At 40.0% G+C, this 67,444-nt stretch overlaps 1 pseudogene; it reads right to left on the reverse strand.

Annotated features, from left to right (window-relative positions):
- Positions 1-52,165: 52,165 nt before the first annotated feature.
- Positions 52,166-52,471, reverse strand: LOC103752241 (annotated as a pseudogene).
- Between the last annotated feature and the right edge of the window lie 14,973 nt (positions 52,472-67,444).

A 67,444-nucleotide genomic window follows, 5' to 3' on the forward strand; every position in this document is an offset into this window, starting at 1 on the left:
AGGCAGAAGCAAGTTTCTCTGTCCCTGAGTCTCTGTGTAGCCCAGGCTAGCCTAGAACTCTCCATCCTTTCCTTGGTCTCCTGAATGTTGGGATTATAGATGTATACTTCTATGCCAGGCTCAAGCCCTTTGAATGTTGTCCACAAGGATAATTTACCCTCTCATCCAACAAAAAATAGCTAACTGACACTTTGAGGAAATTACAGCAGGCTGCAGTGGGATGATTAGGGGTGTTCTGTAAGAGAAGTGAGGATACTGGCTGGGAAAGGGTTGAGAGGAGTGGCTGGAAGGGGAGATAGAAGCAAGTGGTTTATCGACAGTGTTCTTTGGCTGGAATGGGGGAGGGTGATAACCATAAAACTAATGCCTACTAATTAAAAGTTAATGCACGATTCAAAGGAGCGTCCTCATCCTTTCTCACTAGTCCTAAAAATCTGGTGTCTGTCCTTGTGTACCTTTTCTCATGCTTCAAGTTACATATCATACAAGTCTACACTGTGGCAGACAATGACCTGCTCTGCCACATCTTGGCTCCCAAGCCGGCTCTGCTGTTAACCCAACCTGGCTTTTTCCTCCTCACAAGGGTATTTGGGCTGCCTCCAGAGCTGCAGGGTCTTGGACTGAAAGATTGGTGATGTGTTGACCTTTTTTTGACTGTGGGTGCCTTTCAATACTGCCTTCTTGCCTTTCAACGCCTTCACTTTGGCTTGGTTTTGGGAGGGGCAGGAGCGTCCTTCACTTTCAGAGCCACCTTGGGAAAAAGCCATTGTTCTCTTAAAATACCGTGTAAAATACCTCAACTGGTCTTTGCTTGAGCCACGAGCTCAACCTAAAATTTTGATGCTAGTTTTTGAACTTGTCCAGGAACTTTTATTCCCAACTCAAAAATCCAACCAAGCCCCATCTTCTCTAACAGATATTTATTTTGTGCTTTAAGTTTTAATTTAGTACTTCTTTATTTAATTTATTGCTCAAATCGTTCTTGTTTGGCCACTGGGATCACTTTCAAGAGGTTCTGGTATGCATTACACACAACCTCATCATTTGGTTTTGTGTGTTTGTGTGTGAATAAGTGCACACACATGAACATTTCTTTATTTATACTACTACAAGATACTGCAGGCTTGGGGTCCGTGAGATGGTTCAATGGGTAAAAGTGCTTGCTATGCAAGCCTGATGATCAGAGTTTGATTCCCGGAACTCATGGAAAGGTGGATGGAGAGAACTGAATCCACAAAGTTGTCCTCTGCCCTCCACACATTTGCCTTGGCATGTGCAGATGCACAAAAACACATCCAAATATCAATAATAAATGTTTTAAAAGAAAAAGAAAAAGAATTTAAAACAGATATCTCAGGCTCATCTTGTACAATTTCTTCCCAAATCATAGAATCAGTCACTATGGAGGGAAGCCTTTGTTTACTTCATAGGAGAGTAGTATTAAAAACCAAGGTCTGGGTACTAGGCTTGCTTGTTGCTAGAGTGTCATTACTTCTAAATGAAAGTGTATTGATATATATGTGTACATACTGAACCATATACCTACACAAACCTATTAATGCTTTTTGGTTGTTTGATTTGTTTCATGTAGGCAAGTTTGCAATGCAGTTGAAGATGACCTTGAACTCCTGATCCTCTTGTCTCCACCTCCCAAGCACTAGGATTCCAAGTGTGCAGCACCATGTCCAGCAATAATTTAATATATAACCATCTGTACCTAGAAAGCTAAAGAACATGAACTCATACTAATGTCTAAAATTAATCCACAAACATGAAACCTCTTATTTTTAGTCTTCCTAATTAATTTTAACTGTGTCTTCTATGTATAGCAAAAAGCCAATACAAATGTATTTTCTAGTAATAGGCAAGATAAGGTGATTTGCATTTATTGTCATGTATATCTTCCCTAGTTTTCCTGGTTCTCTTTACACATATATCTTGACTCCATATGTCTATAAGTCTGTTTGTACATAGAAAATATTTTGTTTCATACACAAACTGCGCAGTGTGCCCCTGTAACTCCAGCTCTGTGGGACAGAGGTGGGTGGATCCGCGAAGCTCATTGGCCAGGCAACCTAGCCAAATTGATGAACTTCAGGTTCAGTGAGACACCCTGTCTCAAAGTCAACCTCTGTCCTCCACAGTTATGTATACACACACACACACACACACACACACACACACACACACACACTGCTTTATTACGTTTTAAATTTCTTTTGTATGTGCATATGTGTTTATGTGTGTGGGCATGTGCACATGTGGAGGTAGGGGAAACTTGAGAGAGTCTGTTCTCTTCTTCCACCATGTGGGTCATGGGGATTGAACTCAGGTTTTCTGGCTTGGTGGCAAGAGCCTTTATCTGCTGAGACATCTTGGCAGCTCACCTTCAGTTCTTTTTTTTTTTTCCTCTCTTTTTTTTTGTTTGTGTATGTGGAATATTTGCTCTGTATGCATACCTATGTGCAGGTAAGCATATCCATGCATGCAGAGGCCGAAGGAAATTGTTGGTGGTTCTGCTCTATCATTTTCCACCTTAGCCCCTTGAGACAAGGTTTCACCATGAACCTGGAGCTAGGCTAGCAACTGTGCTTGTCCCCACCACAGTGTGGTCATGCCCAGCTTATGTGAGTATTGATGACTCAACCTTGGGTTCTCATGCTTATGCAGCAAGTACTCTTACCCACTGACCCATCTCCACAGGCCTCTCCTTTAGTTGCTCCCTCTTTCTCCTCCTCCTCCTCCTCCTCCTCCTCCTCCTTTTTGTGGCAGAGTCTTGCTACATAGCCCCTTGGCTAGCCTGGAACCCATAACAATCCACCTGCCTCTGTCTCATGAGTTCTTTGATTAAAGGCATGCACCACCTCGTTCAGTTCTTAATGTGTTCAAAATGGTTGGTAACCCTTGTACCAGAAATGCAGTATCTCGATATAAAATCCTTCACTTACTTAATCTTTTCTTGCATATCTATTACTGTTCAGTTTATTCTGGCATGGGCGAAAGATGCATATAAGTGATTTTATAAGTTTAGGTGCTTAACAAATTCCATCTTTATCTTTAAAATGCAATTATTCAGGACTGGGGAGATGGCTTAGTGATTAAGAGCACTAGCTGTTCTTGCAGTTCCCAGCACCCACATGGCAGTTAACTCCTGTTCCAGGGGATTTGATGCTCTCTTCTGGCCTCTGTGGGCATTGTACACATATGGTACACTTACATACATGCAGGCAAAACCCTCATTCACATAAAATAAAAATAAATCAAAACATTTTGTAAGTGATAACATGATTAGAACATGCCTTGGTACTTTCTTTGTTGGATCAGTCTCCCTTGGACATGGTGTGCCTTTTCAGAGCACAGAACTCATTGTCTTTTTAAAAGGAAAATTTGCTTGAAGATTATTTTTTTTAATTATCTTCCTTAGCCAGGCGTGGTAGCACACGCCTTTAATCTCAGCACTCGGGAGGCAGAGGCAGGCAGATCTCCGTGAGTTCAAGGCCAGCCTGGTCTACATAGTGAGTTCCAGGACAGCTGGGACTACAGGGAGATCCTGTCTCAAAAAGACCAAAAAAAAAATTATCTTCCTTATAGGGAAGGTGCTCAGAGAGGTGCTCAGGGGTTAAGAGTTGTTCTTTCAGAAGACCTGGGTTCAAGTCCCAGCCAGTCCTGTCACCACCCTCTGGCCTTTGTAGGCACTACACACATACCAATATATATACAGGCATTCAAACACCACTTGTATAAACAAATCACTTCAAAATGATCTTTCTGAGGATTATTTGGTGGTGCCCTCTTTGCGGACTCTGTGTGTGCTGTCTGGATTTTGCCTTCATTATATCGGGTCTCGGTTTGTTTTTATGCCCTACTTCTCTCCATATCCTCTTCTTTATCGTTCTGCAACATCTGTTCACTGCGCTCCTTAATACTGTCTTCATTCGCATGCTCGGTTTGTTTCCAATTTGACTGCTTTCTGAATTCTACCTGTTCTTGTTTTAACTTCTACAATTTCCAGGTCATCTCTGTCCCGTTATTGTATTTTTTACTTTCTCGTGTTCATTTACTGTGGAAGTTGCTTTATTAAATATTTTAACAATTAATAATAGAACCGAGTGTGGTGGTGCATACCTTTAATCCCAGCACACAAGAGGCAGAGGCAGGTGGAACTTTGTGAGATTGAGGGCATCTTGGCCAGACTGGTCTACACAGTGATTTCCAGGCCAGCTGGGGCTACAGGGAGACTTTGTCTCAAAATTTTTTAAAAATTAAATTAATAATAAATCTTTGGATACATTCTCATTTCTAATGAATGCTTTTGTGGAAATGCTTTGTGCTATTTCTCATGTTTAAAAGTATATACTATCAGTATCTAAATGCTGTTAGTTCCTATTTAAAACTCATACTTGAATGAGTTAGATTCTTCTCTATCAGCTATTTGCAGAAATTTCCTGTGGATACTGGATTATGGAAATACAGGAATAACTTCTCTGTCATGTGTAGCTCAAGGGTTCCCTTCTCTATTTCTAGCAAGATGGGCTATTTTCTTCAAATATGGTGCTCTAACATAGCTGCCCCTTCTCAGCTTTTCTAAACCTTATCAAGTTCAAGGGGACTTGTCTCTTTCCTTGACTGTGGCCACTGTGAGATCATCTATGTCTTGCAGAGTGATTATTCTTTCACCTTGCAAATAGGCCAAGCACCTAAATGTAAAAACAAAACAAACAAAAATAAACAAGTCCCAAACCCTTACATAACTGATATAAGGAAAAGAATTCTTTTACAATTTGATATTGGAAAGGAAGACTTTTAAAACTGTGACTCAAGGGGCTGGAAAATTGGCTCAGTGGTTAGGAGCACTGAAGGCTCTTACAGAGAACATGGCTTTGATTCTCAGCACCCACATAGTGGCTAACAACTATGCTAACTACAGTGCCAGGGGATCTGATGCCCTCTTCTGACCTTGGACATTGCATGACACAGGTGCACTTACATACATGCAGGCAACAAACACATACACATAAAATAAAAATAATAAATAAAATTAAAAAAAGAAATGTACTTCTAAAAAAACTGTGACTCAAAATTCATCAGCTATAAGACTAAAATAAGATGTTATAAAAAAAACAATCAAAACAACCTTTTATGGCAAAATTATACAAATAAAGAAAAAATACAAATAGCAAACTGGGAAATTGCTAGTAACTTTTACCGCAAAAGACTATTGCTTTAAGATGTTCTGAACAACCTAATAGAAAACAACACAGTTAGTTCACAGGAAAATAAATTAAAATAACTCTTGGACTTATGGAAAGATTTTCAGCTCTGCTTATGAGAAAAATGCAGGTTAGAATCATATTAATATGTTATTTCTTATCCCTCTGATATGCAAAGACCTAAAGCTTTTAGGTCTTTCTGTTGGTAAATCTATGGAGAAAACAGACGCCCTTTGTTCTGAGTCAGGGTCTTGCTCTATAGCCCAGGTTGACCTTGAGCTTGAGATTCTCCTGCCTCAACATCCAGAGTTCTGGGTTCCAGGCATGTGCGCCCACACTTACCTTCTCAGAAGCAGACACTCTTGTGTATTGTTGGTGGGAATACAAAATCGAAATCTAGTGTATGCAGCAAAATATACATGCATTTAAATGTCAAGCAGAAATCCCACTTGTAGGAATTTATTCTCAAATTAACTGGACAGAAAAGAGGACTAATGTGAGTATAAGCTAGTACGTGGAGCACCACCTCAAACGGCAAAAGACTAAGTCGTCCTAACAACCTTCGATAAGGAGCTGACTTGCTAACGTGATGAATGCTATACTATCTGCACAGTAGAGTGATATGCAGCTGTAAAATAAGTGTAAAGTCTATACTGCAAAAAATCTTCAGAACACATTAAGGAGAAAGGCATATATGTTAACTTTTGTATTAAAAATAGGTTATACCCACATTTGCCTATATTTTAGAGAAAACCCAAGAGAAGAGTACAGAAAACACTGGACCCTACTGGCAAAATGTTTAGAAGAAAAGCAGGAGGCATATACAGGGTCCAAAACTAAAGCAAGTCTTCCTACTTGCACTTGGTTTTAGTCTTGATTTGGCTTGCTGATTCCACTAGACTGGCCAGGGATTCTCCTGTTTCTGCCTCCCCAGTGCCAAGATGACAGGCGTGCTCTGTCATGCCTGGCTTTTGTTGTTCTTTTTGCTAAGTAGGTTTTGAGAACTGAACTCATGTCTTTACGCTTACATGGCAAGCACTTTATCCCCTGAGCCTGAGCCATCTCCCCAGCCCCTCGGTTAAAAAAAAAAGCCATCCTAACAGGTGTGAGGTGATATCCCAATGCATTTTCAACTTGTGTTTTCCAAAAGATTAGGGGTCACGTTTTCTTATACTTGTTGGCCATTTGTATAATTTTTTTCTCAGAAGTGTCTGCTCAGGTCCTCCACTCACTTTTTAATTGGGTTATTTGCTTTGTTAATTCGAGAAATTTGTGTTTCTTATATATTTGGGTCATTAACCCCTCTTAGCAAATGTAAAGTCTACAGATGTATTCTTCCACTCCGTAGCTTGCTTTTCACTCTGCTGATGTCGCCTTTGCAGTCGTGTGTAACCCTCTATCCATTTTTGCTTTCCCTGCCTATGCTTTTGAATCATGCTTAAAAAATTATTGCCAGTTGCTTTACTCCCATGTTTGCATCTCAGTTTTCTAGTGTCAGGTATGATTTTTCCATTCTGTGTTGATTTTTGTGTATTCTGTGAGATGAGGATCTAATACTCTCTTGCAGGTAGATGCCCAGTTTTCTCAGAACCATTTATTGAAGAGATTATACCTTTATTAGTGTAGTTTTGGTATCTTTGCTGAAACTTAGTTAGCTCTAAATGTGTAGTTTATTTTTGGGCTCTCTATTCTGTTTTCAACAACAGCACCACCATTTTGCAACCCTACCAGGAATATATTGAGCATTCAGTTTCCTCACATTTTCATCAAAGCTTATTCTCTTTTTTAAAACTATTTTATTTATTCTGTGTGTATGAGTGTTTTGCCTCCATGTATGTAAGTGCATTCTTGTTATGCAATACCTGCAGAAGCCAGAGGATGGCATCAGATCACCTGGAACTGGAGTTACTGATGGTTGCAAACTCCAGGTGGGTGCTGGGAATGGAACCCTTCTCCTCTGCTAGAGCAACAAGTGCTTTTAACTGCTGAGCATCACTCCAGTCGCTTAAGTCTGTTGGGGAAGGACATGGAACCTTTAGGAGGTGTGGCCTACCTGGAGGAAGCATGTCACTGAGACAGGCTTCGAGAGTTCGTCTTGCCTCACTTCCAGCTCCAAAACGTTTTTGTATATGTAAAGAAGGTATGCAGCTTTGTCCTTTTGCATACAGATGCACAATTCTTTTCAACCTGTGCCATTTATGGAAAGACTGTCTTTTCCTCCACCGAATAGTCTTGACATAGTTATCGAACAATGGGCCATATATATGGGGATTTGTTTCTAGGCTTTCTGTTCTTTTCCATTTTGTCCATGTGTCTATGTTCATTCTGGTACCACATAGATTCTATTTTCTTTTTTAAAAAAGTAGGGGAGCTACAGAGATTGCTCAGCAGTTAAGAGCACTGGCTGCTCTTGCAAAGGACCTAGGTTCAGTTGCCAGCACCCACATGGTGGCTAACAATCATCTGTAACTCCAGTTCCACTGGATTTGACACCTTCTTCTGGCCTCCTCAGGCATTGCATGCACATGCTGCACTTACATGCATGCAGGCAAAATGCTCATACACATAACATAAAAATAAATAATTTAAAGTGGGGGCTAGAAATATAAGGATCCACATTTAGCATATTGTAAGAAATTTCATTTGTCTACAGATATGACAGAGATAGGGTTTTCTCACCACTCATCAAAGAATCTTCCTTTTAGAACAGATGGAGGCTATTACGGAGTTCCACAAATGGTCACACACAGAAAACATACCTCTGAGAACGCCCAGCCCTAAGTGACATATCTACAGTGGAATCTCTACACCTCGGGCTCATGGAACATAGCAGAACAGGGGGTGGAGAGAATACTAGTGCATATCTCAACTCTCACCAGTGAAGCTTCCTTATCCAACAGAGTGTGATGCACACAGAAGGCCACAACTGGCTAAGTTTTAGAGAATAAGAGACTGTAGAGTATATGTCCCTGAATAGGACTCCTATATTAAACCTCACCCACCCATGGCTCAGGGACCATTGTGGAAGAGGAGGTGGAAAGATTGTAAGTGCCAGGGTTGGTTCATGAACATAGGGAAACAGAGGTTTTCAGGCCACTGGAAGCTTGCTCATGTGAACTTGCAGCAATGGTGGCATTGTGTATAAGACCCATGCTGACTACTCAATCAGACAAGGTCCTACTGTGGAGCAAGAGAAATATATGGCAGGCTGGCCTTAGCCTGGGAACTGTTGGCAACTGATTACTGCTAGGTGAGGGAGAGTAGATCTTCCTTAAGATCTCTAGATATGCTGACTAGACTCTGGTGGATGAACTTGCACTGGAGGGCATCTGGGTACAAATGCTTGACCAGAAAGGACTTAACATGTAAAATGCATGAGTTCCAGTGCAAGGGGGGGGGGATATGTGAGTACATGGATGGGGGAGGGGGTCTAAATTTGATTAAGAACTATTGTATGAAATACACAAAAGCTTAATAAAAATATTTTTTAAAAAGTGGGGGCTTGAGAGACGGCTCAGCAGTTAAGAACACTGGCTGTTCTTGCAAAGGACCCAGGTTCAGTTCATAGCACCTATATGGCAGCTAACAGTCACCTGTAGCTCCAGCTTCAGGAGATCTGACGCCCTCCTCTGGCCTCCATGGATATTGCACACATGATACCCTTACATACATGCAGGCAGAACACTCATACACATACATACACAAAAGTAATGAAAATGGTGATCTTTCTCCAAAGTTCTAAGTGTAATAGTTTTGATAAATATAACATTTCAGTTCATTCTTATAGATATGTATACATGTATATGTATATTGCCATATTAAGGTATATTTCCTTTATATTTTACTTAGCACCTTGGGGAAAGCATTTCAATCTTCAGTGAAAGAATCACATATTTTGTTATGTTCTATAACTTCAATAAATTATTTTGGCATAGTTCCTAATATTGACCCTCTGTAGCCTCTAAACTTCCACTGTACAATCTTTATAAACAAGTTTTTGATTCATTTACTTTTATGTGTATGAGTGTTTTATATGCATGTATGTAAGTGCACAATGTGCATGCAATGTCCATGGCGGCCAGAAGAGGGCATTGAATTAGTTGGTTATGAGTTGCCATTTTGGGTGCTGGAAACCAAACCCAACTCCTCTTCAAGAGCAGCCAGTGCTCTTAATCACCGAGGCATGTTTCCAGCCTCCACTGTAAATCTTACTAGTTAACAAAGGTGTAAAATATGTAAACACAAAAATCAAATGAAATCCACAAAATTAAAAATGACCCTGTTGCATATTTGTAAAAATTCAAACTTGTCTTAAGATTGAAATTGTATGTAGATGCAATTTTACAGTAAAGACAAGGTACATCACTATCTTTTCAAACTCTCTGTTGAACAGCTCATCTTTAATCCTAAATTGACTTCTCTTGACTACTGCTTCTGGCAATTTCTCAGGTTCCTTAGTTTGAATCCCACTTGTCCTTTGCTGTATCTAAAACATAAAGACTTTCAAAACATTTTTAGCAAGTTTTGTGTAGCAATATAAATTGCACTCATTGTTAATAAAATTATACTAGTAAAAGAGCACCCAATCTCTCTCTGTTCTTTTCTCTTTACCTTCCTTGAATTTGCAACCATCTTAGTGTTCTCCAGAAGTTTCTCATGTGTATCACTTGTATTTCCATCAACCTGCTAAATGTCCTAAGGCAGAAACAGCATTCTTGTTTAACAAATTATGTTTCTACTTTACTCTAGATCTGTTGCTCCAGCATTTTAGAGATCTGCCTTATAATATTTGCAAAATATTGCTGAGTACTTAACTTCATAGGATATATAGGATCTCTGTGTATTCCTTTTAAAAACTGTAGGTACATCTATCAGTACCTCAACATTAAAAGAGTTTCATCATAAAAATAAGATCACAAGGTTCAGAGTCTTTATAGTTTCCTCCTCCCCCTCCCGCTCCTCCTCCTCCTCAATACAGGAGCTCATGCATCCCACACTGGCCTCAAACTTGCTATGTACCTTGAATTTCTGATGCTACTGCCTCCATCCTCCAAATGTTAGGATTACAGGTGTGCCCTACCATGCTTAGTTTTGTCTCTTTCACCACAAGTTTCTATATTCTATTGACAGTAACATATGGATGTCATTGAGAGGAAAACATCATTGTTTTATGCTTTCATATTGACAGTTGTACTTTTAAAAGCACATTCCTTCCTCTGTTCCCTTTGAGATATGAGAGGGAGGGTAGAGCTGTATCTTGAAGACAGGGTAGTCCTGGGAGGCACCTCACCCAGCAGGTGAGTGCTCAGCAAATGATACTGGAGCTCATGCAGTTTGAAATCTGAATTTTGGACCCAGATCTTAGCTAGGAGCCAGGCAGGTGGAGGATCTGAGGGCAAGAACAGCATTGAGGAGGCTGGAGCCAGAAGAGGAATCAGACATCCATTGACCTCCTGCCATAGGTGAGACAATATGCTCAGTATTCTGAGGGAAACAGATGTGGAGTTGCTGCCTTCCAAGAGGTTATAACTCAGGAGGAGGGATACAGACCTTTCACTACACATTTCAGTCCCTGTGATGCCGTGCAAGTGCCATGAGGGATGGTTAATATTGGGGTATTAGAAGCAGGAAGTACAAAAGCAGGTCTTAGCCTTGGTTTGGGAGAAATGTATTGTGTGTGTGAACCAGGGAGATGGAGCAGGAAGGAGAAAGCCAGCATAAGAAATTGATAATCCAGGCACTGGAGAGATGGCTCAGTGCTTAAGAGCACTGGCTGCTCTTGCAGAGAACCCGGCTTCAATTCCCAGCACCCATATGGCAGCTAACAATCATCCCAAACTCCAGTTCCAGGGGAATCTGACACCCTCTTCTAACTTTCATGGACACTGCATGACATGGGTGCACTTATATACATGCAGGCAATACACTCATATGCACAAAATAAAAATAATAAATAAAAAATATTTTTAAAAAGAAATTGATAGCTGGGCGTGGTGGTACATGCCTTTAATCCCAGCAGTTGGGAGGCAGAGGCAGGCAGATCTTTGTGAGTTCGAGGCCAGTCTGGTCTACATAGTGAGTTCCAGGACAGCTGGGGCTACAGGGAGATCCTGTCTCAAAAAGAAATTGATAATCCTGTTAACTGTTTTTTTTGTGGGGACAGTAGAAGTGTAAACTCATTGGAGCCAAAGTAGAATACAGGTTTACAAGGAATAGCTTCACCAGATTCAAAAATCACAAAGGCTGAGCAGCCTCAAAAACAAAGAGGCCACTATGATTCTTTTTTTCTCTTTTTTTAAATTGAGCTTTTTAAATTTCATACATTTCCCACTCAAATCCAGACCCCCTTCCGCATCCATGCCTCCCCCTTCTTCCCCTACTAAACACTATGCATGCTGCCATACATGCTGAGTCTTATTCATTCAGGTGTCTGACCCAAATGTCCTTCAGTGTAAATGTGTCCACTGGAGTCTAGTCAGCCCATCCACTGGTCCTATGTAAGTCATACTCTCCCTCACCCAGCAGCAATCAGTCTCAGATAGTTCTCAATCTAGTGCTGGCCCACCACCTATTTCTCACCTCCCCTTTGGGCCTTTGTTTAATTGAGCTGACATGGGTCCCATGCTCGATGACACCACTGCCACAGGCTCACTTGAACAAGCCTCCAGTGGCATGGAAGACTCCTCCCTGTGTTCATGAACCAGCCCTGGCTCTTAAAATCTTTCTACATCTTCTTCTGCAATGGTCCGTGAGCCTTGGGTGGGTGAGGTTCCATATAGGAGTCCTATCCTACACTCTACAGTCTCTTATTCTCCAAAACTTGGCCAGTTGTGGCCTTCTGTGTGCATCACTCTCATGATGAAAGCTGGGGGGTGCATTAGCTCTCTCTCTACCCCTTATTATGCTGTGTTCCATGAGCCTTAGTTGTAAAGATTTGACTGCAGATGTGTCACCTAGTACCGGGCATCTCCCAGGCATATGTTCTCTGTGCCTGACCAGATGTGCGATTCTGCAGTAGACTCCATCTGATGCAAAAAGAAGCTTCTTTGATGAGTGCTATACAGCATGCTTGTCACTCTAAGGGAAATCTCTTCTATTTGGCACTGCATTACCTGCCAAGCGGCTCCCAGGTATACATATGCATTAATGTTCAGACCCTCTATGTGCATTTCTCATGCCACTATGACTCTTAAACAGGTCATTTCCAGGTAAATAATGGCAGGACTACCAGCAATTTGGGAAATGTTGGAGACATAGTTCTAAATGAAGGAGGTTGAGATGAGGTCAAGAGTCAGGGCTATCTGTCCCTGGGCAGAAGATGATGAGAACACAGTGTTAGAGGGAGATTCTCAGAGCACTTACCTAGATGAGCATGGAATGCAGCATCCCGCTGAGTTCATCTTCAGCATGATGAGAGAGGTTACTGGGGATTGCTTCAGCCTTCAGATCACCTTGGCTGGAATTCCATCCAAGATGGTAAAGTTAGCAGCCTCACACAAGGAACCATTCTGGAGAAAAGAGAACAATATCTATGGGTAGAATTTAAAGCCTACTCATAGAGTGTCAAAGAAAAAGTAAGGTCTGAGTTCTTGAAGAATTCCACATCTAGAGCAGTGTCCAGGTAGCAGAGCTGAAGGAAGAATCCAGAATATCAAGTCCAAGTCATTTCATTTCACAGTGAAAAGCAAGGTCCAATGAGAGATGTCTTCATTAAGTACACGCAGTTTGTTTATGGCAGAGGTAGTCTGGGCTCTAGGTTTGCCAACCCATTGTTTACCACAGATTCCCTAGCTTCCCTTGTCAAGATATCTAGGTCTCTTTCCTAAACATCAGCCATGTCCTACTGTCTTGTTTGACTACCACCACCCTCATGTATTCCATGTAATCTCTAGATTTTTCCAAGGGAGTTTTCTGTACCAAGGAGAGCTTCCTTTCCCCCACACTCATTTTTGGTCCTTTCTCTTCATCACTTCTGTCTGACACTTTCAAAGAAACATTGGGTATGAGAATAAATCCCTGAAGTTCTTTCTCCAACTGGGCCTGAGGTTCTCTGTGCCCAAGGGCATCACTAGCCCGGAAGGCATTGAGGTAGAGTGTCTCAGTGCCAGTGAGGATCTAGTAGCCAAAAAACATCCTGCCAGCATCGGTGAACCTTCTCTCTAGAGAGTGGTGGGGAATGGGAGGGAAGAAATTAAGGTAAGAAAATTATGGTAATCCAATATTCCTCTCCTCCAAGCTCTACCTAGGGACCCAGGAACACGACTATCCCGTACTCAGCCTCCTTCTGTCCATTCTTGAAGCCTTTGTGAGGTCACCAGGTACAGTGTGCACCTGTTGGGCAAGGAGTTCCTTTTTTGTCACATATGAAGTGTGATAGGTCAGCCATCACAAAGCCATCAGGGGTTATGAGATCTGAAAAAGTCACTGACCAGCCCAGATATGCTTCTTGCCCCAGAAGATCTGATCAAAATCCTTCAGGTGATTCCAGGATCTCATGAAAGTATAAACATATTCAAGGGAAAGGGAGCCTTAAGCTCTAGGAGCAGGTTGCACAGGAGCATGGTGTACAGAGGGGTACCTCTCCCTGTCCAGTTCTTGCTGCTTGGTCTAGTAGGTCTCACCCCCTAGACCTACTAGCAGGTCTATTCCGCCAAATAGAGGAATTTGACATTGAAGTTTCTAGATAGGCTAACTAGACTCCAGGGAATGAACTTGCATCAAAGGACATCTGGGTGCAAATGCTTGACTGGATAGGAATTAACATATATGACAGAATGCATGAAATTTGGTGGGGAGGACTATGAGGGTGCATGGACTGGGGGAGGGAGGATCTAAATTTGATTAAGAACTATTATATGAAATACACAAAACTCAATAAAATATTTTTAAAAAGAATGGAAACCATACGTTTATCCCTTTGAGGGACAAATAAAATAAGATTAAGGAAAGACGGTGTTAACAAATATGGACTACGTGATGATGGGGCCAGGGGAGGTGGAGCCAGCAACAAAGTAGCCACAAGGAGCTGTTTTTCTTCTAGAAGAGATTAACATTTCAGGAAGCAATAAAGGAGGCATTAAGGAAAGTCTCCTGATGACTGTGTACCTAACATGAACTATGTCATTCGGAAGACAGGTGAAGGGATGGACAGAAAAAGATAATGATGATTTGGATTAGCAGAGCATGTGATTGTGTAGGATAGGTATGGGCATGGTAGGTGAGTAAGTAAAGGATTTGTAGATAATGAGTAATAGAGTCAAGTGGGGAATCTTGAATTAAGGGATTCATAAAGGGTGGCAAGTAAAGGACTTTTAGGGGAAATATGAGAGCTAAGGTTGATGAAATCAAGAAAAGGGGCTGGGCAAGGATGGGTAAATTACCAGGAGTTACTCCAAGAGACATTGGCAGTGAAAAGGGACTAAGAATGTGACATGACACAAGTAAGAAATGGAAGAATGGAACAAGCCAGGGCAAAGTGGTCAATTCTCTTCATGTCTCTCCAGCTCTCCTGGCAGGAGACAACGCCTTGGAAATCTTCCAGAAGTCTTGGAAAAAGGAACTAGAAGAAAGATGATAGATATATTAGTGACCACCCACCCACAGGCCTCTTAATTTCTCCACTCAATCGCCATCACTAACTTCAATATCTTCCTTGATACTTTAGCTCCAACTTGTAGCTTGGCCTCCTGGAGGAAATGGCTACCCTTGACACTAGCTGCAGACTGCACAGATGATGTACCTTCAAATATGAGATTCCATGAGAAGGGGTAGGACTTTGAATGGACCTTGAATGTAGGGCAAGAAAATAGCATAGAGTAGAGACTGGTGGATCACAAACAGATGGGATGTGATAAGTTGATGATTTCATCCTTAATATTTTTTTCATTCTTAATATTTTTGTGCAGAGTGAAAGATAAGGGTCCAATTTCATTCTTCTATAGGTAGAGATCCAATTTTGCCATCACCATTTATTGAAGATGCTGTCTTTACTGTATTGTGTATTCTTGGCACCTTTGTTAAATATCAGGTGGCTGAAATTGCATGTACTTATGTTTGGGTCTTCTATTGTGTTTTGTTGACCTACCTGTCTATTTTTGTGCCAGTACCATAATGCTTTTATGGCTACAGCTCTGTAATATAATCTGGGATCTGGTATGGTGATCCCCCAGCATTGTTCTTTTTGCCTAAGATTGCTTTGGATATTTGAGCTCTTTTGTGATTCCATTTCAAAAAGATCATCCACCACAATCAAGTCAGCTTTATTCCAGAGATTCAAGTATGGTTCAATATATGCAAGCCAATAAATGTAATAAAACATAAATTGACTTAAAGACAAAAATCACATGGTCATCTCAATAGATGCAGAAAAGGTCTTTGACAAAATTTGACATGCATTCATGTTAAAAGTCCTAGAGGTAATTGTACTGGAGGGAACATACCTCAACATTATTAAAGCTATATACAACAAACCCATAGCTAACATCATTCTAAATGGAGAAAAACTGGAAGCATTCCTATTAAAATCGGGAACCAGACAGGGCTGTCCACTATCTCCACTCCTTTTCAATATAGTGCTTGAAACTCTTGCAAGAGCAATAAGATAAGAGAAGGAAATTAAAGGAGTACTAATTGGAAAAGAAGAGGTCAAATTATCACTATTTGCAGACAATATGACACTATACATAAGAGATCCCCAAAATTCCACCAGAAAACAGTTAGAAATGATCATATTTTCAATAAAGTGGCAGGTTACAAAATAAACTTACAAAAATTGGTAACCTTTCTATATGTCAATTACAAACAATCAGAAAAAGCATTCAAGGAAACCCTCCCATTCACAATAACCTCAAAAAATATTTAGGAATAAACTTAATCAAAGACATTAATTATCTCTACAATGAAAATTTCCTTTTCCTCTTTATTAACTTGATTCAAGTTTTTCCTCTTCCTCTTGATTCAAGCATGGTTTATTCTTTCCTGTGGTCACTTGGGTGCATTTGTCTTTCTCTTCAGTAAGAAGGATTCCTTCCAGCACCTTCTCTAAAGCTGTCTTAATGGTCATGAATTCCTTTAGCCTGTTTTTAAGCATAGAATATTTTTCTTTCTCCTTCAGTTATGACAGATAGCTTTGCTGGGTGTAGTAGTCTGAGTTGGCAGTTACTGTAAATTCAAAACTTGAAATACATCATTCCAAGCCCTCCTAGCTTTTGAAATTTCTGTTGATAAATCTATTGTTATTTTGTCAGGCCTGTCCTTATATATAACTTTGCATTTCTCTCGCAGCTTTCAATATACTTTCTTTGTTCTATGTATTTAGTGTTTTGAGTATACTGTGACAAGGGGAGGTTCTTTTCTGGTCTTGTCTATTCAATGCTCTTTCAATTAATTATTTTTATATTGACTTTCTCTCTCTGTGTGTGTGTGTGTGTGTGTGTGTGTGTATGAGTGTGTAAGGGTATGCTTGTGTAACTCAGAGGACAGCTTGTGGAAATTAGTTCTCTCTCTCTACCTCATGGGCTCCAGGGACTGAAGGCAGACTGCCAGGCTTGGTCACAAGCACTCTGACCTGTCAAGTCATCTCATCAGTCCTATTTGGCATTCCATTAGATAAGCATCTTTTTTCTTAGATTTCGGTTGGAAGTTTTCTGCTATGATTTTATTGAAAATATTTTATATATCATTGGCATGAAATTATTCTTCTATGCCTATAATCCATTGATTTGATCTTCTAATAATGTCCCATAAATATCACATGTTCTATTCATACATTTTTTATAAACCTGTCCTATTCATAATTCTCCTATCCCATTTATATCACTGCATTCTCTCTCCTCTGTTGTGAACCATCCCCCCACAGTACCTTATTAGTTTCCTGACCTCTACAGATTTGCCATTGAAACCCACATATCAAAGCTATGAAAAAGCTATGATCCACTTATGAAAGAGGACATATGCTATTTGTCTTTCTGGGTCACCTCACCTAAAATGAATGTTTCCAGTTCCATCCATTCACCTATTGATTTCATAATTTTGTGTTTCATAACAGATGGTAATAATTCTCCACTGTGTTAATGTACTATACTTTGATTATCCATTCACCAGTTGATGAGCATCTAGATTGTTTCCATTTCCTGGTTACTGTGAATAGGGCAGCAGTGAACATGGTTTAACAGGTATACCTGTATGATTTATTATTTTAATTTAAAATTTATTTATTTATTTTTATTTTATGTATATGAGTTTATTACTTGCATACAATAAGTACACACGTGCATGCAATGTCCGTGAAGGCCAGAAGAGGGAGTTGGATCCCCTAGAACTGGAGTTACAGGCAGTTGTTAGCTGCCATGTGGATGTTGGGAACTGAACTTGGGTCCCCTGAAGAATAGCAAATGCTCTTAACTGCTGAGATACCTCTCCAGCCCCCAATTCATTGAGTTTTTTATTTGACTTTATTTTTTCATTTTAGTTTGATTTTTCTTCATCATTTATGTCTCTGCTGAATTCCATTTTCATATATTGACTTTCCTATTTTATTCAGCTGTTTGTTTGCATTCTATTTAAATTCACTCAGAATCTTATTTGTGTCCTTTTTAATTTCTCTAAACATTTGTAATCATTGCTTTGAGTTCTTGCATTTGTCTAGAATTTTGTCTATGTCACTCTCACTGGGGAACATTAGTGTGTGGTATTTGAAATTTTTGGAGATGTGTTTTTTATTCACAATTCTTATGTTTTTGTGTTGGGACTTACATATCTGGGTTATTTGTTGAATTTTTATTAATTCATTTATTCTTTGACATTGTCAATGTGCATGTAAGACATTCTGGCTATACACTCCCTCACTCTCTCTTATCCCCCCTCAGACACCTATCAGCCTGCTTCCTCCCACCAAATCTCTACCCATTTTCATTTCTTTTTGCTTTGCTTTGTTTTTATTTTGGGACGCACTGGGAAAAACAAGGGCCACCCAGATGGATATGGGTGTAGAGCTATCCATTGGAGCACAAGTAACTGGCCACGAGCTACAGCACTGAAGACCAAGACTCCTCTCCCCTGGCATCCCTCAACTGCCATTAGCACAACTGGCCCCCAGAAGCCTGTCCCTGAATATTTTTTTTTGACACAGGGTCTCACTATGTAGTCCTGTCTGGCCTAGAACTTGCTATGTAGACCAACCTGGTCTTGAGCTCATCAAAATCTGCCTGCCTCTGCCTCCTACATGCTGGGGTTAAAGCTGTGTGTTCCTGTGCCAGGCCCTGATTTTTAAAAATTATCTTTCTTCTTAAATGGAAGGGTTTGCAATGTTCAGGAAGGACTAGATTATAATATGGATGAGGTATGATATGTCTCTTCCAGAGCATCAGGCTGGGTCCCCAGTACTTCCTTAAGAGTAGAATACTATTTGCAACACACTCTCAATTTTTTTCTCTTAGTTACAGTGGGGAAAAAAGTAATTCGTACACTACTTAAAAACCACTTTCAAAGGAAGAGTCTCCCGAGGCTGATTCTTCCACACGCACCCTGAATTTCCACAGCCTTCCCTCGTCATGTGGTCATTTCATCAGTTATGCCTTCTGTTTGTCATTTTCAGTGTTTATCTTTCTAATAGTTCTTTGCCTTACAGAGATTATCAAATCTATTCCACTGTAAGAAAAAACTTCTCCCTTAATATTTGACTCCTATTCTCTTTATTGAATGTTTGGCACTATATAAAAAGGACCTCTATTAGAAGAGTTTAAATGGAGTTACCCTATAATAGGACAGTGCCTATTCCAGACAAATAAAAAGCCCAATGCCAGGAATGAGATTCCTCTTTGGAATGGTTGACCAGGGGGATCACATAGACCCTCAAACTATACTGGCTATTGCTATTGCTTTTGGTTACCCTCCATAACTTAAGGGTAAGACCTTATTACTGAAGATACTACATACACGAGTCATAGAACAAACATGGAAAAATCAAGCTGATACCTACCTTGAAGCTTCAGCTCTACTGGCTAGCTTCCATGCCAATAGAAAGGTGCTATGCATACTACTACAGGACAAAAGTAATCATCAACCTTACTCAGCTGTGAACTATTCAAGCTACAATAACATCTGCTCTGACAAGACATGCTCACTGGTGCAACAGTGGCACAAATGTTATCGGAGTAACCAACTACTTTAAGCTTATAATTAAGGCCCCCTTCACAAGATGGAGCCCATACCTGGTACTGTTATCAGGGACAAGGACCTGTGGCTAGGTAGGTCACAGGCCACAGAGGCAAACATAATACTATTGTTCTGCTAAAGGGACATAGCATTAAGCTGACTCCTAATGGCTTATTGTTATACTCATAGATTAGTGCATCTCTAAATTATCATCAGAGAATCTTTTTCTTTCATCAGATGGTGATTAATACAGAGACCCACAACTGGCCAAGGTGCAGAGTGCTCAGTGCTAAATGGGACACCTATACCACACCCTCTTCTCCCAAGGCTCAAGGTGAAGGATAAAATGTCTTAGTTTGGAAAGTCCCAAGCTGAGTTGAGAAAGCCCCAACTCAGGAACTGTAATATCTGAGGAAAACATATGCCAGCACTTATTGTCCCAAACCTTCAAACCATAAAAAATAGAGCTGCAGAAAAATACTCAGTCTTTTCTCTTTCAAGCCCCTTAGAAACCTCAAACTAACTGTGTTTCAGTGCACGGTTTCCACCCCATGGAGAGACTGTTGCCCTTTATTGTTCTAATGAGAGAAATCTGTTTCTGTTGAGATTGGTCTCATTTCTCTTTCATTTTCACATTATCTTGATCTGACACAGGGATAATTGAGGAAGGGAAGGGGGAAAGATTGTACAAGCCAGACGTGATAGATAAATATAAGGAATCCATGTTTTCTGAATACAACAGGGCAGTTGCACATATGAACCCACAGCACTTGAGACAACATGCAGAAGACCCACACAAGTCTAAGCCAGACAAACACCCAGCACGGATGGGGGAGGCCGGAAAGCCTACTCCTGTTGGCAATTGATAGCTACTGGGAGAGGGACAGTCAGTTTTAAGAGTGTGATGATGGGTAGGTTGACCAGCCTCCAGGGGATGGTCACACAACCAAGAATATTTAAGGAACACAAATTAGACTTGATAGGCTTTTAAAAAATAATAGCAGAAGTGAAGTGAGGAGGGTAGGAAGGTGGGGACAGATATGAGAAGAGATGGGTGAAGGGGTTTGAATATGATAAAAATGCACTCTATGAAATTCTCAAAGAATCAATAAAAATATTTTTGAAAAATGACCTCCATGTCTTTTTCTTGTTTGTTATTCATTCCTTCACACATTCAATATTTACAGCTGGTACACTTTTAAAAACGTCTTATCTTTTCTAAATCACACATGCCATGGTTAACTAGAACAAAAGCTTTATCTTGAAAACCAAGCCACATAGAATGATTCTGCAGACAGGCAGAAGTAAGGAGACACACTTGACTACTGATACTGGTAACACTCTGGAGGTGGCTGTTTGGGACAGAAACCAACGTGAAAATAATGTAGGAATGGTAACTTACTGCAAACAGGCAGAAGTAAGGAGACACATTTGACTACTGATACTGGTAACGCTCTGGAGGTGGCTGTTTGGGACAGAAAACACAGTGAAATAGTGTAGGAATGTTCAACCACTGGTTCCTAAGAACTTGACTGCATTTCAAGATAAGGATGTTAGAGAGGAGGTTAAACTAAAATGACGTAAAACGAGGTCAGATGGGTGGATCTAATCTGATATGACTAGTGTCTTTATAAGACAAGGAGATTAGGACAGAGACAGGTACAGAACACAAAAACATGAGGTACAGGAAAAAATAATGTCTACGTGTAAACAAGGAGAGAGGCCTTCAGAAGAAAGCCTTTTGACAACTTGATCTTGAAAACTAGGCTCCAGAACTGTGAGGAAATAAATTTCTATTGTTTAAGCTACCAGTCAGTGATACTTTGTTATTTCAGCAAATGAATATACTATCTGGTGGTTTCTATTTGCACCCCACCCCTCTTCCTGTGTCCTGATACTAAGTTGAATCTTGCTCATCAGGGGCTAGGTGAATCATAGGGTAGGGCTACTCTTACTCTGAATTTTTCTTTCCATCATGGACAAAGACTAAGGGTCAAGTGGGATGTGAAGGCCACCTGAGGGTTTAGAAGGAACCCTGGGATGCCTGGCTACATTTCAAAGCCCTACCCATATTTCTTTTTACCATTTCTCCTTCTAATATGCTGGTGCTGGTCTCTGTTCTTCTCTAATGACACAGACTTAAAAGTTATCCCTCCTAGAATGCTTTTGTTCATGAAATTACACAACAGAGCTTTTGCAAAGATCTGAATTAATACAAAGGGATCTTATGTGATCCCATGATACCACAAAGTCTGTAACCCTTGAGAAAACACACTTATGTTCTTAAGGGGATTTTCTATCTCAACAGACTCATGTTCTCAACAGTTTACATCTATTCTTGGTAATAGGAAAATCTCTTTGCTATCTTTTATTTAATTATTTTTTTATTTTATGGTTTCATACATTTATATAATGAATTTTAATCATTTCACTTCTGTTCTTTTCTCTTATCTCCCTCCTTCTCCCACTGGCACATTCCTCAACAAGCACCCCCCCCGACTTTCATGTGTTCCTTTTGTGTGTGACCCATATAAGTTTAATCACTCATTTGCCTGAGTGTGGGTGGGAGGTTATTCAATGAAACAAGGGCAACTTATCTGTGGCTACACCGCTGGAAAAAAAAATGCACTCTTCCCCCAACAAGCACTGATTACCAATAGTCCCTCTGGGAGGGGTAGAGCTTTGTGGGCCCCTCCTTCTTTCATGATGAAATGTTGACAGGACCAATCTTGTGAATTCATGAGTGCAATGACTGTGTCATGTCCAGAAGACGTCTCCATACTCTGGCTTGTACATGCTTTCAGCTCCCTCTTCTGTGATGTTCTCTGAGGAGGTGTTGATATAGCCATCTCATTTGGGGCTACGTACCCCATCATAACTTATTCTTGACTCTTTAACCATTTTTGGGGTTTTACATTAACCACTGCCTGCTGCAGTAAGATGTTTCTCTGATGAAGGCTGGGCACAGCTCTACTCTGTGGGTATTAAGCATGAGTATTTAGAAGACAGTTTGACAACATGACTGTTGAGCAAAACAACAGCAGTAGGTTCCCTTCTAAGGCCTATGATCTTCCCAGTCTTGGGCTCTTGATCAGGTTTACAGAACTATACATAAATTTCCTCCTGTGGAGTGGGTCTCAAATCTAATCAGAAAGCAGTTGGTTACCTTTACAATAGTTATGCCACTTTTGTACTAGAAGGCACATCTTACCTGATAGGTCATTACTGTAGCTCACAGAGTTCACAACTGAGTAAGGCTATAGAAGACTCCTTTACCAGCAGCCTGCATAGCACTTCTGGGACCATGGAAGCTAGCTGGTAAGGATGATGCATTAAGTTCAGTAACAGCTTGATCTCTCTATGGCCTGTGACCAAAGTGTGGGGTATCTTCAGCAATAGGGTCTTGCCATCAAGTTCTGGTGGGCAACCAAAAACAATGGCAATAACCTGCATTGTTTGGGTGACCTTTGGGCCTTCTCTGGCCAGCCACTCATAAGGAAGTATCCTACACCTGGTTACTTGGATTTTTGTTTAATAACCCATAGCTTCTTGGAGGAGTGTTAACCATCTTTGAAGAGGTCCTCCATTCAAATTCTTTTTTCAGATTGTATATTTTAAAATCTTATCAAACAGATTTCCATATGTCTTTTCTATGTATTTTATTTTTATTTTATGTGTATGAGTGTATTGCCCGCATGTATGTAAGTGCACATGTGCCATGCAGTGCTGGCAGACATTAGAAGAGGGCATCAAATTCTCCTTGAACTGGAATTGTGGATAGTTGTTAGCCACCATGTGGGTGTTGGGAATCAAACCAAGATCTTCTACAAGAGTAGCCAGTGCTCTTTACTGCTGAGCTACCTCTCCAGCTTCCCATATGTTTTTTTCTAGATCCTTAGTTTTGGTTATCCTCCTTCCTTCTTCCTCTTCCCTTTCTTTCTACCTCCCTCCTTGTTTGGGCATTTCTACCCACCCCCCTGCCAGAATTTGTCTCTATTTTCATGACTTATTTGTTCTACTATTCTTCCTCCTCCCCTCTAATGACCCCTTTCTGTCTTTCTGGCTTTTACCAGCATACAACAATGCTCTAAAAGTCCATAGCTAGGATCTGCATATAAAGGGGAACACATGGCATTTGTTTTTTCTGGACTTGAGTTACCTCACTCAGTACATTTTCCAGATCCATCTATTTTCCCAGAAATTTCATAACTTCATTCTTTAACACTGAAAACATTTCCATTGTGTGTAAGTACACATTTTCATTGTCCATTTGTCAGTTGATGGCCACCTAAGCTGGTTCTACCACCTCACTATTGTGAACAGAACTGCAGTGAACATGGAAGGGCAGGTATCTCTGTTGTAGGGTAAGGAGACCATTGGTATATGCCCGGAATGGTATAGCTGTCTCATATGGCAGTTCTATTTTTAGCTTTTGAGTAAAGTCTACAGTTTTCTATGGAGGTTGCACAAGTCTACATTCCCACCAGCAGTGTGAAAGGGTTCCCCTTTTCCCACATCCTTACCAGCATTTGTAGTGCCCGGTTTCCTTTATAATGGCCATTTTGATAGGAAGAAAATGAAATCTCAGAGTAGTTTTAGTTTGCATTTCCCTGATAGCTAAGGATGTTGTGTGATCACCGCCAGCAGCGGCCGCTCCTCGGTTCTTGTGGGTGCCACTCCTTCGTTCTCACGGGCGCTGAGGCTGCTCCTCTGCTCTCCCTGGGCTGAGGCAGCTCTTCTGCTTGCCCTGTGTTGCCTCCTGTCGTCGCTGCTTCTGCCCGGTCCTGGACTCCAGGGTTGGTGAGGAGACTCTGTCAGCGGAACCACATTCAGACACAGGAGACCAGGTTCAGTGACACAGGTCTGGTTATTGCAGGAAGGCACAAGCTTATATAGGGGTAGTGGTCCAATCACAGCACAGCAAGTAGGATACCTTATTAGCGTAACAGGTTTAACGCCCTATCACAGTACAGCAAGTAGGATACCTTATTAGCATAACAGACAGCATCATATTAGAATAACAGACTTAACGTCCTATCACAGAATAGAGGGTAGGATGCCTCATTAGCATACTGGGTTTCAGATTACAGAGCCTGGATTCCTGGAAACCACATGACCCTGACAGTTGCAATATCAGCCTAGGCTCAAGCCTGTCTCCCACAATGTTGGACATTTGAAAAGTATTTATTAGCCATTTGTGTTTCTTCTTTTGAGAACTCTCTGTTCAGTTTCATAGACTATTTTTCCAATCAGGTTGTTTGTTTTCTTGATATCTTATTAAGTTCTTTATGTATTCTAGATATTAATCCTCTGTCAGCTATATAGCTGTCTAACTCCACCTTGTCTTCAAACCCTGAAATTCTGCCTTCTACACAATCCATTCTATTGGTGATGCTTTCCAATGAACTTTTTATTTGACATATTGTATTTTTTCATTTCTGCCATCATTTCAATTTGATCTTTCTTCAATATTTCAATCTCTTTATTTAATTATATTTTATATCTTGAATAACTTATTTCATCTGTTTATGTTCCCATGGAATATATCCATATCCTTGAATTGTTTGAACACATTGATAACTGTTCTTTCGAATTGTGTGCCTGAAATTTCCTTTATGTTGTTTTCACTGGGGGCTGTTACTGTGGGACCAGTAATTTTTTTTGAGGAGACCAGTTTTCTTGGTTTTTCATGTTCTTGATATTTTTGCACTGGAACCTACCCATCTGGGGTTAGAGGGTTGGTTAAGATTTTTGTTGTTGTTTTCCAATTCCAGCCACCTTTCTCCTTGCAGTGGGCATGTTTACAGTATTCAGGAAGCACTAGATTGTAGGAGGATTAGGTGACAGCTTCCTTTTTTAGACTGTTGTTTAGAATACCAGGCTCTATCCTCAGACCTTTACTGCAACTGTAACTGTAGTCACTGGCCAGCGGTAAAGCTACCATGGAAATAGAATATCAGTTGACTGTCCTTCCTTAAATACCAATTGTTTGGGGAGTAAAGGGACACCAATATTACTGTGTGTACTAGTACATCAGTTATAACGGGTAAGAGTGGAGAAAATAAGAAGGAAATCACAGTGAGGTAAGTGATTGGTGTTAGCTTGCTATATAAAGAGTAGAGGAGGTGGACGTGCATAAACAGAGGAATGTAGAAGCAAAGAAAAAAGGGGTGTGGTGAGATGGTGGGGTTTTGGCTAAAGGTAGACTAAAAAGAAAGGCGTAAAGATATAACCAAAAAATGTAGAACAGTTTCATCTCTCAGGAGCTTGAATTACAGAGACTGTAACATAGGGCAGCCTGTATTCTTTGGAAGAGAAAATCTGATGGAAGCATGATCTTGAGTGATGTAGGTGGCCACATAGAGCATAGGTGTCATATATGTAAGCAAGCAAGGTGAAGGCAAACAAGAGCTTGGTGGAAACTGGGTGTGCAGGTACCTCAGCTGACTCCCTGACCTCACAGGGTAATTTGGTGTGTGGCTGAAGAATAGACAGGCTCTCTAACTTCAAATGTCAACCTGGAGCTGGGCTGGAGCATGGGTGGGTTCTTTAGGCATAAATGGGAACCAGAGCTAGGCCTCTCTATCTTTATCCCCAGCATCACATCACACAAAATGCCCAGTATCTTCCCAGCACCATCTTGTTCCAGTCTCTCAGTTTCCTTCTATGTTTATTCCTAGTCACACTCACCACTCTCCCTGGCTCTCCATGGTTATTTCAATTGTTCACCAAAGGGGAACATTCTCGTTCTGCTTTACAGAGCTCTTCAGTGCTTTTGAACCATCTATTAACAGCACAAAGTAAAGACAGTACTTGAATGTCCACTAACAGGATCAGTTTTATGTTATAGCCTTTTCTCCAGCAGTTGTTAGTGCAAGGAAGTAGAGGTTCATTTTTTCCAGTGACAGAATTCCAGCCACCACCCCACCCCATGAGTAAGTGACTGTCTTCAAGTTTCTGTTGGAAGTAACAAAATAATAAAATGCAATTTATTTAATCCTTATGAAATCTTTTGAAACCATTGTCCTACATTTGAATAAAGACGTTACAGTTCAGGGATGCAGGTACATGACTCCCCACCAAATGTCATGAATTCCCAAGGGAAGCAGGTACATGGTCCTCACTCCAGTGTCATGGATTCCCATTGGGTTTGTACTTTTTCCCATTCAACTTGACCATCTGAGTGTTGCCTTCTGCATTAACTTAACTCTTGAATGGTCTCCTAAATTGTCTTTATGACTTGTTGATTCCTAAGTTCTTCAGGGTTTTTTTCTCATTGAACATGAAATCTGTGCTAATTTTCTCATTGTGTCTTTCATTTCCAGTTACTAGGGTACATATCTGATGGGGTTCCTTGACCTCAGGATATCCTCTCTGCTCCTCTTTTGGCAGGCAAGGAGTCTACCACTGAACCACTAATGCTTGGCTTCTGCTTCTCTTTTGGGACCCTAATGTTCAGTGACCAAAAGAAGCTCTTTTCTACAAGTCCATATGTGTCTGGAGGGATACATGTTCCTCCAAGGGTTAGGGCCTGCTGTAGAGCATTGGCTGCGGAGAGTTAACCATGGAGGGAGGAGCATTGGCGCCATCTTGGAAAAAATGGCCCCGGTGTCTCACCCGCGTGGACACCAGAGGGGGCATTTACCGACCTGGGGTGAGACCTCAGGCCCACAAGGCATGGACGAAAACTAAGGGAGACTGTCGGTGGGGTGCGGAGGCAATCTGGAATGGCAGGCCGCTGATCCTCAGAGCCGAATGGGGTGCGGGGTGTTCGTCTCTGTAAGCTACTCTATTTCCCCTACCTTGAATATAAACTATGAAAAATTCAGTTAAAGGTGTGTTATATGGTTTGTCTAATAGCGCCAGGAGCAAGGGACCCTAAGAGAACTTGGGTGACACCATATCTTTGTGTTCTCCAATCCTGACATTTCTTGGGTAGGAGGATATTTTTATTTTATGTATACAAGTGTTTTGCCTGCAGGTATGTAAATGCATCTGTGTCATGCAGTGCCCATAGAGACCAGAAGAGGGTGTCAGATTCCTTGGAAATAGAGTTATGGACGATTGTTAGCTGCCATGTGGGTGCTGGGAACCAAACTGAAGTCCTCTGCAAGAGCAGCCAGCGCTCTTAACCACTGAGCCATCTCTCCATCCCCATTCTTGAAATTTCTAAATTCCTAGGTTAGGATTAAATCAAGTCCTGGAATATTACCTATTACATATTTCTAATTGAAACAATAATGGTAAATTCTTATTATTTTGATAAACATAAACCCAATTCACAATCTTAAAGTTTGAATGCTTTCTATAAAAAGGTTTGACACTGATCTATTTACTTTGACATTAAATCATATTGTGTAGAACTTTGTAGGTAACTAATAGATATGCTTTCTTTTCGTTTTCCTATTTTTCCTTGATTCTTTTTTTCTTTTTTTTAATTTTTATTGAATTTTTGTGTATTTCATACATAAAATCATCATCATCATCCCCTTTGACACCCTCCCAGAGCCGCCCCCCACCCCACTGGAGTTCATACATTCTGTCATTTGTATTAAGGCCTATTATGTAAAGTTAGTATCCCAAGATGTCCCTCAGTGCAAATTCATCCACTGAGGTTTAGTCAGCCTATCTAGAGTCTCTCTCTTCAAGAAGTTCTCCTCTTCCTCACTGAGCAGTAATCAGCTGCTAATAATTCTTCGACTAAGATTGGGGCTTGCTCTTCATTTCCACAGTTCTATGCTGTTTTTTTTTTCCCTCTGTCTAAGTTTGCATGGGTCTTGTGCATGCTGACCCCATTGTTGTAGGTTTGTATGAGAAGGGTCCCTGATGCCTGTAGAACTACTTCCATATGGTCATGCACCTCCTCCCTAGCTCTTACAACTTTTCCACCCCCTCTTCTGCAATGGTCCCTGAGCCCTGAGTGTGTAGACCTGAATACAGGAGTCCTGTCCAAGGACCCACACTCTGCCAATTCTCATTCTCTGTGTTTTGGCCATTTGTGGCCTTTTGTGTTTCTGGTCCTCTGTCCTTGATTCTCTTTATAATAAAGGAATTCCTTTAGGGATTTGATCATTCTCATTTTCTAGATCTCTTGTAATGCTATTTGTTTCATAAAGTATAAATCCATTTTCAAGAGTGTTTTAAATGTGCATATTGTTTTTGAAATCCATGTTAGGTCTTGATTTAGAGTATTTTTATAATATCTTACTATTTGAATAAAATCTGTATAAGATATAATACATCATAAATATTTTTGTCCTTTTTCCTTTTTTGGATACACTTTTTCAAGTTGCCATCTATCTGATCAAAATAATTTTGAGAACAGTTTAATGAAATTCTGAAGAAAATATACATGATAGCCGTGTTTGAGCAAATCAAGTTTCTATGGAGCTACAGGTTAACAATTCTGAAATAATAACATGTATATAGGAATTAAACAATAAAATAAATGGAGAGATGACGGTGGGAGCTGGGTTTCTCCTTTGGAGTGAAACAGCATATAAGCAAGAGGATGAGGTTGCAATGATCCTGTAATAGTAGATATGAAGTAGAGACAATCAATACAAGCTTATGCTGAGCTTAGTATAGAAGCATACAGGATTACCTACAGGTGCGTCTATATGCACAAACCAGTGTACACATGTATTTCATCCCTCTATTGGCTAAGGGGGCCTGGAATCAGGGACACACCTGTAGCAACAAGCATTGCTAGTGCCCAGATCTTGATTTCTGAAATAATTATCCAATAAAAAGAATTAGGACTCTTTGGAGTGCCAGAAAGGCAGGACAACAAGGGATAACAAAACCCAACAAAACGAACAGGCAAATGAAAAGAACAAGGAAACCCAAACCCTCCAATGATGGGGTTGCCAAAAAGACGTAAGAACCGACTGCAAGGACTCACCATGTTCGTGCAGCTGCCTGCAACAGGGCTGCACAAGACTGGGCCCATCAGCAGTCAGTCGAAGACAGGGGAGAGACTTCCAGGGCCTACCCCTCCCTGTTGAACCCTTGGCTACGGAGGGATTCTGGGGGAGAAGCAGACATTATCTTCAGGTTGGTACTGGCTAGTGAGCTTGCAAGGCTATAATAGATAGCTTCCAACCCACAATCACACAAATGGCCCTAGTTAACTCAGTGGGCCATAAAATGAAGAAAAAGACATGGATGTGGGAAAGGGACTTGGGGAGGGGGCAAGATAAAAGGGGTTAGAAGAGGTTCAGAGACAGTTTCGGGGAAGACTGTCAACAAAATACACTATATATGTGTATGACATTGACAACAAATTGAGAAAACATTATTTTTTAAAATGTGACCGACAATAAGAGCTTAAGACTATGTGAAGATTAAATAAATGTGATTTGGATATCTTACATGGAATCCTGGAAGGCAAAGAAATTAGATCAACTAAAAAAATCTTGGATATAGAAAAGACTTTAGTTACTAATAATGTGTCATTTCAACAGATGTGCACTATTAACACAATACCATAGTAGGAGAAGCTGGGGGTGTGGTATGTCTAATGTTTTCATAATTCTTCTTTAAGTAAAATTACTCCAAATTCTGTTTGTTTGTTTCTTGATTGAGACAGGGTCTCACTGTGTAGCCCTAGCTAGCTCAGAACTTGGCCTCTAATTAAAAAAATACTTCTTGGGGCTGGAAAGATGGCTCAGCGGTTAAGAACAATGACTGCTCTTGCAGAGGACCTGGGTTCAATTCCCGGTAGCACCCACATGGTGGCTACAGTCTTTAACTCCAGTTCCAGGGGAATTTGAAGCCCTCTTCTGACCTCCGCAGCAATGCACGACACGGGTGCACTCATACACATGCAGGCAACACACTCATACACATAAAAGAAAAATAAGAAATAAAATATATTTTTTAAAAATACCTCCTTTCCTCTGCCTCACTAGCATTGAAATTAGAGGTATGCGCCACCACACCTGACCTAAACTCAATTAATTTTTGAAAATTTGCTACATAAATTATCATTTATATCATAGCTGCTGTGAAATGAAAAAGTAAGAATCTTATTCCCTTACTGTTGATCTCTTTGGAGGCTTTTGGGATGTGTCCTTTGTGTTTAATATTTTTTATTTTCCTATAATATTTTTAGGTATAGATGATTCATAGCTCCTGTCATAAGATAAACCATATGGATATAATGTCTTAACCTTTCCTGATGCCTTCTCAAAGGCATTTCAAATTCCATCTACTCGATGGATTCTTCAGTTGAGTACATCATATTAAATATAACTGCTATATTCCTAATATTTTATAATCTTCATATAAAATATTTGCTTGATTCTTTTTGTAATCTCTTGTGTTTGTTCATGATGCTAATGTTGTTCCTTACCTTAAGTGTATTTATGATGCTCATGTAGATGTTTTGTTCCATCTGTCTGATAATTCTGCATCATCAGGGGTGGGTTTAGTTTGTGTCTTTCTTTGACAACCATCATTATCCTCAGATATTTACACTGGCTTTTGAGCTTATGTGACTCTAGGGATATTAGCTTCATGGCCTAGAGGTATTTATCAAGGAAGGGCAAAGGCCAGGGGTCATTTTTAAGTCTCCGTAAGTTTAAAAAATGGAAAAGATAAGCATTAAGGCGGAAAGTCTCAGCACTTCAGGTAATAGGATTACATGGTTTCCCCCACTGAAGTATTGCCATTAAACATTTAGGAAGAAGGGGGCAACTCATCCAGATCTTTATTAATCAGCTTTTGCCTCCAGTCATGTAGTGACAGATGTGAATGAATGACTTCAGGAATCTGGTCAGTCTGGTCTTTATCAACTCATCTGTCTTGAAAGGCTTTGGGTAGCACCCTTCGCTCTATGGACAATTCAACAGGGGTTTGCACCTTAGTTTCATATTTCTAATAATGAAACCCAGACAATACAATCAAAATGCAGGACCAAAATAAAAACAGTATTTTCTAAATCTCTTCTCTCACTGCAGTCTATCTCCTCCCACACTCCCTGCTGCAGCCCCTGCCTCCCACGACAGGCAGGTGGAAGACAGCCTAAACCTCGTGCTTTTCTCCGGGTCTTGTTGCTCATTCTTCTTATTGATTCCTGACATCTATGTTTTTGTCTGTCTTTTGCAACCTAATTGAATTACTTATTTTATAATCAGTGCTTTCCACATCTTAAGAAAAATCATCATACAAATTCCTAATAATTTTAAGCTTCTGTTTTAAATAGTAAATGCTAAATCCATCTGCGTATATATAATGTGTGATTAGGCTCCAAAGAAATCATTTACTGTGTTGATAATCATTTTAATGCTTCAGTTAATGAGCATCTCCTTCATTATTATATTAGGCCACTCCTGGAATACAAGAGTTCCATTCTATATGTATGTAGGTTTGTGTCTTGATTTTCTATTTTATCATGACGCTCAAATTTTCTAGTTAAGTAGGAATATCACTCTGTCTCTATGTCTTGTAAATATTTCATGCTGTTGGGTTCTGTTCTTGGTAGTATCTTAAGTTTCTAAGTTTTAATGATATGTACAGGACTGAGGTTTTTGGGTTTTGTTTTTTTGTTTTTGTTTTGTTTTGTTTTGTTTGTTTTTTTTTTTGTCTTTTTGAGACAGGGTCTCCTTGTAGCCCCATTGTTTTTGTTTTGTTTTGTTTTGTTTGTTTGTTTTTTGTCTTTTTGAGACAGGGTCTCCTTGTAGCCCCAGCTGGCCTGGAACTCACAGAGTGGACCAGGCTGGCCTCAAACTCACAGAGATCCATCTGTCTCTGCCTCCCAAGTGCTGGAATTAAAGGCATGTGCTACCACACCCGGCTGAGTGAGTTTTATTTTTATATTAAACCTTACATCTTGATTTTTCAGGATAGTCTGTATTGATGATTATTACAGCATTAATTTTTTATTGTTTCAAATCTATGTACTTCATTTTCTTTTCTTCATTGCACCAGCTAAGAATTACACAGCAATATTGAATGAAAGTAGTCAAAGTTCACATATTTTTGTTTTGTTCCCCAAACTAGAGGAAAATATTTAATCTCTCACACAGAATGTAGTGTTAACTGTAGGCTTTTAAAATGCCTTACATCTTGCTAAGGAAGAGTCCATCTGTTCTTAGTTTAGACCCAAGACTGCATTGACCAAAAAACCTTAGAGATAACATTTATTCTAAATGGTTAAAAACTGAATATTCTCTCCCAAATATCAGGAACAAAGCAAGTATCCCATCTCCATTGCTATGATCAGTGCTGTTCTGGGCATTCTAGTCAGTGCAATAAGATAAAAGGGAATAAAAGACAAAAGGAGAGGGAGGGGGAGAGGGAGACAGAGAGAGACAGAGACAGAGAGACAGAGAGAGACAGAGAGAGACACACACACATCCCTATTTGCTTGATGATGTGATTGTCTACATAGAACACCCTAAGGAATCCCTCCACACAATAAACCTTGTAGGGCTAATAAATGGAGTCAGCAAAGCTGCAGAGCATAGGATAAACTTATGAAATTCAATTGTATACCTATATATCTGCAATAAACACAAGAATGCCAAAATTAAAAAATACATTGCCATTTACAACCACTAACAAAGATATATCTAAGTATACCCAAGACATATACAGTTATGATGGAAGAATCAAGGCAGGTACACACACATGAAGAGACATCTGTGCTCAGTGACCAGAAGATTCTAGTTACAATACCTGTTCTGGGGCTGGAGAGATGGCTCACTGGTTAAGAACATGTACTGCTCTTGCAGAGGTCTCAAGGTTGGTTACCAGCAACTACCTATAACTCCAGCTCTAGGAGATCTGATGCCCTCTCTGGCCTACATGGGCAACTGCACTCAAGTGCACATTCCCACACAGGGACACATACCCACATATCTAATTAAAAATAAAATAAATATATTTTTAAAAATATATTTATTCCAACACTGGAGAGATGGATCAGCAATTAAGAGTGATTGCTACTTTTCCAAAGGACTCCAGTTAGGATCCTAGGCTCACAACTGCTAGTAACTCCAGCTCCAGGGGACCTGATATCCTCTTCTGACCTCTGTGGGCATTTATACATGTGGCATACATGCACACATAGTACACATAATACACATAAAAATAAATATTTTAAGAGATTTAAATTCTTCCCATATGTACATATTTGATGCAATTTGTTTCAAATCTTCAACAATATTGTGGATATGGATAAGATTATCTAAAATTTGTCTGCGAAGGCAACAGAATTAAAGTCGCTGAAATAATTTTTAAAAACACTCGTAAAATGTTAGACTCAGTTTGCTCAATTTCAACACTTATTTTATAACTATTGTAAACCAATATTGTATAGAAGGAGGAAAGAACACATAGATCCGTGTAAGACCAACACAATACATCATATGAATTTTTACAATTGTACAGAACCAATCCAATGGATGAAAGACAGCCTTCTTAGCAAGTATTGGCACTGACCGGTTTAAAAGAAGAAAAGGAAAGGAAACTCAACTTATGCTTCATACTTTGTATAAAAATGAACTCAGAATATATACTAGACTAATATGTAAAATATGAACTTAGGAAGCATTCAGAAAAAAACATAGAAAAATATTCAGTATCAAAGGATAGGCAAAGAATTCTCAGACTTGAACCAAAACCATGATCCATAAAATCAAAAACTAAAAAACTGGTCTTCGAGAAAATTAAGTTTTGGTATCTGAAGGAAAAAAACAAATGTATCAGTTGTCTCCTGAGGTACTCTGTTTAGAAGCTGAGTGCCACCCCAACTGATGGGTAGACTACTTTTTTTCAAAAGTAGACAAAGAAGTCTAATTAAAGCATAAAAACTTGGAGGAAGCTGTAATAATAACAGGAAATAAAACAATAATCGTGCACAGAAAGCACTTTAAACTAAAACAAGTATAATTAAGTTTAGGAAAGTTTTATTTTTAAACTTTTATCCTCACTTTAAAAACTAGGAACAAAACTTTATTAAGGAGAAAAAACAAATCTATAATAGTTTTTGTTTTTATATTTTTGTATTTTGAAAAATCACAAAGAAGAGGGACAGATAATTTAGTGGAAAACCCTGATAATTTAGTGTTAACTGTTCTTCCCCCACACACCTCTTAAAATTTTTTGAAAATTTCACATTTACAGTGTATCTTAGTCATATCTACCCTCACTTCTTCCCTCTAACTCCCCCAACCCCAACTTCATGTCTTTTAGATTAAAATAATGTTTTGAGGATTTCATACATAAATACTGTATTTACCTATTTCCACCCCCTCTCTCCCTTCAACTCCTCCCACATACCCCCCATGCCTTCTCAGTTTTGTGAGCTCTTTTTCAATTATTGTTACACATGTATATATACTTACACACACACACACACACACACACACACACACACACACACACCCAACTTATTGAGTCTATTTAGTGTTGCTTGAATGTATACATGTTTAAGGCTGACTAACCTATTGAGTCTATTTAGTGTTGCTTGAATGTATACATGTTTAAGGCTGACTACTTGGGATTGGATAACCTGTCGAGGAGCCCCATCTCTCCAGAAAAGTGATCCTCCCTCCCTCAACATCCATTGATTGCCTGTAGCTCTTTATCTAGAGGTGTGACCTTATGGAGCTGTCCTCCATCCACACTGGCACGTCAGCTGGTGTCATTATGCAGGTCTTGTTTAGGCAACTATACTGTTGAGATTTCATGGGTGAAGCTCTCTATTGTGTCTAGAATATACTTTCTAGCAGCAAATGTCCTGGTCCTCTGGCTCTTATAATCATTCTGCCTCCTCTTCTGTGATGTTCCCTGAGACTTAGGTGTAGGAATTGCATTGTAGATGTATCAATTGGGGCTAGGCTCACAGTCTCTTATTCTCTGCATTTTGACCAGTTGTGGACCTACAGCAGTCTCTACCTATTGCAAGAAGAAGCTTCTTTGATGAAGGGTGAGAGCTACACTTACCTATGAGTATAGGGAGAAGTACTTAGAATATAGTTAGAAATTATATTGGTTTAGGAAAATAAACGTAGTAGGTGCTCCTCTAGGGTCTGTGACCTCTACAGTCATGAGTATTTGGCTAGTTTTACAGCCATGAGTTTCCTCTTATTGAGAAGACTTTAAGCCCAATTAGACAATTGTTTACCCCGATGACAGAAGTGCCAGTATTGCACCATTGGGGATATCTTGTCAGGCCACTCATTGGCTGTGGTTCATTGGCTTTACAGCTAGGCAGGAGTGTTGATTGTTTTCCTCCCTTGGCAGCTTGCATAGCACCTTTTGCTATTCCTCAGAGAGGAAGCTTCCAGTTTTGTTCTTCCCAGTTCTGTGTGTGAAGTATGTGTTCTCTTCAGCAATAAGGTTACTACAAGTTCTAGGAGGCAACCAAGAGCAATGGCAAGATCCTATAATATTTTAGGAGTCTCTTGGACTACCCTGGCCAACAACTTGAAGGGAAATCTCCCATGCCTGTTACTGGAGTTTTGTTAGGCAGCCTATGGTTCTTGGGGAGGCATTGTTTGTAACTCTACTTAAACCATGTATACATTTGTAACTTCATTTAAACCATATATATATATATATATGGTTTATATATATATGTATAGATACACACATTATATATCCATATATGTATATACATATATATGTTTTTAAGTAAGCATATAGAATAATATGCTTCACTATGGGCTTTTCAGGCACCCCTCTCCTTTCCTTCTCCCAATTAAAACCCTAACCCCATTTTCCCCATTTTCTCCTTGATAGTGCCTGGGTCCTACTATCCTCCTCTCTGGAGCTTTTCCTCCCTTCTCCCCTCCATGGTCCCTTTCTACCTTCCTGGCTTCTGTGGTTACTTTTGGTTATGTGCTCACATCTACAGATTTGGACCTAGGATCCACAAATAAAAGAGAATATGCAGAATTTGTCTTTATGGGTATGAGCTACCTTGCTCAGTATGTTTTCCAGTTCCATTCATGTACCTGCAAATTTCACTTTATTGTGCATGTGAACTACATTTTTATCTACCCATTCATCATTTAAAGGAGATTTAGGTTGCTCCCATTTCCTAGCTATTGTGAAGAGCATGGCAATGAACACAGCTCAGCAAGTATCTCACTCTGTAGCAGGATATCAAGTCCTTTGGGTATATGCCAAGGACTGGTATAGCTTGGTCATATGGTAGATCTAGCTTAGCTTTCTGAGAATTGTCCACATTGATTTCCACAATGGTTGCACCAGTTTACAGTCCCACCAGAAGTGAATGAGGGTTCCCCTTTCCCCACATCTTCGCCAGCATTTGTTATCATGTTTTTTTAAATCTTAGCCTTCTGATTGGGGTAAGATGAAATCTCAAAGTAGTTTTAATTTGCATCTCCCTAACTGCTAAGGATGTTAACACTTGTAAAGATATTTCTTAGACATTTTTATTTCTTCTTTTGAGAACTCTCTGTTCAGATCCATAGGCCATTTTTAATCAGGTCATTTGTTTCCTTGATTGATTTTGACCTTTTTGTATATTCTGAATATTAATTGTCTATGAGATGTACATATAACAAAGATTCTCTCCCCATCTGTGGACTTTCTTTGTTCCACTGATTGTTTCCTTTGCTGTATGGACTTTTTTAAATATAGTGAGATCCCATTTGTCAATTGCTGGCCTTCACTCTGGAGGAAATGGAGTTCTATCCAGAAAGTCCTTCCCTGCACCTGTATCTTGTGGGGTACTATCCATGTTTTCTTCTAACAGTTTCAGTGTTTCAGGTTTTGCATTAAGGTCTTTGATCCACTTGAGTTGATTTCTATGCAGGGTGAGAGATACGTGTCTAATTTAATTCTTCTACATGTGGACAATCCAGTTTCCTCAGTACCATTTATTTGTTGAAGATGCTCTTTTTCCCCTAGTGTGTATATTTGGCATCTTTGTCAAATATCAGATGACTGTAATTATGTGCACTGGTGTTTGGGTCTTCTATTTTGTGCCATTAATCTACATACCTGTTTTTGTGGCAGTTCTATGCTGTTTTTATTACTAGCACTCTGTAACATAACTTGAAATCTGGTATGCTAATCCCTTCAGTATTGTTTGGTTTTTGCACAGGATTTCTTTAGCTATCCAGGGTCTTTTGTACTTCCATATGAATTTTAGGATTTTTCCCTATTTCTGTGAAGAAAGCCATGGGGATTTTGATTGGGATTACATTGAATCTGTTAATTGCTTCTGGTAAAATGGTAATATTCACAATAATTCTACCAATCCATGAGCATGGGAAGTCTTTCCATCTTCTAATGCCTTCCTCAGTCTCTTTCTTCAGAGATTCAAAGTTTTCACTATAGAGGTCTTTTACCTCTTAGGTGGTAATAAACCTCTAGGTGGTTTATTCCTAGATTTTTTTTTGAGGCTATTGTGAATGGGAGTGTTTCTGTGATCTCTTTCTCAGCATATGCATTATTGGTACATAGAAAGGCTATTGATTTTTGTAGGTTAGTTTTGTATCTTTCCACTTTACTGAAAGTGTAGATCATTTCTAAAAATTTGTGGTGGAATCTTTTGGATCTCTTATGTATATAATCATATCATCTGCAAACTGATTAATTTGACTTCTTTTCCTGTTAGTGTCCCTTCATTTCTTTTTCTTGTCTTATCACTCTAGCTAGGCTTCAAGAGCTATATTGAAAAGGATTGGGGATAGTAGACAGTCCTGTCTGTCTCACTTCTGATTTTAATGTGATTGCTTTGAGTTTTTCTCCATTTAAGATGATATTAGCTGTGGGTTTATCATATATAGGTTTTATTGTGTTGAGGTGTGTTCCCTCCAGTTCTATTCTTGCTAGGACTTTTTATCATTAAAGCATTCTGCATTTTGTCAAAGACTTTCTGAATCTGTTGAAATATCATGTGATTTTTGTCATTTTATGTATGATTTATTACATTTGTTGACCTATCTCTGCATCTCCAGGATAAAGTCAACTTGATCATGGTAGATGATCTTTTTGATATATGCTTGAATGCAATTTGCAGGTACTTTATTACATCTATGTTCATCAGGAACATTGGCCTGTACATTTCAATTTTTGTTGTGTCCTTTACCTGGTTTGGGTATTAGAGAAATGCTCACTTGGTAGAGGAGTTTGGACATGTTCTTTTGGTTTCTATTTGAAAATAATAATTTAAGAAGTACTGGTTGTAGAAGATCTGATAGAATTCTGCTGTGAATCATCTGGACCCGGGTTTTTTTTAGGTGGAAAGTTTTTTGTTACTGTTTTAATTTTCTTATTTGTTATGAGTATATTTAAGTTGTTTTCATTTTGTTTTAACTTTTTTGGTTCAGATGAAACCTGAAATTCATCTATTTCTTTTAGGTTTTCTAACTTAATTTAGTATAGGTTTTAAAGTATTCTCTTGTAATGTTCTGAATTTCTTTGGTGTCTGCTATATTATTTTTCTGTTCATTTCTGAGTCTATTAATTTGGGTCTCCTCTTTCTTTTAGTTACTTGAGTTAAAGATCAGTAGATCTTATCTTTAAAAAAAACAGCTCTTACATTAGTTTTTTGAGACAGGGTCTCCTTGTAGCCCCAGCTGACCTAGAACTCGCGAAGTAGACCAGGCTGGCCTTGAACTCACAAGAGATCTCCCTGCCTTTGCCTCCCAAGTGCTGGGATTAAATGTGTGCCACCACACCTGGCATAACAGTTGATTCTTTGTATTGTTTCTATTTTATTAATTTCTGCTTTCATGTTTTTCCTCTTATCTACTGGATTTGTGTTTGATTTGTTCTCATTTTCCCAAATTCTTGAGTTGCATCATTGTGTGACACCATTCCTGGGGAGATGTGAAGAAACATCTACTCACCCCAGATAGGTAACCAACAATTGCAACTGACCAAAGTAAGGATACCATCAAAACCTAATTTGGTGAACCAATGAGTTTTATTGGGATTACTTACAGGAGCAGAAATGACTCAGAAAGAGCTACATCATCAAAAGCCCACCCAGCATGGGTGACAGCTCTCAAAAGCCAGATACTTGGAGTGCACCGCACAACTTGCAGGCAGCTTGATGCCTGGAAAGTGTCTCATCTAGGTGGTTAGGTTGGTCTAAACCTCTTACAGGCAGCTTGTCTGGTCTCTGCTTCTTCCAGGCAGCATGGCTGGTCTGAACCTCTTCTAAGCAGCTCAGCTTGTGTCTCTCAGAAGTCATTAGGGCTTATATATGCTTAGGGAGAGAGAAGCCTAGTGAATCTGGTCAGTTTCAGGGACTTCCTGAAGTTGTTGAGTTGTTTACTTCTTGAACTTAAGGCCTTCCCTGCAGGATAGAATGTTTCATTTCCCCTTAGAACATCCTGTTGCTTCACTTCCCTTTAGGACATCCATTGCTTACTTACTTCCCTTTAAACATCCTGCATCTTAATGAGCTTTTCTCCAAGATGGAATGTCTTATCTTGAAGAAAATTGCTGCATAATAGAAATTAAGTCATTTATTTATGCTCTTTCTGATTTTATAATGTAGGCACTTAAGCTAGAAATGTTCCTCTTAGAACTGCTTTTAGTATACCTAAGAGGTTTTACTGTGTTTTCATTTTCATTTAATTACAGAGATTTTTCTTTCTTGATTTCTTCTTTGACCCATTCATCATTCAGTAGTGTTATTGTTTAATCTTCATGAGTTTTTGTAATTACTAGAAGTTTTTTGCTGTGAATTTTAAACTTTGTTGAATTGTAGTCAGATAGGACACACAGTTTTTCTATATTTGTTGAGATTTGTTTTGTGTCCCAATATGTGGTCTATTTTAGAGAAACTTCCATGGGCTGTGTGGGGTAGAATGTGTATTCTTTAGTGTTTGGGTGGAATCATCTATAGGTATGTATTAGGTCCATTTGATGTCTGATGTCATCTCATTCTGATGTTGCTCTGCTTATTTTTTGGCCAGTTGACCTGTGTACTGGAGAAAGTGGGGTACTGAAATCACCTGATACTACTGAGTTGGGGTTAATCTATGACTTGAAGTCCATTAGTATGCTTTTTATTAAATTGGGTGCCCCAGAGTTTGGTGCATATATGTTTAGGATTGTAATGTCTTCTTTGTTAATTGTTCCATTGATCAGAATGAAGTGTCCTTCTTTATCTCTTCTGATTAGTTTTAGCTTAAGGTACATTTTGTAGGGTATTAGGACAACAACACCTGCTTGCTTCTTGGTCCTACTTGGAATAATTTTTCCCATCCTTTTACTCTAAGATGTTGCCTATCCTTGAAGGTAAAATGAGCTTCTAGTACACAACAAAAAGATGAATTTTTTATTTTGTTATTTTCTTTTTTTGAGACAGGGTAGCTATAGCCCCAGCTAGCCTGGAACTTGCTATGTAGACCAGGCTGGCCTCAAACTCACAGAGATTGGCCTGTCTCTGCCTTTCAACTGTTGGAATTAAAGGAGTGCACCAGCATGCCCAGGCTTGGATTTTGTTTCTTAATCCTTTCAACTAACCTGTGTCTTTTGATTGGGGAGCTGAGGCTGTTAATGTTTAAAGTTGTTATTGAAAGGTGTGTGCTGATGTCAATATTTTTCTGTTTGTATTCTTAGTACTGTTTTGTGTTTCAGTAATTATAGCTTCATTTGTTTTCTTTCTTTAGCCCCTTAGCTGTATTTATTCATCTATTCAGTCAGAAGCACTGCTTCCAGTATTTTCTATAGGGCTGGTTTGGTGGACAAGAATTGTTTTAGCCTGTTAATATCATGGAAAGTTTGTATTTCTCCAACTATAGCAGATAGTTTTGCTGGGTAAAGTAGTGAGAGTTGGCATCTGTGTCTTTTAGAACTTGGAGTACATTGCTCCAGGCTCTTCTGATTTTTAAATTTTTCATTGAGAAATCAGCTGTTATTCTGATAGATTTTACTTTTTATGTAACTTGTGGGTTTTCCCTTTCAGTTTTCAATATCCTCTCTTTGTTCTGTGTATTTAGTGTTTTAACTATAATATGGCATTGGGAGTTTCTTTTCTGGCCCCATCTATTTGGTGTGCTTATTGTATCTGTATGGATATGTCTTTCCTTAATTTAGGGAAGTTTTCTTCTATGATCTTGTTGAAAATCTGGTCTATGTTGTTGACCTGGGATTCTTCTTCTATGCCTATTGTTCATAGATTTGACCACTTTGTTGTGTTGTGTTCTTTCTGCGTATTTAGATTTTTTCCCCCATTCTTTGACTGAGTGATCCAATTCTTCTACTCTGTCTTCAAGTCCTGAAATTCTGTCTTCTACTATCCCATGAGTTTTCTAATTGGGTTATTGAGTTTTTCAATTCTATCTTCTTTCAGCTTGAATTTTCTTCAGTATTTTTATCTCTTTACTGAATTCACTTTTCAAATCCTGAATTGTCTTCATTTTATTCAGTCTTATATTTATGTTTTCTTGGATTTTACTTAGGAGTTTATTCATATCTTCTTTTTAAAAAATTGTTTTTATTGAATTTTTTGTGTATTTCATATAGAACATCTCAATTGATCTCAATCATCTTTATACCCCTTTCCCCACTGGCACCCTCCTATGTCCCCCCCACTGGAATTCACACATTCTTCCATTTGGGTTAGGGCCTATTGTGTCAAGTTAGTGTCCCCCGATATTCCTCAGTGCAGGTTCATCTGCTGAGGTCTAGTCAGCTTATCTAGAGTCCCTTGCTTTAGGAAGGTCAGTTCTTTCTCACCTAGCTGTAATCAGTTGCCAATATTTCTACAGCTAAGATTGGGGTCTGATGTCCATTTCCCCAGTTCAATCCTGGATTTTTGTCTGTTTGAGTTTGCATAGGACTTGTATATGTTAACACCATTGCTGTAGATTCATATGAACAGGGTCCCAGGAGCTTGTAGGGACTCTATTTCATATGGTTGTGCACCTCCTCCCTGGCTCTTACAATCTTTCTGCCTCCTCTTCTGCAATGGTCCATGAGCCCTGGATGGGTGAAGTTTAATATAGGAGTCCTGTCCAAGAACCAGCATACTGCAGACTCTTAATCTCTATGCTTTGGCCATTTGTGACCTTTTGTGTTCCTGGTACTCTCTGCATGAGGAAGCTTCATTAATGAGTTGAGAGAGTCATTAGTGATCTTTTTACCTCTGTTCTATGTTCCATGAGCCTTAGGAGTAGAGGTTGCATTGTAGATGTGTCCCTTAGGCCTGGGCACTTCATAGACAATGTCTGTGTATGAACAGTTGTGATATGTGGTAATAGTTTTCGTCTGTGCAAATGAAGCTTCTTTGATGCGTGGTGACTGGGATATTTGTCTGTAAATATAAGTATACATATTTTACACATAGTAAGAAATTACATTAGTTTAGGGATGTGACAGTCTTGGGGTTTTCTCTAAAATCTATGACCTCTTAAGCTATGTGTATTTGGTTATGTTTGCATCACCACACTTGAGTTTCCTCCCATTGAGTGGGCTTTTAGTCCAATTAGGTAGCAATTGATTACCCCCAAGATAAAAGTGCTGCTACTGCACCAATGCCATATGCTGCGCCGGCCATTAATGTGGTTATTTGGTCTTGAAGCTGGTGTTGGACCGCTAATTGATGTTTTCCCTTGACACCTTCATAGTGCTCTCCAAAGCTATGAGAGCTAGACTTCAGGGGAAGTGGCTTCCATGTCAGTTCCAGCTCCATTGCTCCAAATCCTGTGTCTGAAGTATGTTCTGTCTTCAGCAGTAGGGTCTTAACTTCAAGTTCTGTGGGGAAATCAAGGGCTGTGGCAATAGTCTGTGTAACTTTGGGGGGTCTCTTGGACCACCCTGGCCAACAACCCAAAGGAAGGTTTCTCCTGTCTGGCACTTTTTCTTGTTATGTAGCCTTTAGCTATATGCTTGGACTCATGTAGAGATATTGTATGTGTAATTTGTCCTTAGGTTGTTGGACTAATATGATTCTCTGTTTTTTTAAACTAGCTAGGCATTATTTATCTTTCCTCTCTCTCCCTGTCTAACCTTTCCTCCATGGCTTCCCCATTTTCCTTATTTCTTCCTTGATAATACCAGTTTTTATGGTCCCACCTCTCTTGTGTTCCTTCTTTCCCTTTATCCCCAAGTTTCCTTATATAACCCTCCCTCCCCCTCTCATTTAAAAACTCCCATTTTTATCCATTTCTCCCTTAGTAACACCTGCCTCCTACTGTTCTTCTCTCAGTTCTTTCTTTTCCTTTACCTCCTTAATTCCTTTTCATTATCCTGGTTCCTGCAGTTATGTCTGGACACATACTCACATATAAGGATTTGGTGCTACGATACACATATGAGGGAGAACATATGTCGGGTTTTTTTTTCCCCCTGAGTCTGTGTTACTTAACTTAGTATAACAGTTTCTAGTTCCACCCATTCACCTGCAAATTTCCTGATTTCATCTTTCTTTCCTGCTGAGTAAAACTCCATTGTGTAAATGTACATTTTCGTTATCCTCATTAAACTAAAAGGCTTCTATACAGCAAAAGAAACCACCAAGGAAGTGAAGAGAACCTCACAAAGTGGGAGAAAATCTTCACCAGAGACACATCTGACAGATGTTTAACATCCAGAATATATAAAGAGCTCAAAAAACAAAGTATCATGTATTAAAAGATGGGCTAAGGATCTGAACAGAGAGTTCTCAAAAGAAGAAATAAAGATGGCTACAAAACATTAAACTTTAAAAGGTGTTCAGCATCGTCAGTAATTAGGGAAGTGCAAATTAAAACCACCTTAAAATTTCATCTTACCCCAGTCAGACTGGCTAAGATCAAGAGAACAAATGAGGGGCTGGAGAGATGACTCAGCAGTTAAGAACATTGGTTGTTCTTGCAGAAGACCCGGGTTCGAATCCCAGCACCCACATGGCAGGTAACAACTGTCTGTAACTCCAGTCCCAGGGGATCTGACAGCCTCTTCTGACCTCTGTGGGCCTTGTATGACACGGGCGCACTTACGTACATGTAGGCAATACATGAATACATATAACTTTTTTAAAAAATTAAATTTAAAAAAAAGAGAGAACAAATGATACCAAATGTTGGAGAGGATGTGGGGAAAGGGGAACGCTCATCCACTGCTGGTGTGATTGCAACCCCTATGGAAAGCAGTGTAGAGAACTCTTAAAACACTAAAAATGAACCTACCATTTGACCCGGTTATACTAATCCTTGGCTGTTGGGAGCTATTAGTATAAGCACAGCCATTATGTACATTGAGCTGTGGCAGCCTTGCTTGTTTACTTTATGATCTTTCACCTTGACTCAAGAGTTTGTGTGTTTTGCACACAAGTACAGAATTGTTCTGCCAAGTCAGGGGGAATGTGCTGATAATTTAGGGAAGATGGTTAAATGGTGGAATTCACAACAAGTATTTGACCATTCCTTGACCCTCAGATAAAGGTAAGAAAAAAGAGCTGTTGAAGCTAATTGAGCTAAGCAAACTGTGGCTATCTGATGTTCTACTGTATAAGAAGGCTGAGCTAAAATAAACCGGGGCTGCAGGCTCTACTGACAGTCCTCCCAAGGATCTTTCTCTGTCTCTTGTTTTTCTTTCATCCTCACTCCCCCTTTCAGATGCTGTTCGTCTTGGCCGGCTGGTACTGGCACTTGGCATATACCCAAAGGACTCATCCTATTGCAGAGATACTTGTACAACAATGCAGAGATACCTGTACAACAATGTTTGTTGCTGATCTTTTCACAATAGCTAAGATATGGAAGCAACCTAAGTGTCCCTCAACTGACCAGTGGATAATTCCCATCCTCTTTAAGGTCATTGGGGTATTTATTCATTTCTTTAAACTCCTTGAATTCTTTCATCATGTTTATGATTGTCCTTTTAAATTGTGTGTCCTGGGATTCTTCTAGATAATTCTCATTGTATAACATTTGTATAGGGCCTACTGGATTTTGGGGGAAGGGGTTATATCATATTGACCTTTCATATTGTTTGTATTTTTGCAATCTGCCTGGGCATGTGGACTTCTTTGTTGGTCGTGTGTCTGATATGAGATTCTAGTCTATCTCTGTTGAGTGGAAACTTGGTTCTGATTTTGTTGTTGCCTAAGCTTGGTTGATTTCAGATGATGTATGAAGAGTTTGTAGGTCAATCCTTCAGATACTCAGTGTTGGTTTTTGTTTGGAGGGACTAAAGTGATTCCAGTTCAGTGATAACCAAAAAAGAGTGAAAATGTGACTCCCTGGTGGGTCTGCCTGGGCTGGTGCATGGTCTGCACAATCCCAGCTATGCCTGGGACTGTGGAGAGGGAAGTGTGGGTGGACAACATTCTGGGAGACTCATCAGGCTGGACCTATATATTTTTTACTAACCCACTAAATGCGAGTAGTGTGGCTCATATGTGCCTGTGTGTGGGATCATCCACTGGGGCATGGCACCTACCAATGGCTCCACCCCACCCCATCCCCAACAAAAACTGACTTCCACTTTTTTTTCCTTTATAGCTATTTGGGGTTGTGGTGGTGTTTTCAGCCCACTAATTAAAAGAAATGTATAATCCACTGGTCTAGAGGTCAGGCACTAAACCACGTACTTCTGTATTCACAGAAGTTCCTGTCCATAATTTAAAGAGAGAGCCCTCGGGGGCTAGCCAAGGAATAACAGGACTTGCTATTTTCAGTGAAACAAGGAGAGATGAACCAGTGATGGGGGGTGGCTCCAGCTTCTAGCCACAGAGATTTGGTATTTGGACTCTCCATTATACCTATCACCATTTATAGGTGACCACCAGTTGAAAACCAGCAGAAATCACAGAGTGTCCATCCCCTAGAGTTGTGGTACCCGCAGGCCTAACAGAAGTACAGATGGACTGAGTGAAAACTTGTTCAAAGTCAGCTCAAAGTAATCTAACAGATTATCAAAGGTTTCTTGAACCCAGTGTAAAAGAACAAGAGTTCCTTTAAAAATTATTGTGTGATCCAGCAGTCCTGTTTCTGGGTTTTTATTCTGAAGAACTGAAACAGAATCTCAAAAAGATATTTGAACACACGTGTTCATTGTAACATTATTCACAATGACCAAGAGGCAGAAACAAACAAGGTCTCCATTAATAGATGAATGTGGTGGGTATGAGACAGGTCAGAGGGACCTGCCCCTCCCTGAGGCACTAGGGCAGGAATTAAACATGTCAAACATTGTTACGCACTGCTAAGTACTACTTAATGCTGTTAGAAAAATTAGTTCTGTGTTTATTTTTCACTGTCTTAACATTCTCAGTGAATGATTAAAACTCTCAAGAGCAGACCATCTGACAGGTCCTTTCCTTATGCCTAGCTGCCTTGACAAAGGGATGTCAGCCAAGCAGTACCCCTCTGGCAGCTGGCCAGACTGTCCTGGGGACAGCCAAGCTACTTTGAACACTTTACAGGTGTCTTAGGGAAGCTATACCATCACTATAGCCATTTGCTGCTGAAGAAGGCCTCTACCTCGCAAAGCACTGTTCTAGCTGCATTCAGGACTTTCTTTTGCCATCACAAACCTTTGTCAACTATAGCAGCCATTTTCATGCAGGCCAGAGTGGAAGCACTTCCTCTGGTAGTTCATCTTGAAGGGCTGCAAACACCTTTGCCCTCCTCCCCCTTTCTGTCTCTATAAGCAGGCTGCTCTGTTCCCTCTTTGAGTCAACAAGGAGACCCTTTCCTGTGCTGCCCTCTGGTGTTACAACATGAAGCCCAATAAAAGGTTTCTCCTCAGTAGTCTTTGCCTACTTGTGATTTTTGTTTGTTTTTAGTGCCAGGGCTGAGTTGGAAACTCAGAGGAGCAGCAGTGGCAGAAGCAGTACGAAGAGAGCTGAAGAGTCCAGAGAGAGGCTGGGGGTAGAAGTGGCGGGAACAGATGGCAAAGACAAGGAATGCCAGAATAGAGCAGAGAGGAGAGGGCAAGACACCAAGGCTGTAGAGACAGAGAAATCTGTGAAGAGCCAGAGACGAGACACTTTCAAAAGCCATCAAGTGCCAGGCCACTGGTAAATGGAACCCAGAGCAGCAAACCTCTAATCTCAGCACCTAGAGTTCCAGGTCTCTGGTTTCTAACCCTTAGAACCTGTTAAGTTGTTGGGAAACCCTGCTGTTAGGGTTGTAGTTCTCCATGTCTGGATAGCCCTAAGGCGCTCGGCGCCAAATGGAAGGACTCCCCTTCTCAGCAGGGGGCCTCCTGCTCTCTTCCTGGCTTACCTGGAAAGTGCCACCAAGCGCGGATGCCTGACCTTATTTGGAACATGACCTTTGGCATAGTTACCTGGAGTAAAAACTACCCCCAGGTTTTTTCTATATGATAATCAGGCATTGCCTGATAGTTGGACGATAGGAGCCCACTACCACATGTAAATAAAGCATACTATGAGCACCTATCAGATGAGGCTTTGGCTACTGCCTCCACACTATAACTTCTCTAGTTCTCCCACTGAATAAACGGAGCTGTTTCACTGTGTCTGGAGCTGTATCACTGCTGTTTCACTGCACTTGGGACCAGCCTCCCCGGAAGGGCTTTCTTCCGTCAGTGCTCACTGGCCGTCCTGACCCCATTCATCACTTCTGCTCCCCCCTGCCCTCGTGGGCCAGTGGCCAACCACCCGCGAAGAGAGGGAGAGACCCCCGCAGCTGGCGCCTGAACGTGCGGCTCCTGGAACGTGCAGAGTTTGTGAGTATCCCTCCCATCAGGAGGGTAACAGGCAGCTTTGCCTTTAAGCCATCCCACCTTTGTGGATTGGCAATATCTTTTTCCTATCACCTCCCATCAGGAGGATAAAGGCAGCTTTGCCTTTAAGCCATTCCACCTTTGCGGATCGGCAATCTCTTTTTCCTATCATCTCTACTCAGGATTCAGAGCTGTGCATCTCTGTCAGCTCATAACATAAGCTTCCAGTATTAAAGGGCCCAGGACTACCAATGCCCGAAGAACCCCTTGCCAACTCCTCATTCCCAATCAAGTATAGCAAAAGAACCCCATCCACCTTGTTGGTAAAGTATCCGCACAATGAACGATCACCCAGCCTTTAAGAAGCGGGAAATCCTCTCTTGGATGAACCTTGAAGACATTACACTAAATGAAATAAGCCAGTCACAAAAAGACAAATACTGTATATTTCCACTTACATGATGAACCAAACTCATAGAAAACAGAGACTCGAGGGATGGTGTCCAGGTCTATGGGAGTTATTGTTCAGTCACTTTAGAGTTTACATTTTGCAAGGTTATAAAGTTCTGGGGATCCATGGCAAACCATGTGCATATCACCACCATTGAACAGTACAGGTTAAATGGATGAGGCTGCAAGCCCCTCCCGCTCCCTGTGCTGTGTCTTCACCTTTTTTCTTTCTGGTCTGATGTAATCCCATTTGCCTGTTTTTGTTTTGTTTGCCTGACCTTTCAGGGTCATATCCGAAAGTCTTTGCCCAGACCAATATCATAGATCTTTTCCTGTGTTTTTTTTTCAGTTGCTTTATAGTTTCAGGTCTGATATTTGAGTCTTTCAGGCATTTTGAGTTGTTTTTGTGCCTGGTATGTAGTATAGGTCTCATTTCAGTCTTTTCTGTGTGAATAACCAGTTTTCCATGAACCAATTAGTGAAAGATTTTCTTTTTCCTACTGTGAGGTCTTGGTACTTTTGTAAAAAGTCATTTGACTGTAAATATGGGGGTTTATTTTTGAGCCTCCTATTCAACTTAACTGATGAGTTTCTTTTTTATGTCAGTACCATGCATTTTGATTACAGTTGTTTTGTAATATATTTTAAATTTCAGTAATGTGATGCCTCCAACTTTGTGCTATTTTATCCAAGATTACTTCCACCATTTGAGGATTTTGTGGCTCCATATCAATTTAAAGAGTATTTATTTACCTCTGTGAAAAAATAACTTTTTTGTGGTTTCTTTGACTTCTTTCATCAGAGGTTTATAGTATTCATTATACAGTCTACATTTCCTTTGTTAAATTTACATTTAGATATTTTATTTTTGTTACTGTTATAAATGGTATTGTTTTCTTCATTTTTAAAATTGACACATAAGGGGTTGGAGAAATGGCTTGTAAGTTAAGTGCACTGGCTTTGCTCTTGCAGAGGACTGAGATTTGGTTCCCAGCACCTACACAGCAGCTCACAACCATCCATAACACCAGTTCCAGGGGATCTGACACCTTCTTCTGGCCTCCACAGTCATTGCACTCACATGGTGCCCTTACATACTGTGATGATTTGAATGAAAATGTCCCTCATAGGCTCCAAGTATTTGGACATTTTTGTTCCCAGTTGGTGGCACTGTTTTGGGAGGCCTTAGAAGGTGTGGCTATCCTAGAGGAAACACATCACTGGGGGCAGGATTAGAGAGTTCTTAAGGTTTGCCGGATCCCGAGTTGCCATCTTGCTTCCTCTGCTTGAAGATGTAAGGGCTTAGCTTCCGCCCCTCCTTCAGCCACCTCTACTAGCATGCCTCTCTGCCATGATGGACTGTAATTCCTTTGGAACTGTAAGCTCAAATAACTCTTCCTTCTATAAGTTGCTTTGGTCAGTGTTTCTATCACAGCCACAGAAAGTGACTAATACACATACATTCAGGCAAAACACTCATACACATAAACATAGATGAGATAAAATTGACACACAAAGGTTGTAAAGATTTCTGGAGTACCACGTCATGTTTTTTGTGTGTTTGTATGTGTGCACATGTTTGTAGGTATGTGCACCTGTGTGCAGGTACATATGCATGCTGTATGCATGTGTATGGCAGCTAGAGGTTGTCATCAAGCATCTTCCTCAGTCTTGCTGCACCTTTCTTTTTGTGCTAGGATCTCTCACTGAACCTGGAGCTCACTGATTTGACAAACCCAGCAGACCAGCAAAACCCAGGGCTCCTTCTGCTTCTGCCTCTGCCTCTGCCAGGGATTACAAGTTTATGCTACCACAGCTGACTTTTTGCATGGGTTCTGGGGATCATGCTTGCATGGCAAGGTCTTCACCGACTTCATCTCCCCAACCCCCATGTCTTGTTTTAATACATACATACATTCTATAATGCTCAAAACAATATAAACATATTTACCTCAAATATTTATCATTTCTTTTTTTCAATCAATACAGCCTTTATTAACATAAAAGTACCATTTGCTGCATGTTTACAAATTTGCCTAGTGTGTTGTAATTTTACCTTATGCCCTAAACTTAAGTTTCTATGGACCTAATACATTGAGTAATGTACAAAAAAAACTGGTCCAAGTTAATTTTTTCTAGCTACTGCCTTTTGAAATCCATCATTTAGATATGAAATTGGAGCGATTAGCTAAAGATTGATGGGAGGGCCTCACACGTTAAGTACTACCTTTGAGCTCTTGCCCTCAGCCCTAGAATAGAGTTCCTGTACTTACATATTTGTCTGTACTCAAGTATGTACCAATAAGCTTTAAGTTACTAAAATATGCAGGCTACACAACCATTTAGTATGTGGAAAAGTACAATGTCTAGAATTTCTAAGAAGAAAAGTTATTTTTATGATTTCTGCAGTTTCCAGAAAAATTGGTTTATAGTAAGCCAGTCACAGTGAGTGTTGTTCTGCTAAACTACGCTATTCAGCTCCAGCCCTTCTCTTGTGCCAAGCAGAGATGCTCACAAACTTTTTCAGATTTGTCTGGTTGATCTAAAAGCTGAATGTCTATCTTAGGAATCTGAATTCAGTAGCCTTTAACTAAACGTGTGCTCTGGTAGGACACCTGAGTGCTTCACACCATTTCCACTGCTTATCTCCCTTTCTCTTATTTTACAGCATTCTATTAAATGAAGGAAGACTGGGACAATTCAGCAAGGTCCAGTTTTTAAGATCTAGATAAAACCAACTGCGTTTTAAAGACACATTTAAACAAGTGGAAGTGGAATCTCAAGAGACTATGAAGACTGAAAATTGCAAAGGAAACGTTCTAGTCAATGGAAGTAGTACTCTGGACTGCAGTCAGTGTACAGGAACTCCCAAGTCATTTACTAACTATCTGCCTATAGTTTAAACAGCTTGTACCTGGTAATCTTCCAAAATTGCTTTTAAATATGGTAGCAATAAACAAAATACAAGCTGCACTTAAACAATACTGCAGTTTATTTAAAAACACATAAGAAATTTCAACTTTTATTGAGTTTTAAAAATCAATTTTTTGGCTAAGTTATGTTTTTCACATAATTATTTGTATAACTCTAGTATGCTATCAGTGACTATAAGATCAGAACTGGTTCTTCAAAAAACACTAAAACATAATACTTAGCCCCTGTATTTACCTGTAGAATATGTTCATTTATGCTTACATTTAGGTATTTGGTATATCATTGTTATAATTTTACAAGTCATGTCCAAAGGGTAAAGCAAAACCACCTACAAATCAGCATATTTGTTTATTTCTCATCTTGTGAAGATGTCCTTAATTTGTTGATATAGGAAACAAATTTCAACTCTGATTGCTATGCAAAAGAACAGAAGATAATCTGCTTTGCAATTAAGTTTATAGTTCAGTTGCATACAGGCAACATGCTATATATGAAAAAATTAATAACTGAACTACAGGTATCAAATACTGAAAAAATTGGGGCTGGAGAGATGGTTCAGTGGTTAAGAACACTGGCTGTTCTTGCAGAAGACCCGGGTTCGAATCCCAGCACCCACATGGCAGCTAACAACTGTCTATAACTCCAGTTCCAGGGGATCCGACAGCCTCTTCTGTTCTCCACAGGGTGCACTTAGCTACATGCGCGCAATACACGCATACACATAAAATAAAAAATAAAATATTAAAAAATAAATGAATACTGGAAAAATTACAGTTTATTATAATTTATTTTATTTAACAACCTAGGAAATTCACAGCCATCAGTAGCTCCAGTGCAGTTTCAGGTACAGTCGGAAATTCAGGAATCTCGGTGGAGCTGTTAGTGTAGCGGGCCTTGTAGTTGAAATACATGCACACTTTTGATAGCACATGTGACAGTATCCCTCTGAAATTGATCTCATTGGGTTCATTTTCAGCAAACTGACCTGGTCCACTCAGCATGGCTTTTATTGTCCCTGAAGTTAGTGCATGTTGTCTTTTTACAATGAATTCGTGCCCATCAGAAGATATGAATTTGACACACATGGTGTTAGGGCCTTCACAGCCCCTGTAGGTTTTCTCTTCTCCATCCACTGTGCTCTTGTAAAATTCTTCTTTGATCGCACAGGAACTTTAGTAGTTTCCATGTGTGGGTACAGGTGGTGGTCAAGGGTAAGTCTGTAGACAAAATAAAACTCTACTGTACTGTGCTACAATATCCTCACACTACACTGTACTGCAGGAAACAGCAACCTTTCTGTAAAGGGTCATACTGGTGAGGCGGAAACGCAGCCTGTCAAATATTTATCATTTCTTTATGGTGAATGCAGACAATATACTTTCTCCTAGTTTTTTTAAGTACACAGAACACTGTCATCATTATTATATATAGACTATGTTCCTATATTACTATATAAGCTGAAGAGCAGAGCTTATTTTTTTCTTATCTAATTGCAACTTACGTCCCGTTGACTACTCTTTCCTTATTCTTCTTTCCTTTCATCTCTCCCAGCTGCTGGTGACTACTACTCAACTCCCAATTTTGGTAAGATCTACTTTCTACCACATACACGTGAGTTCGTATGCAGTTTCCATTTTGTGACTGCTTTACTTTACTATTTAGGATGATGCCCTCTACCCATGCTGTCTATGTATGTTGTCAGAAGCCAACTTCCATCTCTTTGTAGGGCTTACACTATTCCATTGTGCATAGCTACCACATGTTACTCATCCATTCATCCCCGATGAGCATTTGGTTTTGTTTCCATTTCTTGGCTATTACAAATACTGCTGACATAAACAGCTGACTCCAGATGTCTCGTCAACAAAGTGACTTCATTTCTCCTGAATATATGCTGAGTAGTAGGATTCACGAACCATACAACAGTTGTATTTTAAAATATTTTTTGGTTTATTTATTTTTATTTTATGCACATGAGTGTTTTATAAGTATGTAAGTGCACCACGTGCATGCAATGCCTGCAGAGGCCAGAAGAGGGTCTCAGATCCCCTGGAACTGGAATTACAGATGGTTGTTAGCCACTATGTAGGTACTGGGTACCAAACCTGGGTCCTCTGCTAGAGCAGCCAGTGCTAACTTAAGCCCTGACATCTCTCCAGTCCCCAATAGCTCTATTTTATGTATGTATGTATGTATGTATGTATGTATGTAGGGTCAGATGTATTGTTTATTTTTTGAGACAGGGTTTCCCTGTAGCCTCAGCTGGCCTGGACCTCGCTATGTAGACCAGGGTGGCCTTGAACTCTCAGAGATCTGCCCACCTCTGCCTCTGGAGTGGTGGGACTAAAGGCATGTGCCACTATGACCGACCTCTACTTTTAACTTTTAAATTTAAATCTTAATTTATTCTTTGACAGTTTTATATTTGTATATGATACATTCTGGTCACGTCACTTCCCCCACCCTCTCTTTTCCCCTCCAGTCCTCGCCAACTCACCTTCCTCCCAGGAAGGCTCACCTTCTGTTTTCAAGTCTTTCTGTTTCTGTTTTGTTTCATTCTGTTTTGTTACCCCCTGAGTTTAGCCAGGACTATCTGCATGGATGTGGAGCTATCCATTGGATCATAGATCCACTAGTGGCCACATCACCAAAGACCATGACTCCTCCCTCCATAGCCATCTTTTATCGCTTCTTTGCTGGTTCTGAAAGATTAAAATGACAGCGAACATTTTTTTTTGGAAACTTTTTAAAAATGTTGCCTTTTTAAATTTTAATTTTTCTTGAATTTCTGTGTATTTCATACAGAGAATCATCTTTGTAACTCCTTCCCTCTTCCCCTTTGGCACCTTCCCATAGTGTGCTCCCACTGGAGTTCATACATTCTGTCATTTGTGTTGAGGCCCATTATATAAAGTTAGTGTCCCCAGATGTCCCTCAGTACACTCATCTACCAGGGTTTAGTTGGCCTATCTGGAGTCTCTCCCTTCAAGAAGATCAGCTCTTCCTCTTCCAACAGTAATCAGCTGCCAATATAATTGTGGGGTCTCTCCTTTCCCTCATGGGTCACTGGCCACCGGTCCATGAGGACAAAGGGAGCAGAAGCGACGAGCGGGGTCAGAACGGCCAGAGAGCACTGACGGAAGAAAGCCCTTCTCGGGAGGCAGGTTCAGTGATGCAAACAGCTCCGGACTCAGTGAAACAGCTCCATTTATTCAGTGAAACAGCTCCAGATTCAGTGAAACAGCTCCGTTTATTCAGTGGGGGTCAGGGAAAATATAGTGTGGGGGCAGTAGCCAATGCTTCAGCTGATAGGTGCTCATAGTATGCTTTATTTACATGTGGCAGTAGGCTCCTATCATCTGACTGTCGGGCAATGCCTAATTATCATATAGAAAAAACCTGGGGGTAGTTTTTACTCCAGGTAACTATGCCAAAGGTCATGTTCCAAATAAGGTCAGGCATCTGTGCTTGGTGGCACTTTCCAGGTAAGTTAGGCAGAAAGCAGGAGGGCCCCTGCTGAGAAGGGGAGTCCTTCCATATAGTGCCAAGCCCCTTAGAGCTATCCGGACATGGAGGACTACAACCCTAGCAGCAGGGTTCCCCAACATATAATTTTTTTGGAAAAATTTTATTGAACTTTTGTGCATTTTATACAGAACATCTTATTCATCTTTGTACTCCCTCCCCCATCCCACATTCCCATACCCCTCCACTGTATTTCATGCATTCTTTCATTTGTGTTAAAGCCTATCAAGTCAAGTTAGTTTCCCCAGACCCCCAGGAAAAGTTCATCCACTGAGGTCTAGTAAGCCTATCTAGAGTCCCTTCCTTTAAGAAGATCAGTTCTGGGGCTGGAGAGTTGGCTCAGTGGTTACGAACACTGACTGCTCTTTCAGAGGAGCTGGGTACGTTTCCCAGCACCCACATGCTGGCTAACAACCATCCTAACTCCAGGTCCAGGGGATCCAATGCCCTTTTCTGATCTCCGCAGGCATTGCACAACATGGGTGCACTCACACACATGTAGGCAATACACTCCTACACATAAAATAAAAATAATAAATAAAATAATTTTAAAAAGAAGGTCAGTTCTTCCTCACCCATCAGTAATCAGCTCTCAATAGTTCTTTAGCTAAGATTGGGGCCTGTTGTCCATTTCCACAGTTCTATGCTGGGGTTCTGTCTGCTTGAGTGCATGCTGACACCATTGTTGTAGGTTCATATAAACAAGATCCAGGAGCCTGTAAGACTCTATTTCCATATGGTCATACACCTCCTCCCCTGGCTCTTACAATCTTTCCACCCCCTTTTCCACAATGTTCCATGAGCCCTGAGTGGGTGAAGTTTAACATAGGATCCTATCCAAGGACTCACACTCTGCAGACTCTTATTCTCTATGCTTCGGCCATTTGTGTCCTTTTGTGTTCATGGCCCTCTGTTGCATGAGGGAGCTTCATTGATAGAAGTTGGGAGATGCATTAGTATTCTCTCTACCCCTTATTCCACTATGTTATGTGAGCCTTAAATATAGAGGTTCCATTGTAGCTGTGTCACTTAGGGTTGGGCAATTCATAGACAATCTCTGTGTATGACCAGTCATGGAACTCTATAATAATAATCTCTGTCTATTGCAAAAGAAGCTTCTTTGATGAGTGATGACTGGGATATTTGTGTAGGAGGAAGTGCAGCCTGAACAACCATCGCAGGCTGCAAATGTGCCAAAAACATCTGGCTGAGGCAAACCTGTGTTCTACCAAAAGACATAGAGATGGCTGATATGAAAATGGCCTGATACAGAGAGCCAATGAGGAACAGACACAACCTATCAATGGGCAAAGGGGCACCAGGAGAGGGGATATAAGGGAGCCCCATATCCGCAATAAACGAGTCTGCAGCTGCTCGCACTGCCTGCTTCTCACCTGACTCCCGGAGTCTGTGTCGTGACTCTGTGCCAACTCTACCCCCGCCTGGAGCGCCCCAGGACACCCGCAACATACTTGTCTGTAAATATAAGGATCCATATTTAGCACATAGTAAGAAATTACATTTGTCTAGGGATGTGACAGGCTTGGGGTTTTCTTTAAGATCTATGACTTCTCCAGCCATGTGTATTTGGTTGTTTACAGTAGCACACATGAGTTCCCTCCCACCAAGTGGAATTTAAGTCCAATTAGGTAGCTGTTGATTGTCCCAAAGATAAAAGTGCCACTACTGCCCCAATATAGTTTTCTGTGCTGGTCATTGGTTGGGGCTATTAGGCCTTAAAGCTGGGGTTGAACCATGAATTGATGTTCTCCCTTAATAACTTGCATAGTGTTCTCCAAAACTATGAACATTTTTATAATACTAATGGGAAAATTAATAGGTATACATGCTTGTCAAGACTTTTATTGAGAAATTTTAATGTATGAAATTTTCTTTAGGCAAAATTGATATTCTTTTTTATACTGCTTGAGAATTTCATACATGCATATAATACACATACATATAAGTCCATCTCCCATTGCCTTCTAGTTCCTCCCCAGTCTCTCATCGCCACTAGTCCCTCCTAATTTCACATGTTCTTTTATAACTCACTGAGTCCACTTAGGGCTGCCAGTATGTACATGGGGTAGGACTGCCTTGTGGTAGTCTCTCAGGGCTGCATCCTTGATAAACGCTGACTCTCCCTCTCTCAGCAACCAACTATTGCCAATAGCTCCTCAGCCAAGGCTGGGGCTTCATGATCACCCCCATCCTCCATGCTAGGATTTTGTCTGACTTGATACTGCATAGGTCTTGTGTATGCTGTCGCAACCCCTGTGAGTTCATATGTGCAACTGCTCTTTTGTGTCTGAAAAACACTTTCACTGTAGTCATCCACTGCCCGTCTCTTACAATCTTTCTGCCCTTCTTCCAGTATGATTTCTGAGCTTTGGAGGAGTAGGTATAATAAAGATGTTCCATTTAGGGTTGAGCACGCCATCCACAGTCTCTTATTCTTTGCATGTTGTCCAGTTAGTCTCCATATACCACAACAAGATGCTCTCTAGTAAGGGTTGAGAGATGTACCATCTATGGGTATAGAAATGAGTCATTAGGAGTCAGTTTAATACCATGTTCATTTAGCAGAGCAACAGTAGTATGTTCTACCCTAGGATCTATGACTTATCTAGCGATGGGTTCTTGGCCCCATTAACAGTGTCAAGTATGAGTTCTATCTTGTGAGGTAGGTCTTAAATCCAATCAGAAAGTGGCTGGTCACTCCCATAACATTCATGCCACTATTGCACCCATGGGCATGTCTTGCCAGACTGGTCATTACTGTAATTCTCAGGGTCCACAGCTGGGTAAAATTGATGATTGCTTTTCTCACTTGGTAGAGTAAATAGCACTTTTTAGCACCCATAAAAGCTAGTCAGTGGGGATGAAGCTTCCAGGTCAGTACAAGTTTGATTTCTCCATGTTCTGATTCAAGTATGTAATGTCTTTAGCAATAGGGTCTTACCATCAAGTTCTGGAGGGTAACCAAGAGAAATGGCAATAGCCTGTAATGTTTGGGGCTCTATAGGACCTCAATGGCCAACAACTCTAAAAGAGATAACCCATTCCTGGCACTGGGCTTTTTATGTGATAACCTATGGTGTCTAGGAGGGGCATTGTTTCCCTATTATAAGGAAATTCCATTTAAACTATTTTCATATATGTATATTTACATATGTATATATTTTGACAGCTTTTGCAGTAGTAGGTTTCCATATACCTTTTCCAAAGGATTTTAGTATTGGGCTGGGGATGTGACTCAAAGGTAGAGCACTTGTCTGGCCAAGCATAAGGCCCTGAGATCTGTCTCCAGGTAACCATACTTCCCCATATCCCCTCTTCTGTTCTGCCCTCCCATTCTCCTCTCATTTAATCATTCCTGTTCTGCTATTTCCCATTTCCTCTTCATACTACCTGCATTCTAGCATCCCTCTCTTGAATGTACCCCCCCATGGCCCTTGCTAGGTTCCTGACTTCTATGGGTACTACAATTTAAACACACATATCTATATATTCAAAGTTAACATCCACATATAAGAGAGAACATGTATGGTGGTTTGAATAAAAATGTCCCCCATAAGCACCAAGTATTTGGACATTTTGTCCCCAGTTGGTGGCGCTGTTTTGGGAGGTCTTAGAAGGTGTGACTATGCTGGAGGAAGCACGTCACTGGGGGCAGGCTTAAAGAGTTTTTAAGCCTTTCCGGATCTCCAGTTGCTCTCTTGTTTCCTGTGCCTACTTGAAGATGTAGAACCTAGCATCTACTCCTGTTCCAGCCACCTCTGCCACCATGCCTCCCCATCATGATGGACTGTAATTCCCCTGGAATCATAAGCTCAAATAAAATTCTTCCTTTTATAAGTTGTTTTGGTTAGTGTTTCTATCACAGCAACAGAAAAGTGACTAATACAACATATGACATTTGTCTTATCTCACTCAGAATGGTTATGCCTAGCTCCATCCATGTACCTTCAAATTTCACACTTTCATTTTTCTTAACAGCTGAATATTATTGCATTATGTAAATGCATCACATGTTTGTTATCCATTCATCAGTTGATGGACAATGACTGTTTCCGTTTCCTGGCCATGGTGACTAGAGCATCAATACACATGGATGAGCAAGTACCTCTGTAGAAGGATATAGAGTCCTTTGGGTATATGCCCAGCAGTGATATGGCTGAATCATATGGCAGGCCTATTTCTAGCTCTGGGGGGGATCTTTACCCTGATTTCCATAGTGGTTGTATTAGTTTGGTACTGGAATTTTAATTTAATAACCATGGCTTCTGGGATCAGAATTATCCACCCATGTAAGTTTTTGAGGATCCTCCATACTGTTTTTCATAGTAGCTGTACTAATGCACATTCACACCAACATTTCAAAAGTATTTCTTTGCCCCCCCATTCTTATCAACATGTACTATATTTTTTAAATAATAAATGCATTTATTATTTTGTGTGTATGTCTGTGTGCACATGGTGTATGTGTGTGTTTGTGGGCACACATGCCACAGCATGTATATGGAGGTCAGAGGACAATTTTGTAGAGTTGGTTCTCTCTTTCCACTTTTACATGGGTTCCAGGGTTTGAACTCAGGCCAGATGAGTCATCTCATGAGTCCTCATCTGTTTTTACTCATAGGAATTCTGATACCTTATCCAAAGAACTGCTTGCCAGTCTCAATGTCTCAAAATGTTTCCTTCGTGTTTTATTCCAGTGGTGCATAGATTTTTACATTTATTTTAAATCTATTTTAGGTTGTTTTTCTAAATAGTTAGAGATAGAACTCTGTATGTAGATATCCAACTTTCTAGGATTCATTTATTGGGGAGAATAGTCTTTTCCCAATGCCATGTTCATAGCACCTTTGTCAAAATCAGTTGGGGTGGGGGCTGGAGGGATGGCTCAGCAGTTAAGAGCATTGGCTGCTTTTGCAGAGGACCTGGGTTCAGTTCCCAGCACCCACATGGCAGATAACAACCATCTGTAACTCCAGTTCCAGGGGATCTGATACCCTCTTCTAACCTCTGTGGGCACTGTATGCACAGGCACACTTTCATGTATGTAAAACACTCATACACACAAAAATAAAGAAAAATTTAAAAATCAGATGTGTGTGTATGTGTTTACATCTAAGTTCTCTATTCTGTTCTATTTGTCTAAATGCCTGTTTTATGTCAATGATGTTCTGTTTTTACTATTACAGATTTGTAGTATATTTTGAAGTCAGGTAGTGTCTTGGGTTTTTTCTCTTTTTAGTTTATTTTGGCTATTCAGAGTGGGTTTTTTTCAAGGTTCCATATGAACTTTAGGACTGATTTTTCTAATTCAAAAGATTGTAAAATTTTTTTTCCCAAAAAGCTGTGACAGTATCAGAATGCTCTTTACCCTGCATCCTCACTAGTAGAGGAGTTACAAGCATAGTGAGAAAAATTTTGAAAAATTGAATGTGTAGCTGGGTCTGGAATTTTATCCTATTTACCAGCTAACCAGTTAGCCAGTTACTATGTGAGGGAGGCTGGCTAAAGACACAGCTTCCTAATTTAGGGAAAAGGGGCCTTATTACAGAACTTCATGTTCACATTGACTCATCCTGTCCCCCATCCCATGAGTAGCACAGATGAGCCTAGATAAGTTGCACTGGAGAAGAAGATCACTGAGTTTGATGAGTGTCAATTTTATAATAAATGAAAGCAAGTCTGTTTTTTTGGAGAAAACCTTGCCTTTTCCCTTGAAGTCTATCAGTGCAAACACAAGCCTTAGACTCACTCTAAGTGAGGAGGACACAAGATGTTGTGTTCTTAGCATAACCAGCAAGAATGCTTCTAGACACTCAAAGCTCACAGCAGATTGCTTCTTCCAGTATAAAGTAGGGCTTAGCCACTTAAAACCATTCATTGTTTCCTATTGGTGTAATGTATTGTCTGCAGTACCATACCTCCAAGCCTGCTCTGGTCTTAGTTGTAAAGAAAAAGTAGATCAAAGACACACACACACACACACACACACACACACACACAATCTCACAAGGAAGAAGGCTTCCTTGATTTGTGGAGTCTTTGAACCTCATAAGGACACTAAATGCTGACCTTCCCATAAGACTCTACAAGAAAAAAATGTCAGTTTTCCATCACTGTGACAAAATACCTGAGTTAATAAACTTAAAAGGAGGAAGCATTTTAGTTTATAGCCTCACAGGTTTCATTTTATGGTCCCTTGGGCCTGTGGCAAGGCAGAACCCCAGAGCAAAGCTGCCCACCTCAGAGCAGCAGAGCAACGAGCGTGGTAACAGGGCTCAGGGTATCAGTACTCACTGCAAGCATATCCCCAGTGGTCTCCTGTCCTCCCACTAGGCCTTATCTCCTGAATGTTGTCTCATCAGCCAATAGCACAAAAATCTAACAAGCCTTTGATATATAACATTTGGGGGACATTTCCAATCTAAACACCTTGTCTCTCTCCATGTCCATCCAAACGTCATGTTTACATTATAATGTGTAATGCATTTAGTTCATTTCCAGGAGTCTCTTGAGTCTCAAATTTCTCCAGCTACTCAAAAGACAAAGTTCAAAGTCTCCTCTGAGATGCAAGGCAACTTTTAGATTAGAGTTTTTGTTAAAAAATTTTTTGAAAATCCAACAAATTACATGCTTCTTAGATCAATGGCAATGTGTAAACAGTTTTACTTCCAAAGGAAGGTGTGAGGGAATAGAAAGTAAGGATCTGAGCAAAGCAAGATCAAAACCCAGCAGGCAAGCACGTGTTAAGTAGCTCTGTCCCCGAGGCCTTGTGGAGGGCAGCCTGCAGGCTCTCTCCACATATGACAGGCACTGCATGTTCCTGGCATCTCCAACTTCCTGGGGTTTTCAGTAACGTTTCAGTTTCATTACCATCACTTCTTGGTCAGGAGCTGTTTAAATGCACTATGACCTGACGCATACAGCTTAAACTCCCAAGCATTCCTTTGAAATCTCAGTGGAAGCCTCCTTGACCATATAACTCTTGTTTTCTGTATGTCTGCAAAACCAGCATTCCACAGATAATGCCATGTGATACTGCTGTCCTGAACTGTACTGCTGAGGCCAGCTCACGTCTCAACTGAGGAGCCCGTGGGTGCCTCAGTGGTTGAATGTGGTGAATGGAATCCCAGGGAGACAATACCCTGGTGAGCCCTGAACAGGTTGTCTGGAGCTATCTTCTGTAACAAGTCTAAGTACACCACAGGTGTGTTCTTTCTAAAAAATATTTTGCTTATTATTTTCACCCTGTGTGTATAAAGTGTATTGCTTGCATATATGCAAGTGTTGGAGTCTCTGGAACTGGAGTTCCAGATGGTTGTTAGCTGCCATTATGGGTGCTGGGAATCAAGCCCAGCTCCTCTGCAAAAGCAATCGGTACTCTTAAACACTCTCCAACCCCTAGACCTTATTTTCTTTAAGGATGTGATGCCAGATAAGTTGACCAGGCTCCAAGGAATGGACCCACACCAAGAGCACTGGAGGAACACAAATTTTGGGAGGCAGATGTAAGACAGGTTCAAGATTCAGAAATCAATCCGTGCACCCCGCCATAGTAACAAACCAAAGAAGAAAATAATATTGTACTATTCAGTGCAGAACAAAAACATTTTAAAAGACCCCCAGCTAATTATGATACACACAGAAGGGGATTTCCACAACTCAATAAAAGTAACTTACAAAACTTAGCAGCTAGTCCTATATTCAGTAGTTAAATACCTGGTGAATCTTTCCCTTGAAGAGCATTTATTCAACATGGTACTAGAAGCTCAAGTCAGTGCAACAAAGCAAGAAAACAGCAGGTATATAGGATGAAAAATAAAAAATAAAGCTATTCCTATTTGTAGATGATACGATGATCTACACAGAAAATTCACACACACACACACACACACACACACACACATATCCTGGAGACTTATGGAGTGAGTACTTCAAGGTTTCAGAATATAAGATGAGCATACACAAATCAATTGTATTTCTGTTCCTAAAAATAATATACTAAAATTATAGTTGCCAAATGGAAATATTTTAAGATAAATCTAATAAACACATATAGGACTTGCATGCTAAGAATACATAATGCTGACAGAGAGAGAAAGGATCTAAATAAACAGAAAAGTGTATTCTGTTCATAAAGACTCAACTTAGTAATAATGTTAATAACCCTAAAATTGGCTTGATGCCATTCATAATCAGAATCTCAACATTCATCTAACTATAGGTAGGAACATTCAAAATTTCTGTAAAAAGGTTAATAATACTAGAAGAACCAAAACAAGTCGGGAAAGATAAAATGGCAGAAAGCAATTTTCCCAGTTTGAAGACTTATTATATACCTATACTATACAAGACTACATTACATTAGTGACATACAGGCACATGGACCAACAGAACAGAACAGAGAACTCAAGAATATGCCCACATTAATATGTCTAAGTACATTTTTAAAAACCTAAAACTAGTCCACTAGAGCTAAAACACTATTTTCAAGAAATGATACTTGAGTAATTGAATACTCATAGCAAAACTTAAAAATGAATGAATGAATGAATACTTCTCTAACACTTTATATAAAACTCAGAATGAAATACATAAACACAAAACATTAAATTATGAAGCATGTAGACAAAACAGAAAATTGTCCAGGCACTAGGGCCAGGCAGAGTTCTTAGACTTAACACCAAAAAATATAATTCATAAAAGGAATAACTGATAAACTGAACTTCATAAAAATCAAAAGATTTCATCCTAAAAAATGCTCTAATATGAAAAAATAAAAATATGACAGCCAGTAAGCAAGAGTGACTGGATTATTAACTTGAAACTGCTAAATTCAGAAAAATGTTAACTGTCAGTGAATATTTTTGTGGTTTCTCTCACACTGTGCTGTATAATATACCTCAAAGATTACCAATATGGCTTTAGTGGTTCGTAGGTAAAGATTACATGTGCAGAACCAATAAAAATCAAACCTGTTATATAAACTAAATTTAATAAAACCTAAGATGTCTAAGTTGTAAAAAATAAAATATGACAGCCAGACTCTCAGAAAATACTTGCAAATTGTGTCTTACAAAGGACTAATATCGTCTATGTGTATTTATTCATTTTAATTTAATTTAACTTTATGTTTATGTTTATGAATGCCTTGTCTGTCTTATGTAAGCACGCCTCTGCATGCAATGCCTGCAGAGGTCAGAAGAGGGCACTGAATCTTCTGGAACTGGAGTTACAGATGGTTGCTAGCTGCCATGTGGATGCTGGGAACTGAATCCTGGTCCTCTACAAAAGGAGCCAGTGCTCTTAACTGCTGAGGCACCCCTCCAGTCCTTGCATATTGATTTTTTAATCCCTAGAACTCCACAGTATAAAACTTAACAGTCCAATTAGAAAGCAGGCAAAAGATTTGAAGGAACATTTACTGAAAAGAATTTGCAGAAAGAAATATGCACACGGAAAGAGTTTCATCATCGTTGGCCATTAGTGAAATAGGAATTTAAATTACAACAAATTATCTTTACAGATTTATCAGCATGACTAAAACTAGAAATACGACAACACCAAATGCTCACGAAGATGTGAAGCTAGAACATTCATGTGTGGCGTGTGGGAACGTTGGGTGCTATACATGTTCTGGAAAACTGTGTCAGCTCCTTAAAAAGCTAAATATGCAACTACTTTACAGCTCAGCAATTTTGTTCTTGGAATACACCCTGGAGAAAGGAAAACTAGCTTTCACACAAAAACCTGTTCACAGATGTTTACAGTAGCTTTCGTCATGATGACAAAAACCGGGAACAGTCCATTCCGTTTTGCTGGGTGAGTAATCCAACTGTACAGCATCGGTATCGTGTGTCCTACTCAGTGGAAGAAGGAACGAGCTACTGGTGCGCACAAGATGCTGTATGAATCACCAAAGCATTATGTTGAATGGAAAAAGGCAACCCCCAAAGGCTACATAGTCTACTGTTCCATTTATAGCTCAGCCTTGACATGGCAAAACAGAGAGATGGAAATCAGATTGGGGACTGCCTGGGGTTAAGAGACAGAAACAGGAGAAAAGACGGGGGTGGGGTGGGGGAGAGAGAAGAAAAAGATATGACCGCAAGGTGGCAGTGCTAAGCATTAACTTTATTTGGACAGTGCTTACACTGGTTTGCTGAGGGAGGTGGAAGTTGGGTGGGAGACTTCCTTTCATTATCGACCTTTCAAGGCAACAGTGGGGAGGCCACTCCTCAGAGCAGTGGGAGACAGGGGAACCTGTAGGTGAAGGTGAATAAGAGATTGATGCTTCTAGATTGTGCCATTCAGCGTCGCAAGGGACTTTCTGAGACGCAGCAGCTTGTATCCCAGAGCCCCAAGATGTACCTTATTTACCGCTATCCACTGTTGGATGCAGTTTCTAAGGATGTACAAAGCAGACAGTCTATAAATGCTAAAGTCTACATATTTAGGAGCTAGATTTGAAAATTTTGAAATTAGCACAGGAAGGAGACACGGATTTGTTGACAGGGTCGCAGCCACTGTGTGGATGTAAAGATTGGGCAGATATGCAGGGGAGGTCTCAGACTCACTTACATACACCTATTTTATACATACATATAACTTTTACATCTATGTGAGGAACCTCTGTGGCAATGAAAATCTGTGTCTCCAGTGCAGTGATTCCAGCATCCTGATTGTGACTTGGTGATGGCAGCAAAAGTCTGACCATTACAGGAAACTTGAATAGAGGACCCAGGAAGCATCTCTGTATTTTGCCTTTCAATAGCAAGTGAATCTATCATTATGTTAACATAAAATTTCACTTCAAAACATATCAGAGGGCTGGAGAGATGGCTCAGGGCTGGAGAGATGGCTCAGCGCTTAAGAGCACTGGCTGCTCTTGCGGAGGACCTGGGTTCAGTTCCCAGCATTCACAAGGCGGTTTCAACCATTCATAACTCCAGTCGCAAGGGATCTGATGCCTCCTTCTGGCCTCCATGAGCATTGCATGCAGGAAAAACACAAACCAAAAACATTTTTTTTTAATTTTTAAAAAGACGAATCCTTAGAGTTCCCCAGCAGCTTCTGTTGAGCCAGCATTTGAGGGGCATGCCAGTGTGTCTTCAGTGCTGCCCGACATGTGCCATGCCCACTGAGCCAGCAGAGCTTTTACCAGTATCCAAGTGTGGCCCCCAAAGCAGCTTCCTTAGATATTTGGACACCACAGCATATGTCTCTGGCAGACCGTGTCTCGAGAAGCCTGCAGTACTTCTGCTAGAGCCATATGGGGTATGGCTTGGGCGATGGCTCCAAGCAGCTGGGCATTCCTACAGTGATTTTTCCTAAACACATAGTAGGCGATTTCCCAGCTGATGTGTCCACAGGCATTTATTATGGTGGAAACAATGTCTGAAGTTGAGATGTGCATAGTTTGGTGGTGAGTGTGGGCAGATAGAGCCCATACTACAGGGTATATGAAAAAGTTCATGGGAACAGGCATCATGCACACCTTCAAAGAAAACGACTATGGAGGAATTCTCCATATGGCCATTTGTTGGTGATCTCAGAACAGAAAAGAACTTTGATTCTTTAGAGTCACTTATTTTCTAACACTGGCAGACAGAGTCTGGACCAGATATTTCCAGGTTCTTGGCCACTTATCCAAAGAATTGAAAACAAAGGCTCATATATTTGTAAAAGAAGAAAGATAACTTTATTTGGAGCAAAGTGACAGTCTAGATTATGGAGACATACACTGTGAAGACAGACAGCAGGCCACATGAATGAGCACGCTCAAGGTCGCAGGCTACAGCTTACAGTATCTTTCTATGGTGTCTAAAGAGACTAGTTACTAAGAGGTGTGTTTTGAGTGGTTCCCTATTTTGATTGACAGATTAATCATACTTTTTCCTATTGTGATGTTACTTCAAATAATGCATCCTTTTAAAATCATATGCATTCTCAATTATGCATTGTCATAAGATGGCAATTTGGAGATTTCCCTAAAAGTTAACTAGAAGACATAATTTTTATGCTTTGAAGAATTATTATTTTTTTAATCTTTTTTTAAATTTTTAATAACTACATGATTAGAAGAAGCATTTCACTACAGCTTTAACATATTCAGTAACAAACTCCAGAGTAAAAGCACATCTCTTTCACAAGTGGGTGCAAGTTTCTAGGTTCATAGTTGATTAATACAGTTATACAATATTGAACTCAGTATAAGCCCTGTAAGACATAAAATTGGATGAGTTTTTAACCTTTAAAAAAGACCTCCATTTCATTTTAGAATATATTGTTCCTTGCAGACAGACTCATTGTTTTTGCTACTAACACTGAGATGTTGGTGCGTGCATCTCTAATCTGTATGTATCTGATTATTACTAGTCATAATCGGTTGCACTTGGATCCTTGGCACCTGTATATGTTTGTAAAGTCATTGGGTAGATTTCAATGGTATTGTTTATCACCTCTCCTAATTAGTATGACGTAAATTTCCATGTTTCCTCCTCAAATATAATAAAATTTTAAATTTGTTG

This window comes from Nannospalax galili, unplaced genomic scaffold (genome assembly GCF_000622305.1).
Source record: "Nannospalax galili isolate Female #2095 unplaced genomic scaffold, S.galili_v1.0 scaffold146, whole genome shotgun sequence".
In the NCBI taxonomy this organism is placed as follows: domain Eukaryota; kingdom Metazoa; phylum Chordata; class Mammalia; order Rodentia; family Spalacidae; genus Nannospalax; species Nannospalax galili.